The sequence below is a fragment of the Cornus florida genome, unplaced genomic scaffold (genome assembly GCF_030987335.1).
Source record: "Cornus florida cultivar Cherokee Brave unplaced genomic scaffold, ASM3098733v1 CherokeeBrave_3.0.0_Hap2_Chr09, whole genome shotgun sequence".
Lineage (NCBI taxonomy): Eukaryota > Viridiplantae > Streptophyta > Magnoliopsida > Cornales > Cornaceae > Cornus > Cornus florida.
The window spans coordinates 40,150,816-40,222,904 of NW_026775579.1; the positions used below are offsets into that span (position 1 = coordinate 40,150,816).

The following is a 72,089-nucleotide window of genomic DNA, read 5'->3' on the forward strand; positions in this document are numbered from 1 at the left end:
TATTGTGCCTCTGTGGATGCTCTTCCGTTTTCGGGGCAAGTAACAGCCTTCGCACAACTAGAGAATGGGAAAGTAGATCCCCCTCATCTTCTCCGATCACCTCTTCCTCATCGTATAAAGGAAACCCTTCGTCTTCTTCTCTATCTTGATCCTCCTCACCCCCAAGTTTTATTAGGTTGACTAAGCGCCTTTGGGGACATTCATTAGATCGATGTCTTGGTTGCCCACATCGATAACACTTAATAGGGTTTGGCCGACTGTAGGGATTATTTTTGGATGCATTCGGACTTGCTATGGGAGCTGTTCCGATCTTCTTTGGCTAAGTACTAGTGCTAGCCAAATCAGGTACTGCCGGAATGGAAGGTTGAGAATACATGGGTTGTTTTGCTTTGTTCGTCATTGAACGCATCGAATCAAAGTAATTCCTGGAGCCAGTCGGTGTTTTTGATTTCTCCAAAAAGGCCTCTGCCCTGGTTGCTGCATTCGTGGCTTCTGGTAAAGTGTAAATTATCTGTGTTGATACCCTATCATTAATGGCATATCGCAAACCATTTAGATAACAAGCAACTCGCTGCATCTCAGTTTCCCTTAGGTCGTTCCGAGACGTCAACTGATTAAATTCCTCTGTATAGGCCTAAACCGTTCGACTTCCCTGTTTGCAATCCTGATACTTCTGGAATAGAGTCTGCTCATAATCTGGTGGCAGGAATCTTCCCCTTATTAGACGCTGCATCTTCTGCCAGGAGCGTACTGGTGTTTTCCCTTGCCGTGCGTAAGCAACCTGAAGTTGTTCCCACCACGCAAAAGCTCCTCTCTTGAGTCTATATGCCACTAGCTCCACCTTCTTATCTTATTGGATATGCATATAATCAAAGAATCTCTCAACTTCTGCTAACCAATCTAAGATATCTTCAATATTAAGATTATTGTTAAAACTGGGGAGATCCATCTTCATACGAAACTCCCTAGAATCACGATTTCTTTGATCCCGATATCTTCTAGCCCCTCTATTCTCCCCAAGCACCTCTTCAACGTAGTCATCATCACTAAAGTCTTCCTCATAGGCTGGCTGCCTACGCGGTAGGATGGGGTTGCGATTCCAAAAAGGATGAGCGTGATCTTCGTCAACGTTTCACCCCCTGTTGTAATCACGATTTTGATTTGGACCCAACACGAGCCTAGCAAGGGTTGCTTGAATTTCTTGCAATGCCTGTTGGGTTGTCTGTCGACAGTCCTGGAATTCGGCTCTTAAAAGAGCCTCTCTCTGTCGATCTTCGTCGGCAGCGAGGTTGCCATCACCACGTTCATCTGCCATCAGACCGAGAAAAGACAAGTCTCTGATACCAACTGATGTAAGCGGAAGCGATAAATTTGTTTACGAGGAACAGGTTACCTTGAATCCACAAGATGGGTGTTTTGAATCCGCAAAACGAAAAGGAGAATTCAGAGAAAATTTGATATATTATTTAATAATTGAATAAATGATGCAGTATATGTATTTATAACTAAAAACCCTAACAGAATAAAGAAAATCCTAAAACGTAAAGAAACTATCATAAAGGAAATCCTAAAACGTAAGAAAACTAATAGCGCAAGGAAACTGCTCAAAAACAAACTTGCTCTGAAAATTTTTAAAAAATAAGGAAAGAAACCTAATTACTAAAAACTACTAAATACCAAACAAGAAAGCAAATCGAATCCGTTTAGTCTTCTAACGAAAATCCCGAAATATTCAAATATGAGAAAACGCCATTTACGAGCCCTAAACGATTCAATTTGGCCAAAAGACGCCCTACCTCGGCAGCAAAGCTGCCGATATATGCGAGTTGGGTCGTTTCTGATAAATCTGGGCTCTTTTCTGGTTCACTTCGGGGTCAGTCCAGAAAATCCGTTAGTATGCCCGTTTGGCCCCCTGGCGGTCCAAACGGGCCATAAAGGCTTCAGCAATTAGTTCTACATCAGTAGACAACTTATACTCACCACGTATGTGGGGCAATGTTAAACTGACAAGTGTTTTTATAGTTAAAATAATTAAAAATAAATAATTTGATAGCTATTGGGTTAAACCGAAATGGATCCGAATCAAATTTTAATTCTCTCTCCTCTCCCTCTTTCTCACGCTTCTATCATGTGGAAGCCCAAATCTCATCCGTTCTATTCCTCTCCCCTTCTATCTCGCTCATATTTTTACAGAGTTGGAGGATATGCAAAATCTGCAAATTGAAGTCCGGTAAACAACAGTGGAATAACAAGAGATTGAATGATACCATCATCAAAAAATCGAATACGATACGCAATCAAGAGAAGATTATATTTATTTACAGAATTGTATACCCAACCATTAACATATTCAGCCTTTCCATCCAAGTGGTAATATACATCATCCTCGTTGTCCTTTTTGACGAGCTGCCACTTCTCAATTGAATTCGTACTCCCAACTCTATAACAATATAATTGAGTTTTATGATCAGGTGGACTTTGTTTTGTATCTTCTACTGAAATGAGAATACAGTCCTTAATGACCGTGTAACCGAGGACAGTCATGGGTAATTCTTACTCCCAACCCTGAAACTGATAAGGTATTAAAGAAGAATCCTACTCTTGATCATCATCATGATTAATAGTAGTATGAGCGCGAGAGAGAGAAGGGGAGAGGAACATAACGGATGAGATTAGGACTTCCATGTAATAAAAGCGTGAGAAAGAGGGAGAGGACAGAAAATTAGAAATTGATTCGGATCTATTTGGGTTTAACCTAATAACTATCAAATTATTATTTTTTTAATTATTTTAAATAAAAGAAGACATGTCAGTTTAGTATTGCGTCACATACGGAATGAGAATAAGTTTTTTATTCACCGATGGATAGGTAGGCAAGTATTGTCCGTGTAATAATCTCATATATATGGATGTCGAGTGTGAGTAAGCAAGTATTCTCCGTGTAATAATCTCTCTCTCTCTCTCACACACACACACACAAATATATATATTGGTGCCATGTGTTTAGTATATATTCAAATATTGTTACTATTATTAGTATTTAGTAAAGGTTTGGTCGGCCCAATGGATGCCAAGTGTGTTTTGCCTAGAATCTGTACGCAACAACATACATAGAGAGCACTTAACAATATCTTCTAAGGCACCAAAGTACAGCAAAGACGTGTTCACTCTATTTGCCCATCACCATTCTCACATCCTATCCACATCTCATAATAAGACTCTCTCAGACACACACACACCTCACACACTCTCTGATCTCTCTCACTCCCCTCTTAGCAAACAAGAAGATAAATTCTAGAAAAATTCTAGCTTTTTCTTCTTCTTGTCAACAAAATCAATAACCACAGGCCATGGCTCAAACCATGTTGCTCGCATCTACTCCCTCTGGTCACGCCGTTGTTGACTTGAAGAGACAACCATTGCTCCAAAGACTAAGGCCCAGGCCATTCTCTCATTTCTTACTACCCAATCTTCCAACTGCAACAACTACTAGTACTTCATTTCATGCAGCGAAAACTGTTGCTCTCTTCAAATCAAAGGCCAAAGCTCCTCTCAAGAAGGTCTAAATTTCTCTTTTTTCTATTCTTCAAATTCAATATATATATATATATATATATATATATATATTTAGTTCTCTGTATTTGTATTGATTGTTTACACACTGCTTCTTCTTATGTTTTTGCTTTGAATTTGATTTTGGGTACATACTAGGCACCAGTACCGCCTCCTAAGCGGAAGGTTGAAGATGGTATATTTGGGACCTCTGGAGGGATTGGTTTCACCAAGGCAAATGAGCTCTTTGTTGGTCGTGTAGCCATGATTGGCTTTGCTGTGAGTTACTAATTTGTTTCTATCCCTTCCAGATTTAGTACAATTTTCTCTATCTCAATACATGCTTTCAATTTTTATTTCTCAAACTTTACTGAACTAAAAAATGTAGTGGCATAGTGGTACATATATGCTTGCTTGAAATTTAATCGAAGTAGTTTTACCTAAAAATAATAATAATATTAATACTAAAAAAAGAAAAAGGAAAAAAAAAAAAAAAAAGAAAAAGAAAAAAAGAAATTAGCGAAAGTGCTAGACCTAAAAGTGGGACCCATGTGGTCCCAACACATTGGCTATTTTGTCGCATTGAGAGTTATGATGTATAAGGAATTAGTGAAGTACCACATAACTGTTCTCTAGCGCCACTTCCACCATTATTTTTAGGGTAAATTATACTCACATAACTCACTTATCTTGAGGTTTGAATGAATTACCTATGGCTGCATCAGTGAGATTTAGCACCGGTGTTCAATGATACTCTTTTAACATTTTCTTTCTGGCAGGCCTGTTGACCGACCAAATTTATTCTTTCTGGTAAACATGTTCACCAAATTTATAAAATGACAATTTTACCATTCCATACAATATAATATATTATTATAATATAAGGGTATTACTGATTTTTCATATTCAATGTCACTTATCGGCCTCCAATGAATGCGTTTATAGGGAACCGTCAAAATAATAAAATGCTCAATAGCCTACCCCGTGTAATTTACTCAAACTTCATGAAAGGTTTATACATATAAGAGAGATGTTTGAGTTTTTTTGTTTTTTGTTTTCTTTGTCATGACAAGTAATACATTTACACTAGCTTTGTTCCTTTTGGACTTGAACCCTAAACTGTCTACTTTGAAATGTGAGAAATTACCATTAGATTTCAAAGGCTTTGATGATGTTTGAGTCATTTAATCATCTTCTGACTTCTGTTTTACTTGAGTCTATCTGAAAAAAAAGAAAAAGAAATCATCTTCTGACTTCTGTTTTACTTGAGACTATTGTTTGTTAGAACCATACTCGCCTCCTTATACGCCACTATGAAGGAACCTCCTCCATACTGCGAACGCGACATAATATGATTATATCACATCGTGCCATTTGGTAGTAGTGTGACCCACTGCAAAGTAGATTTTTTATTTTTTTTAATATTATAAAAAGACGCCTAATCCAATTATATCATAACATATAAGGAGGAGATTCCTCCTCACGAGTGAGTGAGGGGGAAAGTATTGTTGTTTTGGTTATATTCAATATTCATGAGCATTGGATGAAAATGACAGTAATGCAGGTAAAAAATTGGTCATATATTAATGTTAAATTCTCTGTAAAGAAAGTTGATGTATTGAAATATATATTGTTAATTGTAGCTTTGAGTACAAATTTTGCAGGCATCCATATTGGGAGAAGCAATAACAGGAAAGGGAATTCTAGCGCAATTGAATCTAGAAACTGGAATTCCAATTTATGAAGCTGAGCCTCTTCTTCTCTTCTTTATCCTCTTTACACTGCTTGGAGCCATAGGAGCATTGGGCGATCGAGGCAGTTTCGTCGATGAACCTGCTACCGGACTTGAAAAGGCTGTCGTCCCTCCAGGCAGAGGATTCAGATCAGCACTCGGTTTGAGCGAAGAAGGTAAACTACACTTCCATTAATATTTCAATTTTTATTTATTTATTTATTTTCCTTTTAAGCAAAATGAAAATTGTACTGTGAATATGCTCACCTTATTGGAAATTAGGATCCTGTTAAATACCCCATTTTCCTGCTTCATAAGAGGTTGGTCCGTGTTTTTTTTTTTTTTTCTTTTTTTTAAATGTAAACAAGCAACTTGAACAAAATTTCAAAATCTTTAAGTAAATGAGTAAAGCTCGAGCAATACTTAATTAGTTTCGTGCTCGCAACAATGATTGTTTCTTTTCTTATCAAATCTTGATAAACCTTGAGTCTGGAGTCTGGACTTGAGCTTTTGCAAGTAGTGCCCTGTCTAAGGAATGTTTGACAAATGACATATGCGTTCTAAGAAGTCTGTATCTGTGTACGTGTTTAGTTGGATAAGCGCTTATTCTGATTTTCTTTCGATATGGTCTTACATTTTAGGTCCGCTTTTCGGATTCACAAAGGCAAATGAGCTCTTCGTGGGGCGATTGGCTCAGTTGGGTATTGCTTTCTCTTTAATTGGAGAAATTATCACAGGAAAAGGAGCTCTGGCGCAATTGAACATTGAAACTGGACTACCAGTGACCGAAATTGAACCCCTTGTTTTGTTCAATGTCGCCTTTTTCTTCTTCGCGGCATTGAATCCAGGGACCGGTAAGTTTGTGACAGATGAAGATGAAAAATGAATGCTGGTTAGGTTTTGTGCTTGTAAGTCATAATAATCTTAATTTGTAGTTTTATTTATGCAAGAATTGGTAATTATGTCCAAAATACTCACTTGTGTATAAGTGTTTTTTTGGTTCCATAAACACCTCCCTTTCTCTATCTCAATATATATTGTTGTTGCATTTTATTCATTAGCTCAAGTTTTTGAGGTTTGATTGTCGACATGGTTTCGTAGAACAGGAAGTTCAAGTATTCGAACTCTGTTATCTCCCTTAAAATATATAATTTGCAGTTTGTGATCCGTTAATATCAAATTTGAGAGCCATATTTTGGAGACATTTTCGAGATGTTGCTAATAACTAACCAAGGCAAAGAAAAAACAGTATATAATACTAGGGGGTTACAAAAAGGTAAATTGAGACTATTTACCCAAACACTCGCGGGTAGGCGTTTATTCAATTACTAAAAAATTTGAGTTATTGAGTAGTTCTGCATACCCACCTATTTAATACACAGTTCAACTCCTATGTAAATCAGATGTGGAACAAATATTCCTTTGTTACGTCAAGGTACCACTCGTAAATACCATGTGGTATTGTATACTTTATCCATAAGTTTTTCACATTTAACAAATGGATTGAGACAATTTTTTTGTGTGTGAAAAATCAAATGAATCATTCGGTACAATTTTCAATCAATTGATTAAATATAGAGAGCTCACGTCATGGTATAACTATCTTAAAAACATTATTGGAATACAATTAGCATTGAGGCAAACAATACAAAAGTTCTGGTTAGAACAAAGCCTGAAATGATGATAGAAAATTAGAGTTTATGCATGTGATGTGAAAAAGAAAAAAAATGCTACCTTCGGGTAGAAATTTTCTTGAACAATAATAAGTTAAAATTTTTGAACCCAAATAAAAAATAATAAATTAAAATATTGATTTATAATATTTTTATTCAATATATTTATAGTTGTCCTCCATAAGTTTTCATCTCTTGAAAGCATTGCAATGATATTAATGCTTATAAATGTTTTTTTTCCAAACAATCTATTATTAATGTTAACAAATCCTACTATTTTTTTTGTTTCTTTTTTCCAAAAATAAAAATCTTATTTAGCATATGAGTTTCAGAGCTTAGGGCCGAGAAATCAAATGATTTATATACATAATTCTTCCACTTCTTGATTTTGTTGGGGAGAGATTGAGAATGTCAAATAGAGAAATTGATGGCCAAAAGTTCACACAATTGTAAAATAATATATATATATATATATATAAATAACCAAAAGTAAAATAATATATATAAAAATTAAAAGAACCAAAAGTTCAGAGGCAATTGATCCTACTCACTCGATGTGCCTACACGCCACTGGCTTTTGGCAATTATTCGCATATTTTGGGTGGAATTTTTATTTTTATTTTTATTGATTTATTTATTTATTTTGCCAGTGTGCCGAGAGTTCAACATGGCATGTCAATCATAACCGTTAAAATAAATTAACATTATATATACTTGAATTCTTAACGGTTATGATTGATTTGCTACATAGATTTTTTGATTTTGTGGACTTCAATTGCTTCTCTACTTTTGGGTTGGGCCAATGAGTTTCTTTGTAAATGCATCAATGGGTTAAGATTTCCCTTAAAATTGTTTCCTTTTGGTCTGTACAAATTTATTTCACATGTGCTGCGATCATCACATTTACCCTTCTTCTTTTTCTTTTTTTTTTCTTTTTTTTCTTTTTTTGAAAAAAAAAAACACAAGTCTATCAATGAAAAAGTTACTAACATATAGTATTTTATCATGTATAGTTTTCAGATTTGACAAGTATCCAACTCTTCCCACTAAACCTACCTCTACCCCTCAAAATATATCCAAACACATTTTATAGGAGTTGGATGCAACGACTAAAATTGTCGTCTCCGCGTTGGTTTGATGTTTTCTATCCTGAGTTATGTAGCAGATGTCTTGATAGTCTAGTGGTTAGTGTTTTCGGTAAATTTTAGAAGTGACAGAAAAATAAATCCTGAGTTATGTATATTTATTTATGCATTATAAATATATAAAAATAATAAAGTTTTAATTTCCTAGAATTATGTTTTGTGTTTAATGTTTAGAACAAATATTGTAGTACATTTTATTTGTGATTAATGTTTTATACGAATAAATTATTGTTTACATGTGGTATCAAAACATGTTTTAGGAATTTATTATATTTTAGTACCGCTGCATAAATAATATATATAGATGTAGAGTAAAATTAAAATAATTGTACAAATTTTTTCTTGGAATCGACGTATTTATAGACACACACGGTATGTGTTTTGGATCAATCCCATGGGATTGTTCGGGAAGTATTGTAAATATGGGTATAACTGTCGATTTCATGCTTTGGGTAAGTGTGTGTGATACTTCATGAACAAATATAGACAAATAAGATGCATGCATGGATTACGATATCGGTTGCGGTCGCGGTATAACAGATTTGGATAAAGTCAGAATAAATTGACTGGTACGAATCGCGTATCGAACGATACTGCGAACCATGCATGTGTTTCTTGAACCTTGTGCATGATTTGAATAACATATGGAATTGAAAAGCTTTCAATAGCCTTTTGTTCGTTATTGTTTGAAGAAACCCATTGTTATATCGGTTATTGTCTAATTTCAAGATTCTACTTTTAATCCTCTAGAAATCAATAAATTATTAAATGTATTTATTTATTTTATTAGAAAGCTGAATTTCTAAAATGATATATGAGTTTTGAAATTTAATTTTAATGGACATGCAAATAGAGTATTGTATTTTTACACCCGTACATACATACATGATAGAGAATCAATTTTAGATTGATTCGATTATGAATTCTCAAATAAAAATATATTTTTTCATTGAATTTTTGGGTTGTTAAGTTTCCGGGATCGAAGTCATTGTTATTTCGATTGATCAACCTAGAGGTTATCTTCGATCGGGCTTTTCAGACTCTCTTTGATCAATCGGACTCACTTAAACTTCAATCGATTATTATAAATATGTATGTATAATACTGAATTGTGTTATTTAATGATAAATTAGTCACTAGTTAATTTCACCACCACAACCATACCCAAACCATACCACAACAACCACCACTAGAGTAGAAAAAAAAATTAAAAACAGCCACGGCCAACCCAGACCCACCACAATAGCAAAAAAAAAAAAAAAAAAAAAAAAGAAAGAAAAAGAAGCCATGTCCCAAAAAAAGACGAAGAAGGGAATTAAAAATTAGGGTCAAGAGACAAAGGCTTCATGATAATGATAGTTTTGTCAATTAACATGACTGATAATTTATAAAATTTTAAAATTAAATAATTAAGGATAAATATGACATTTAAAATTAGAGGGATGTAATTGTTAAAAAAATTGATAACCCTCGTCCGAGTGACATTGACCAACTCCTTTTTTATTTTTTATTTATTTATTTTTAAGGTGATCCATGCTATGAAAGCCTGGCCTACAGCATGAAAGCCTCGCCCATATGCAGCTCAAGGGTTTGTGTCCATGAGACTCTATGTATGTTTGTATATGGTGTTAATATATCTGTGTGTATGACAAGAGAATGGGAACACCTAAAAGTTGATCAGAAAAGTCAGAAAATGAGTACCCAGGACAAGATCAGAGATTCCACATCCTCTGCACCTGATTGGTCCGTTTGAAAGCACACAGATTCCCTATGTATTCACCCACCACTGTTGATTAAATCTCAATCCAACCACTGCAAAATATCACACCCCCATCAAAAACCAAATGCAAAGTACCACCATCAAAACCACCGTATATAATTGACGCACCAAGCACCTGATCCCCTGACTCTTCTCAAGGTTTCCTGTATTTCTTTCTGCTGATTGTTTCTCGAGAAAGTGTTTTCTTTTCCATTTTCCTCTCTTTTCGTTTTGAATTTCATAAAATGAAGAACGGTAAAAAGGCCAAGAAAGGTATTGGAGGGAGGAAAGGAGGTGGTCCGAAGAAGAAGCTGGTGTCACTCTCCGTTAAATCCGGTGGTCTGCCGTTTCCGGTCGGAAGGATCGGCCGCTATTCTCAGCTTGTCGGAACCGGCGGTACAGTATATCTCGCCGCTGAGGAACGAGGTAACATTTGCTTTCCACTTCTCTCTTTCTATATATACCCACGTGTTTGCACCTGACTCAGCCAGACTCGGACGACTCACCAAAAGACTCAGCCATATTTTTATTAGGGTTAATTACACTCACACCCCATGAGGTTTATTTTATTGACACTCAGATGAAAGTTGATTCCTTTTTAAACAATAATCACCCCTCAGGTTTGATATATTTATGTCTAATTCTCTCTGAATATGGGATATATATATATATATATATATATATATATATATTGTCTATGGAATTTATTTTTGTATATTGTATGTGGATTTGGACTTGATTAAGTTGGGATTTCGTGATGGATGTATATGGGTGGCGGCGACAACTGTGGAGTGGTGGCGGCGGCGTCTGTGATACGAAGGTAAGGGTCAGGGTGGTTTGGTCCAATAAAATGAGTAGTAAAGGTTAAAAATGTAATTCCAATATCAAAATAAGTTAATTATCAAGTCAAGGGGCAATAATGTTAATTCACTATGTATTAGATGTGGGAAGGGGCAATAATGTTAATTCACTATGTATTAGATGTGGGAGGGATGTCTTTGTCAACTTTATCAAACCTGAGGGGTGTATATATAAACAACAAATTATACCAAGTTAGAGGTCTCTGAAATTTTGGTGGAATTGGATGCGTGTGTTTTTTTGTATATGTAGATTAGCAATTGGTGATGGTGGTGGCAGTGTGTTGTGGGAGTTTGTTTGGGTTTGACGGCATGGTTGAGTATAAATTATTTGAGTTTTTGTGTGGTGGTGGAAATGGAGAAGGGTGGTGGCGATTGACTATGCCCGGGAATAACGTCGACTGCGAATCACACTGCTTACGCTGCAACAATATTGTGACGACGCCCGTAAAGAAGATGACGATGTGGGCTGGTGGTTGCGTTCTGGGTTTGTTGGACAGAAGATGAAGGTACATACGTGGTGCAACCCCACACGCATTAACGGTGAGTGGGGGTGCGTGATGCCCCTTCCGACAAAGGTTGGGGCCAGAAAAAGGGTGATCCAACCCAACAGTTCCATCCCCTTCCCTTAGATGACAACGACGTTCTGAAACCTCTGGCGCCGAAATTCAACTCAATCTGAATTGAGTGATCTGGCTCACATCATACACGTTTGTTGCTCGTCTTCAACACAGACAAGAACGACGATTTGTTACGATTAAGGCGGCGGTTTCACAAGGTGGCCATGGCGGGAGGAAGTGGCAGTGGCCATTGTGGTGAAGGCGTATAGGAGTTTTAAGAAGTGGCTTTAGTAGTGGTGGCCGAGTTTTGGGAGGCGGTAGTGGTAGGTGAGGGTGAGGACTTGTTAGGCTGCAATTTAATACCGCTGAGGGGTATTTTGGTCATTTAAATACCCTGATATTTTAGATTAAGAATTATTATTTTATTGAAGGGCAATAGTGTCATTTTACATCCTTTTAAGGGTTGTTTGGCTGCAATTTCTGATAGGGGATGTTAGTGTTCAAAAAGAGGCTAACTTTCATCTGACTGTCAATAGTGTAAACCTCAGGGAGTGTGAGTGTAATTAACCCTTTTTATTATTGGTAGTATTTTACTTTTTTATATTTTTTTTCAATTTTTTTCCCTGACCCATTAGTATATAAATTGCATGACTTTTGTTTTCTTCTAAATATATAAAGTAGCTCATTAATACACTATATTATTTCTTGCAAAATAATGGTTTGTTGAAAACATAAATTTGATTGAGTCTCTTACCAAACAGTCCTATTGAGTACATAGACTCATAGATAAAAAAATAATAATAAAAAAACCTAATAAAATACTGATATGGAGTTCTTTGCCCATTTATGTGGAAGATCTTGAGACCCAAAAACAATGTGCAGAAAATTATGATTGAATAATTGTTTTAATTTGATAAACAAATAGTTGAAGAGGTCAACCGAAGTGTGTGAGCATCTTTTGAATTTTTGGTTTTGAAGATTGTTTCATGTTATTTATGATTATTTATTTGTGAATTTTAAAATAAAATTGATCTGAGAATTGCTTTCATGCAGGTTGTGGGAGAAAACTAAATGGTATGAGTAGTTCCGGAAGATGCAAGTATATAATTTATTTGTTTAATTTTTAATTAGATTAATTAAATTTAGTTTTTAATTAGAATTGATTGTGCAGATTTTTATTTGGAACATCATCACAAAACACATACTCCGTATTAAATTTATGGGAACTTGCATTTCGTTTGAAGAGCGAATACATCTATTGGTCATACTAGCTAAGAATTGAGTTGTTGTGCCATCTCGAGTCCGTCCATCTCCATTATATTTCTTTAAAAAAAAAAAAAAAAAAAAAAAAAAAAAAAAAAAAAAACAAACAAACAGCACATATATGTGTATATATATATATATCCCTCATTTCTACTTAGTCGAGTCCGATCAAATTGTTATTATGAATTGTTTCCTGACCTATTTGACCATTTTACCTGTCCTTTCTATTGAAATTATAAAGTAGCTAGTCCAATCAAATTGCTACATTGTAAAAATACTCATTAATTAATTTAATTAATTTTTTTTTTTGGCAAAACAACCCAAAGGAGGAGGAAATACAAACAACACAAACACACCCGCCCCAAACACAACAAAACAGAACTAAGAAACACAACTGATGGTATCCACTCGAGCACCCAAAGCATCTAGCCGAGCAAGATCAACGCGAGGCGGAATATGATCCAACACCCGATCAATATCCAAAACAGCTCCAGATAATACAGCAAGTTCATGAGTTACCCAATTTCCGGAATAAACCGCGAAGAGGTCACAGAGAAGGTCTGAAGCTCCATCTGAATATCAAAACAAAGTGATGCAATCACCGTGGGACAACCTGAAGCATCTGCCATTGCATCAACAACCTTAGCATCCCATTCGAAACTTAAACACCGAAAGCCCAAAGAAGAGGCCCAAAATAAAGCACGTTGGCAAGCGATCGCTTCAGCCACCATCGCTGATGAAGCATAGAAGGGTCGAAACACAGCAGCATGAAGAGATCATAGTGTTTAACAAAGAGTGTGTGGGTTTGAAACTAACAACAACTACAATTATTTTTTCAAAAAAAAAAAAAAAAGTATAATAACATTATTATATATATATATATATATATATATATATATATTGTTTGTGTGGTTGCATAATTGGAAACTTAGTCGAATTCCCTGTGGCATGCCATTTTTAAGGGAATGGGTGGATCTGAAAATGCCCCAGTGGAGAGTTGATCAATGAAAAACTTGTTAGCTGCATCAGTAAAATGAAATCCATCCCAGTATACTCTAACTGAGGGGTCTTTGCATGAGCCCCCAAATATTTGGCTTCCATTAACAGTTGCAGTACGTCCACACCCCACAACCCCAAAGTTATACTTTCCGCCATACCCACAGCAAGATACAAGAGGAAGTTCAAATCCTGCAATATACCACAAAGAAATTAATGTACGTGCCCATACATATAATTACTCTATGTCCATTTTGAAAAGTACTTCTTTCGTTCCAAAATACGTGTTTACGTTGGTTTCTGTGACTCACGTTGGTATATGTGAGTTATAGATGCTAATGTAGATACTTATTTTGGAATGAAGGGAGTATAAGTTATTAAGGAGACAGACAATTAATGCATTATCCCATTTAAAATTATTAAGTTAGAATATATATAATCAAATTTAAATTTTTTAAAACTTTAAGGATATTAAGAAAAGATGTGAAATATTGCGGGACTAGTATTTTGGCACAGTCCAAAATAAAAAGATGACACATATTTTGAGTGGGAAAGGGAGAGTAATGCAAAGAGCCCCATAGAGTGTCCTATATTTGACGCATCTGACTAATAGAAATGATACGATCATGAGAGCTAACATCAAAACCTTACTCAAGTAAAACAATGAAATAAGTTCGATTTTCCTACACTATATCATTTTCTTAATGCAAATTTATGACCGACATATATATATATATATATATATGTACAAACATGTTTGCAATTCTAGCATTGATGTATTACAGAATAATGTAATGTAATATCATACTGGCTATTTTGACATACCATATTTTTGTGCTTCAGAGATTAGACGGTACTTGAGACTGTACGCATCTACGAATGTGAATGCAGCTGAAGGAAGTTCCTTCCTGAGTTGAACAATGGCCTCCTTCAACTTGTAATTGTAATGCTGAAGTACCTCATTGAAAGGCTTTGAACAACCGGCGCTGTCGGTTTCGTCCGCGGTGGGCGGGAAAGTTGTCAAGAAAAAGGGAGAGCAGCCGATGGGGTTGGTGTTTTGGACCCAAAATGATCTACCTCCCAACTGGTATATATTCTGAAACATCACAACCTCATCATACAGCAATTCTAATACAACCTCAATTGTGTGTGCGCCTTTTTTTTTTTTTTTGTTGGAATAATAATCTTCCCTCTTAATGTGTGTTTTGAGGAATTATGTTGAAAGTTGGATCAAATAATTAATTTGTTGGCAGAACAGTAACTTTGCTCTATTGTGATGCAACATGTTGTGCAATTGATGCAATGTGTTCATATTACATAATGTTTCATGAGAAAGTATATAATATTTTAGATATATTTTAATAGATATTTTACACGTGGTATCTGAAAAATATCCCCATTTCTTGAATATCGAGACAAATTGTTTCATAATGATGCATTGTACAAAGTATTACGTGTAAGTATCCAAAAGCATTGTATACTTTCTTGTCCTGATTCATCTTTGCATAAAGTAGAATGAATAATCGGATAATATAATACTTTGGACCAATAGGTATTAGACCTTCTAAAAGAGAGTTTATGGTTCAAACCTTTATGAAAGCATGTGCGTGTGAATACCAACTATGAAAAAAAAAAATTCTACGTACTTTAATATTGGTGGACACCCCATTGATTATATATGGAATAGATGCATTCACTTCCTCTATGGTCATGTTAGCAATAAGTCGCTCAGTCAGATCATTATGACCGATACCAATTACATACAAAGCTTTCCCAAAGTACTCCTCCTTGGGCATTAGATCCTTGTATATACCTCCTATAGAACATTCAAAGTTCATATCAATAACATGTATAATAGTACTAAAACAAAAAATGAATTCATCGATCAACTATCAATTAAATTGAAATTAATAGTGGTAATTAATGCAATAATGCAAAATTAATTTACCAGTTTTCCTAATAATTTGTGATCTGTATTTGAACTGCTCGAACTGTCCAACCTGTACATTTAAGTAAAAGGGGCTGTATCCTCCAGCCGGAATAACGAAATCATTAGACAATGGAATTGTGGCTGTGGCAGCTGCAGAGGCAAAATTTGCTCCATGTGTGAAGTTGGATCCCAAAGAATTGAGGTAGGCATTCAGAAAAGGAAGACCTAAATGTGAAGCTGCAATTGAACAATTTTAGGATCAGCAAATGGCGGAATAAAAGACGAGGGAATCAGGATTCTAGCATTTAACTCAATGACGGGAGTTTCATGCACTAAATTTGTTTGGGTTTAAAAATAAAATAAAATAATACTAATAGTAAAATATAGGAATATAGACCTAAGCTAGGCTAAAAGTGAAGGTCCTGATGCATACCAACGAAATCGATCAAAAGCCGTCCGTCACAGTACCTTCCTGTTGGCCTGTGAAAGAAGGTTTCTCCATAAGGTGGAGGGGTCCAATTAAAGACTGCTGCCAGTGCACCGGTGTCGGAATTCGACTCGCCAAAGTTGAAAATGGCCGGAAAATCACAACTTTCCTTAGCAGAAACAGGGTTGAGGACAGTGGCATAACAAAGAAGCATGCAAAAACAAGAGAGAGTAAAGGCAGGTTTGATCATCTTTAGACACTCCATGGTCTGGAAGAGAACAGAAAATACAAGAATGATGTACAATGAAGCCAGAGAGGGTTTGTTCTGTTTATATAGTGTGACAAAGGTAAGTCTTTTAAGTTACGTCTTTAAGAAATTTTATGTTTATCCAAAATATTCTAATATTTCAAAAACATAATAATCATATGAATATGTAACAAAATTCTTGACCAGAAAAACAAGACAAAACAACAGCAGAGACTGCAAAAATACAAAATGTGTTTGTGTTTTTCCACACGTGCTTGTAGAAATACGTAGGCAAAAGATTCAAGAGATTTCCAGTGGTTCTATTGTCATGATCTACCGTACAATGAATGGGGGTGGGTTGCGTGTATAAGGTTCTAAGGGCAATCAGAGTCAACAACAGTCGTATGAATGCTTGCATGACACAAATACTTTTCAAATCATCATGGTTGATTCTTTTACGTAAATAAAATGGGGTTATTGGATGATTAAAAAGGATTGTTTTGATTTGATAATTTATAATAGGGCAAATTACAACAACCTCTCCCGAGGTTTGATCTAATTGCAACTAAATATGAAGTTTGTTATTTTTTTTGCACTGTGTTTCCTGAGATTTGTCCAATTTTGCAAAGACCTCCCCTCTGTAAAAAAAAAAATGGTACTTTTTGTCAAAAAATTTGGTTAAAGTGACTAAAATGCCCACTAACTAAGTGTAAAAGGCCTCATTACCCTTATAGTGTCATGAAATAACAAAAAAAAATCATGCATTAGTGGACCAAATTACCCTTATATATATGACATTATGACCCATTATAGTAAGCTTTAGTGCATATATATATATATACACACACACACACACACCTATACACATACACGCACAAAGAGCTCCATCTCTTTATTAACTAGAATAGCTTCGAAAAAGCTTAAGTGAAAATAAAATATTGCATAGATACAGATTGGGTAAGAAATATATATATGTTTATTTATATACACAACCATATGTCAAAACCAACAATCAAATATATATATATATATAAAAACACAAAACCCGGCATGTAACCCAACTATCAAGTATCAACCAATTTACCATTCAAAAAAAAAAAAAAAGTATCAACCAATTTAATATAAATATGTAGATTGTACATTGAAGATGCAGGAAAAATACTCTCTCAATTTGGAAAGGATAATTCTAGACTTCAAATATTTTTCAACTCGTTTTTCCTCTCTCTTCAGTCTATTTATAGACTGTTACAAATATTCTAGAAGCTTCTTAACTAACTTCTTACGTCGGGCTGACCTTCTGGGCTGATCTTGGTTATGGGCCCACTTTCTTTTATCCTAAATTGGGCTCCCAAAGTGATTTTCCAGTCCCAGGCCTGATTAATGAAGACTCGGCTCAGATTGGTTGTTCTTACCCGACCCATTCCTAGCAATCTGGGTAGCGCCTGACCCATGCCATTTTTGTTATCCTCAGCTGCCCCCATAATCTCTCCCTAATTAATTAGGGTGAGATTATCGAAAGGACACAATCATGACATGACGGCTTGAGGCGGTGACGTGGGGAAGTGAACGGTTGGCTCAGAGACCCACGTGTTGAGATCCGCTGCGCCATTATTGCCGTAGTCCCTTGGGCGTTGAATCACCTCCGCTATAAAAACCCAAGCTTCTCACCTTTTACATTTCTTCTATCTTTCTCCCCTCCGTCTTCAAGCATTATCTCCTTCAATTATCTCTGTCAACTACCTGTATTCTCCGACGAGCTTTCCCTGCTTTCTCCGGCGATTTTTCCCTTTGCGATTCTTCGACTTTCGCTTTGTCTCGAGGTACTTTACAAACCCCCCTTTCTAAGGTTAGTTCCCACTCCTTGCTATTTTTTCAAGAACTTTGTTCTTATCTGTTTTTCTATACAAAAAGAAAGTTTAAAATCGAAAATCTTTTCCACCATTGTTATGGCTCCTAACTTAGAGAACCTTCGTTCGAGGAACAACATTCCTAACGACGTCTTCCTTAGGATTTATCCCACAAATCTGGATGAGAGCTTTGGTGAGGGTCTCCTTCCTGGAAGGTTCTCTTCTCTGCTATTCACTTGAATATAGTTAGATTTCCTTTACACTTGTTCTTTTGTTATGTCTTTAACAAATTAGGACTTTCCCCTCTTCAGGTTAACCCTAACTTCCTTAGGGTTATATCGGTCCTCTTGATTTTAAATCGTGATAAGGATCTTGACTTAGATATCATAGATTTTCTCCTTTGCTACCGAATTACAAAAATCAGAACCAACGAAATGTATTGTCACTTTTTTCCCATCAAGAAATGATCTATCTGTACGGACAAGCTCTCCTCTAAAAAGGGTTGGAGAAAAAATCTAATTGGGGTTAGTGAAAATTGGCGAACTCCATTCGCTCGGACTTTCCCTATTCCAACCATTTTTGGAGAGTGCTCTGTCCCCCAATACAAGAAATTTAGGAAACACCCGATCGACTGCCACTATGAAACTTACCTTCCTCATTTCTACACTTTTCTTTGTAACTGCTTTCGTATTCATCATGACGAATTGGTTTACAGCGTTTGCAGGCCAAGCTTGACATTCTGAAGGAGAGAGTTCTGAACAACATCCCCTCTGCCACTGACTTGCTCACCCCTGACAATCTTTCTGACATTTCAACCCTCGGTGTTACCATGAATGCTATTCAGATTCCTTCATTCAGTAGAAGAAGGAGAGCTTCCTCTACAGCTGCCCCTGTGGCTTCCTCATCCACAGCTGTGGCCACCCCGACCGTCCCGGTTACAACTTAGGACGTTGGGAAACCAACCACTGCACCCTGTGCACCTACTTCAGTTAGTTCGGCACACCTCGCCGAGCAACGAACCCTCTGATGTTTCAAATGAAATTTCTCCACCTACCACCCAGAACGCCAATGGAACCTCTCAGAACGTCGAGGGATCCTCTCAAGACCCTGAGGAATCCTCCCCTATCCGAACTTATGTTAAGCTTGGGCAAGAGGCCTCAACCTGATGACAGTTATGATTAGAGCGCTCTCCCTTTGGCCCAAAGGGCTAGGTCTTTCAGGGTAACCATGACTTTTCTTTCCCCTCAAGCAATCATTCCAGAGGGTGAAGCTGCCAAAACCTCTTCCTCTTCTCCAGCAGTAGCTCAATGGCGTCCCTTGCTCAGACATAAGGACGGGTCAGTCGTTGCCTCAACTGACTCTTTGTTCAAAGACCCAGTCACCTCATTTGCTTTTTACAAGGGCATTTGGTCCCCTAAGGACTTATAGGTTCAAAACAAAATGACCTTTAATAAGATGTACCAACGTTTCTCAGCAGCTGCTATTGAGGTAATTCTTCCTCCCTTTCTTTTACATTCTGTTCTAACCTTCCTTTATTTTTCCTATTCTGACTATCTGACACTTGTACTTTCTGAAACACTTGTGTCTTTGTGCAGACTCTATTTGGGATGTTCACATTCCAGAAGAGCATTGAGCATGCCAACAAGAGAATCAAATATCTCTTTGCCGGTCTCAAAAGATCTGTTGACTCAGAAAGGATAACCGAAGCCAAGAACACAGAGCTATTGGTTAAGTTGAATGAGTCAGAGAAGGAGATTGATGCTCTGAGAGCTGAAAGGGACACTCTAAAGGCCGAGTGGGACTCTCTCTATGATGAGGTTGACGTTTTTAAGATAGAGAAGAATGTTGCACAGACAGAAAGGGATGTTCTGAAGGCTGAGTATCTCATCCTTGGTTCCATATTCCCCAGTTACCTGCTGAATGATCAGCTATGAATCGCTGAAAGCAACTAAACTTTTGACCTTCAGTTTTTTAGCTAGCTTTAGTCCAGCCAGCAATGCTTCGTATTCTGCCTCATTGTTGGTTGCTTTGAACTCAAGTCTGATCGCTTGGCTCAGTGTGGTACCTTCTTATGTCTACAGTTTGATCCTAATTCCTGCCCCCATTTGATTGGAAGAGCCATCAACGAAAAGCTTCCATTAAGAATCTCCCAGATCGTCCTCTACGTCCCCTCCTATGTCACATTCTAGCAGAAAATCAGCCACCGTTTATCCTTTGATGGCCGTTCTGGGTTCATACTCTATGTCAAATGAGCTCAACTCTATGGCCCACTTCGTCATTCTTCCCGACAGATCTGGCTTATGCAGGATCATTCTTAAAGGAAAAGTGATCAGAACGACTATAGGATGTGATTCAAAATAGTGCCTGAGTTTCCTCTTTGCATTCACCAATGATACTTCGAATACCTTCTTTCTGGCTTGGTCATTGTCTTGCTAACATAGAACATCGAGAACTGTTTACCCTCTTCACACCGTACTAGAACGGCACTTATTGTAATGCTGGACACCCCAAGGTACATGAAAAGCTTTTCACCTGGTTTTGGGGCAGCCAAGACTGGAGGGTTCCGCATATACTTCTTCAATCTGGTCAGCGCCTGCCTTTGCTCATCCCCCTAAGACTGCCTTCCATGTCTTCTTATTGTATCGAAGAATGGTTTACAACGGTCTGACAACCTAGAAATGAATCGACTCAGTGCCGCTATTCGTCCGATGAGAGCTTACACTTCTTTGACTGTACTTGGCTCTGCATTTTTGAGCAGAGGTTTCGGTTGGGCTGGGCTGACTTCAATCCCTCTGTGGTTGACCACGTGCCTAGGAACTGCCTAGAGCCTACATCGAATGAACACTTGGTCGAGTTCAGCTTCATACCGTACCTCCTCAACACTCTGAACATATCTTGCAAGCGTTGCAAATGATGGTCCTTCTTTCTACTTTTTACCATTATGTCATCAATATAAGCCTCCACAGTCTTACCCATCTGACTTTTGAAAATCTTGCTGAACAGCCTTTGGTAAGTGGCTCCGGCATTCTTCAAATCGAACGACAAGACCTCATAGCAGTAGATCCCTCATTCAGTAACAAAAAAAGTCTTTTCCTCATCATTCGGATCCATAGGGATTTGATTGTAGCCTAAGTAAGTATCCAGAAAGGTTAGCCGTTCATACCCAGTTGTGGCATCCACCATTTGATCAATCTTTGGCAATGGAAAGCTATCTTTCGCACAGGCTTTGTTCAGGTTGGTAAAGTCAATGCAAATTCTCCATTTCTCATTCTTCTTTTGCATTACAACCATATTCGAGAGCCATGACGGATATTGAACTTCTCTAATGAACCTTGTTTCCAATAACCTGTTAATTTTATCAGCTATGATCTGGTTACGCTTCAGGGCAAATCTCCTTTGCTTCTGTCTTACAAGCTAGACGTTCGGGTCTACGTTGAGAGAATGACAAGGGATAAAAGGATCGATCCCTAGCATGTCTGAATGGCTTCAAGCAAACACATCTGCGTTCTGAGACAGGAAATCAACTAACTGGCACTTTTCTTCCTTTGCAAGCCTTGATCCTACTCTTGTGGTTCGGTCTAGCCTCAAATGATTGATTTGCACATTAACGAGAGGTTCTTCGGTCAGGACCAAAGGCTCCTCCTCCCCATTCTTGTTGGGAAGAGGCTTCTGTAATTGCTATTTTGGGCTAGCAGAACAGATGGGAGCTTTTTCCTTCCTAGCAGCTTTCAAAGTTACAGAATAGCATTCCTTGGCCGCGACATGGTCTCTATGAATATCAATCACCTTGTTCCTATCTCGGCCCAAGCATCTCATCACTTGGTGCAAAATCAACGGAACACCCTAGACCCTGTGAATCCACCCTCTTCCCATCAAAAGATTGTAAGACGGATAGATCTCGACTACCACAAAGCTTTCAATTAACTCTCTCTCAGTAGCTCGAACTGATAATTCTACCATACCGATTGGTTCAACTTGCTTCCCATCGAACCCCAACAAGGGATTTCCAGTTGGTTTGAACTTTTCTGGCTTAATCTCGAGCTGGTCGAACGTTATTCTTGGTATAACGTTTGTACTACTCCCTGGATCAATTTGAACTCTTCTTACTAAGTACTCTGCCACCGTCAAGCTAACGACCAGTGGATCTTCATGAGGAATCTAAACTCGTAACAGGCCTGTTTTGTCAAACTTTATCTGTGATGATGAATTATGTTGGTGCAGAGTGTTTACACTGCCCAATCTCCTCATTTGTGTTTGACGGAGACGCGTTCGGAGTAACTCTTCTGACTCTTCTGTCTATTCGGGGGGCCATGACTTGCATTTATAATTTGAACGGGTTAGGCGTTATGGTAATTTTGCTTCTGACTTCTTTTCACTTGCTCAGCCGGTCGGTTATGCTCTACTACCGGCCCTTGGACATATCCTGCGAATTCTCCCCTTGCTATCAGCATCTCCACTTGCTTCCTTAAGTTCCTGCATTCATTAGTCTGATGACCAAAATCACTATAGAAAACACAATGTTTGGATTGATCTCTCTGTTCGAGAGGTTGTCTAATTGGTAGGGGAAAGTGAAACTTATCTTTGTTCTCCTGATACAACCTTGCCAGAGTGACTTTAAGTGGAGTAACCGACTCTTCTTCTCTACCTCTTTTTTGCTTTCCAGGAGGTCTGATGCTGTGGTGGAGCTTATTTTTATCGGATTTTTATTTTGGACTTCTCTTCTGTCGAGATAATGGACGTCTTCCTAGCATTCGTAGCTTCTTCTTCTTCTAAGCGCACAAAACCATTAGCTCTCTCGTTCAGCTTATCCATAGTTCTTGGAGTATTCATCACTAGGCTTGTGTGGAATGGTGTCCCTCGGTTCATTACTAGTTTGAACGTTTGAACTGCTGTGGATGGATGTCATTCTATTACCATGCTCTTGACGAGGTTGAATCTGGTGAGGAAAGCTTGGAGACGTTCATCTTCATGTTGCTTCATCATAAACAAGCTTGAAATGTCTTTGGCCGGATGCTTGTTCCCTTAATATTGGCTTGTGAATCGATCACACAAATTTTGGAAGCTATCCATTGAGCCTCTCGCCAGGTTTTTGAACCAATTAAGCGCTGGTCTGGTCAGGCTTATAGGAGAGCACTTGCACATTAAAGGATCATTCTCCGTGTTCAGAACCATTTTCAATTGGATATAGTGAACATGATCAATTGGATCTGTCGTTCTATCGAATAGAATGAAAACTGGCATGGAAAACTTCCTCGAATTCAGAGTATTCAGGATCTCGTCTGTAAACGGTGAATCAACTGTTCGTGCTGTCGAGCGGAGGGCCTCGTTCTCCCTCAGAAACTTTGGGAGAATCCTTTGATCTACAGATCTCCTCTCCAAACTTCTGTAGTCATACGTAGCCATTGAAGGCCAGTATGACAGATCGAATGATCTGTCCTCTGAGAACTTTCTCTGCCATGGGGACATATCCTTCTGGTGACCAAACTCCATGGCCCCCTCTCGTCTCAGCCCTTCTTGATATGGATCAAACGCCATGGCTTCTTCTCACCTGATCCGCTCCTGATGCGGATCTAGATGAATAGATCATTCCCGATTTTCCACGTGATAAACATTTTTCGGTAAACAGCTTGGCCTGATCTATTCGCAATGAAGATTTGTATGATTGTTGCTTTCCTGCTCACCTTGTAAACAACATCGGGTTGCATAACTCTCTCTCTTACTAGAGGTGGTCGTGGAATTGCCGGAGCTTCTCGACACTCCATTCCAGCTTACAATTATGTATTCTCTTTTCTTAGAGCTTTTATTATACTCGTCAATTCATCGAGCTTCGTTTGTTGGTCATTCTCCTATGGATTAGAAGTCTCACCTCCTATCATCGTTCCTGATCGAAGCAGAGTCATTAACTGTGGATTCCTGATCAGATCTGAACTCTGCTAATGCGAACGCACTAGATCTGGCTTCGAGCTAGCTGAATTTTGATCTTTTTCGGCTGGAACTGAATCTTTCATACCGTGAACTTGTCAAATCTAGCTTCGCTAAACAGATCTAGATTGCGCAGATCTAACTCTTATCCCCAAAGATCAACTGGAACCAAGACTCTGCAAGGCAGACCATAATCTCACCGATCTGAATCCAACTCCTAGAGATTAAGCTTCTTCTTCACGAATCAGTGTTGATCAAATCAATCTTGATCGAATGCAAATCAATATTCATCGATTCCCATGGACGGCGCCATTGAAGATGCAGGAAAAATACTTTCTCAATTTGGAAAGGATAATTCTACACTTCAAACATTTTTCAACCCCTTTTCCCTCTCCTTTCAGTCTATTTATAGACTGTTACAAATATTCTAGAAGCTTTCTAACTAACTCCTTACGTCGGGCTGACCTTCTGGGCTTATCTTGGTTTTGTGCCCACTTCCTTTTATCCTAAATTGGGCTCCCATAGTGATCTTCCGATCCCGGGCCTGATTAATGAAGACTCGCCTCAGATTGGTTGTTCTTACCCGACCCATTCTTAGCAATTTGGGTAGCGCCCGGCCCAGGCCATTTTTGGTATTCTCATACATATATAAACCTATTTAGAGAGATAAAGTGGCTTTATTTTATTTTATTTTATTTTTTTATGTTAAACCCGCTACCAAATCCGAATCACCATCTCCATCATCAATGTCTGCACCTTTGAAGCACAAACCTTACAAGAAATGGATCAAATTCGGAATAAATGTTCGCGGTATCGATGAATCCTTTCAGCTATGGCTTCAATTGTGGCAACTTGGTATTCAATTTCTGCACTAATTATACAACTTATTTAAGCAATTGTTTGAATTTTAACATTCTTTTCAAATCTTTTCCATTATCCATGTTGGAAGAACCATCATCGCCACCGCTTCTTCTGCCATTACCTTCCACTTCCAGTAGCTTAAGCACTGTGCATAGCTTGAAAGACCCAAAATGAAAACACTGTGCATCAGCTCTAAAGAGGCGATGACATACCCAATCGAAAAAGCTCCATCAACGTAATTGGTCGTTGTAGTCGCATCACTATCAACGTCGATTATTGGAAAGTTTCAGACGGTGGCTTGCCGAAGTGACATAGTTCTTCACCGGACTAAATCACATGGGACTGAAGCATACCGAATTAAAGGTCACCGGACTAAAACACAACTGACTGAATCTCGCCAGAACTGAAGCATGCTGAAACTTGGTGGCGATGGTGGAAATGAGAGAAAAATAACAGAGAAAAGAAAATGGTCCTAAGGTATGGGGTTTACTTGGACTGGATCAGATGGGTCTGTGTCGGAAGAACGATTTGAGCTATAGTTCTATGCTGATCTGAGATAGCCGATTGTGGATCTTCCTCCACCAACGCCGTCCTCGTCTCCGCCACCTATTACCATCGACACCAAGATGCTCAAGTCTCAACATGAACCCATTTTGAGATATAAATTTCCATATATATATATATATATATATATCTTGTGTCGTAGTTGGGATTGAAACGTGAAAATAGGTTTGGTGGAGAGAGATAGTGGTGGTAGGAGGTTGAGTGGTGGTGGCGATTGGGGTTGGTGTAGCGGTTGAAGAGAGAAAAGAGAGGAAAGAAAAGAATGGGAGGACGAAAAAGAAAAAAAAAATCATGGTTGTAAGTATTAGGGTAAAATAGTCATTTAATATTTTTAGATATTTTGAATATTTTGAATAATATAATAGTGAGGGTAAATAAATAAATTCACAACAAATTCTGACATAGGGGGCTCTTTACAAAAAAAGGGCAAATCTCAGGTTTAGTTGCAATTAGGCCAAACCTCAAGGGAGGTCATTGTAGTTTTCCCTTTATAATACTGGATACCGAATGTCTTTAATTTTAAGTTCAAGATTCTCAAGCATAACAAAATTTTATTTGGTGTAATTTTTTAAGGCGAGTTTGTTTGGTCCTTTTGGCATGCCGTAGGGCGACATGGCAATGTGGAGGTGATTTGGGCGTGCCAGGACAGCTGTTCTTGGGGGCGGTCTACTTCAGGTACACCTGTTAACCTCATCCTCGCTTTGGTCTGGAAGGTAATTGTTAGGGCCCAAGCAAATATTTTTGTGGCGTCGCCCTTGGCATCCTCTGGGCGATCGAAGTTGATTGATTGGTCGCAGTATTGCTGCGAGAGTGAGTGTGTGGTGCATTTCGTGATCTGATCTCAAGGCAACTGCGAAAAGTAGGAAATACGTCTCTTAAAGGTTCTTTATAGCCATAAGTGACCTGGGTCGGTGGTCTAGTTGAAACCTATTACTTTCTTTTTGGTATTTTTGGTTTTATTTAGGGGTTAGAGAACAAATGAGCGAGAGTTAAAGTGATGAGTCAGAGAAAGTAGTTAGTATGTCACCATCTTAGCAAAACAAACTAAGGGTTAATACTGGTTTGGGAGCAGCGAGTCTGGGCATGGCTCCACATTTTGGATGCAGCGTGAAGCCTGATCTTACTACTCGAAACGAGGTTCAAAGGTGACTTAGTAGGGAATGGTACTTCCTGGACGCAAGCTGAACTTGGGTCTTACTTTCAGAACAATGGCCAATGTGTGATTTAGCAGGGAAAATGTGGCACTCCACAGCACTCACGACCTAAGCAGAAGAATCGAGGCTAATCCGGAATTTTAAAATTCTTTAGATACATGGTAAGCAGAAAAGGAATCGAGGCTAAGATCCACCAAGGACCTCTAAAGACTCACTGGAAAGATTGTTACCCTAAGTCGGTTGATTTCCTGAGCAACAGAGATGTGGTGCTGACTAATGGAGCACTTAGAAGTGTAAAAGAAAGATATCCAAAGATGGAAAAACTGGTATTTGCCATAATCATGTCGACTATAAAACTTAGACTTTATTTCCAGGCTTATACTATAGTGGTGCTGACTGATCAACCCCTTAAGAAGGTTCTCCACAAGCAAGAAACTTCAGGTTGACTTATGAAGTGATCATAAACTTAGAGAGTTTGATATTTAATACAGGCCAAGTAGTGCAATAAAAGCCCAAGTGGTAGTAGGTTTTGTTGCTCAGTTCACACCTTCCCAAGGAGAGGAACCAACACATCTGTAGAGATAAATTTGGATGAGCAATAAACTCTTTAAATTCCCTGTGCTAGAGCCTTCTTTTCTTTTGGACCCTACTTTGGGCCAAGGATTTGTTTTCAATACTGTTAGGCCATCTGAGGTGGATTCAACACAACAAGGCATTGACCAGGGGCTTGTTATTTCTCCAGATCAGCAATGAGGTATTCATGATACTGCTCTTATACATCCACATCTTCCTTCTTGCCTTCCGTCTCGTGCAGGGTGTTCTCAACTAAATTTGCCGCCTCCAACTGTAAGTGCTTTTCCTATGGTAGATAGTTTAAATGTACCTCGAAAAATGCTGATGTGGAATTGCCAAAGATTGGGCTCCTCTCTGACCGTACAGTAACTTAAACACCTTAAAAAACTGCATAGTCCTAATATTATTGTGCTCGTTGAAACTAAAAACGGCTGGCATCGACTTGCGTCTATACAAAATGCTCTTAGCTTTGTGGTGGATGGAGGATGTTAGCATCCAATTTGTCGAGAAAACCCATTTTTATATTACTACTTTTGTATTTCAAAAAAATTCCTCTCCATGGACTTTGTCCATTATTTATGCTAGTACGGTTGATAGTGTCCGGGCAATGCAATGGTAAGATTTAGAGCATTGGTCTCACGCTTGGCTGGATAATTGGTTACTCATTGGTGACTTTAATGATATTCTCCATGCATCTGAAAAGAGTGGAGGAATGATTAAGAGTGGTTAGAGACTTCGTAATTTTCATTCTTTGGTGGAAAGATGTGAGCTGCGGGATATAGGATATGCTGGCTATCCGTATACCTGAAACAATCACAAAAATAGTTTGGCTAATATTCAAGAACGATTGGATTTGCAACAAAGAAGTGGTGCTCTCTTTTTCCTAAAGGTAGATTAACTCGCCTTATAGTGGCGAGGTTTGATCATAATGCTCTGCTTTTTGAGTTTTAACATGTGGTTCAACCTACCAAGCGTCAGTTCCACTTTAATGCGAGGTGGACGTTGGATGAAAAATGTGTGTTAATTATTGCTGATGCCTGGCGTACTTCAGTGCGAGGATCTCGACAATTTGGTTGTGCCTCCAAAATTAAAAATTGCAAAGCAGCTTTGTTACAGTGGGCGAAACAGCGTCCTTATAATTCACGCTCTAAGATTAAGTTTGTTGAAAAACGTCTCAAGGAATTAAAGGAGAACATTTCTGATTATAATCATGAGGAAGTTCAGCAAATTGAACAAAATCTCAGGGATTGTTGGTTGGAAGAAGAGTTCTTCTGGAAACAAAAATCTAGGACACAATGGTTGCAAGCAGGGGATAAAAATACTAAATTTTTCTATGCAACTACCAGAAGAAGACATGCTCGAAATTTTATCTTTGGTGTTCAGAATGGAAAGGGTGATTGGTGTGCTGAGGAGGCCACAATTCATTCTTTTTTTTTCTTTTTTTTTCTTTCTTTTTTTTAACAATATTTTTAAGACTTGTTCAACTCTCAGTCTCCCACCAACATTAACCAATTTTTGCGCTATGTTCCTTGTCAAATTTATGATGAAATGAATCAAATGCTTCTAGAGCTCCCCTCTGAGTTGGAAATTAAACAAGCAGTTTTTGCCACGGCTCTTTTTAAAGCTCCCGGTCCAGATGGCATGACTCCACTCTTCTATCAGAAGTATTAGTCGATAATCAAGCAAGATGTTGTCGCTGCCATTTCCAACTTTTTAAAGTCAGGTCACATGCTTTCTTGTTTTAATCATACGAATATTGTTTTAATTCCTAAAGTCATGTCGCCTACTTTAGTTTTGTAGTATAGGCCAATTTCGTTATGCAATTTTGTTTATCGAATTATTGCCAAGTTTATGACTAACAGGTTGAAAGTTGTTATCGATTATATTATCAGCGCGTCCCAAAGTGCTTTCATTGCAGGTCGTCACATCATAGATAATATTCTCATTACTCATGAGATCTTGCACTATCTGAAGAATAAAAGGAAAGGGAGGAAGCATTTATGGCGCTTAAACTTGACATGAGCAAAGCGTATGATCAGATTGAATGGGGTTTCTTGTTTCAAATGCTCCTACGGTTGGGGTTAAATGCTCACTGGATATAGTTAATTTCTGAGTGTGTATCTACAATTACTTATTCTATCATTATTAATGGGAAATCAGTGGGATTTTTTCATCCTTCACGTGGGTTGCGTTAGGGTGATCCTCTTTCACCATATTTTTTAATTCTTTGTGCTAAAACGCTATCTCTAGCTCTTTATCGCACTTAGCAGGCACAAATTTTGACTGGGATTCAAATTTGCAGGGGTGCTCCTTCCATTTCTCATCTTTGTTTCGCGGATGATTCTATTGTGTTTTGTTCTACTTCGAAAACTGAAATTCAATCTTTGAAGCGATGGTCCCTGCGAAGATTTTTGAGTCGATTGTTGGGTCTTAAGGAGGAAGGGTTCCATGCTCGCTATTTAGGTGTTTCGGCTATCACTGGTATATCTAAAATAGATGTGTTTCAATTTCTATCTCAAAGACTGCAGGAGCGGCTCGCCTCTTGGAAGGCAACTACATTGTCGGTGGGAGGCAAGGAAGTTTTAATCAAAGTAGTTTTAAATGCATTACCCATATATGTTATGTCCTCGTGCAAACTTCCACGTAATTTATGTCCTGATCTGATGAAATATATTCGTGGGTTCTGGTGGTGCAATAAGGAAAAGTCAAGACAAATCCACTGGACTAAATGGGAGACTCTCTGTAAAGGAAAACAACATGGGGGATTAGGATTTTGGGATCTTGAAGCTTTTAATATGGCACTTTTGGCAAAGCATGCTTGGAATTTCCAAGTTCAAAGGACATGATTGGCATATCAGGTTCTTAAGGCTAAATGTTTCCTTTCATGTTCGTTCTTGGAGGCATCCCTTGGCTCAAATCATTCTTGGGGTTGGAATAGTATTTGGTCAACCCAATCTCTTTTGAATCGTGGCTTAAGATGGTCAGTAGGGAATGGTCACTCTATTCACATTTGGCGTGATCGTAAGTTTTTTCTCTTTCTCACAAATTAACAAATACGCAGGGTAACACTTCCTTTTCTCATGTGGCTGAATTAATTGATAATAATCATAGAACTTGGAAGTTGGATGTTTTAATGCAACTTTTTCCACCAAATGAAGTTGAAGCTATTTCCCGTATACCTTTTAGTCACTGGGATAAAGAAGATGTCCAAATTTGGGCACCTGAAGCTCATGACAAATTTTTGGTGTGTTCTGTTTATTATTTGGCTATATCCCTTTCTGATTCGTCTATTGATCCACATGCGATGGATTATTGGTCTGCTCTAAATTCTAATCTTACAGGTTTTCCTTGGAATTCGGTGTAGCGATGCCTGGTTCCTTCTAAAGTGAAACATTTTATATGGCGGTGCTGCCATGAAGCTATTCCTATAGGACAGGCTCTTATGTTTAAACGATGTTTGGAGTAGGATGCTCTTCATTTATTTTTTTGTTATTCTCAATCTCTACAGGTATGGAAATTATCGCTCCTTCTATTCGATTTTTCCTTTGAGCATTTTCAGTCTTTTGTGGATGGATGGTATCGTATTGTCTCTTATGCTGAATCTTCACCGGATAAATTTTTTGTTCTGGGGTTGTCCTCTTTTTGTGTTTGGTTTCTATGGAAGGCTAGAAATAGAAAAGTTTTTGAGGGTGAGGTGTGGAAGCCAGATGCAGTGGTTAGTATGGCTGTGTGTCGCTTTTGGGAATTTAAAGAGGCTCAGTTTAACTGCACGAAGATGGGGCAGGAATTTGTGTGTACCTCCTCACCAACTTGGCTGCCTCATTTGTCTGGGTTTGTGAAGTGTAATATTGATGCTAGCTTTCAATTGCATTCTGCTTTAGGTGGCGGGGTTGTAGTCTTTCGGGATTCTAATGGAACCATACTTCATGCTGTGGTGTTTAAACAATTTCCTTGTTCTTTGGCTTTTGTGGCAGAGGCTATTTCTTTTCGCTGTGCTATCTTTTGGGCTCGTTCTCTTGGTTATCAACATGTGTGTTTTGAATCTAATGAGAAATTGGTTGTGAATGCTTTGGCTGAAGGTAGCTCTTGTCTAACTGAAATTACTTCAGTTGTGTTCGATATCAATCAGGAGTTGAAAGCTTTCTCTAGGACTTTGTTTTCTCATGTCCGGTGATCTGGTAATCGGGTGGCTCATGCCCTTGCTCAGCTTTCGCGTGACCTATTGGAATTTGATTGCGTGTTTGAGACTTTTCCTCTTCTGATTGCCGCTTTGGCCTTGGGTGATGCTGTGGGGTTTCATGCTTGATTCCTTTGTTGGGTTCTGGGTTTGTTGGCTTTTTTGTTTGGCTGTGTTGTTGTTGCCAAGAAAAAAAAAAAAAAAATCAATTCTATCGTCTCTCTTTATTTGTCTTTACTTAAATCACTTTGTTTGGTTGCATTTGAGCTTAGAAACGTTTATTGAAATTTTGTGGACACAACAAAATACAAAGCGCATACACTTTTCAAATATTGTCATTTCTTATTTGTGGCATCCACCCACAAGTTATGAAACAAAGTTATCATCAAATTTGTCGGTGGTGTGTGTGAATTGTGATTTTTTTTTTTTATATTGTCATGTCTAATTTGTATGAGGTGTGACTTCTTCTTCTTTTTTTTTTCTTTTTTTTTTTCTTTTTTTTTTTTTTTTTTGTCCTGACATGAAAAGCCAAAAGGCTATTACATGAACATCCAGGGAAAACAAACATAACATCATTAAAGAACCACAAAAGAAGAACAAACAAACGATTCCAAAGAAACCTAAGCAAAAGCTAAAACATGACCACCATCATGAGAATTGAAGCTTAAGCAGTTTTTGAATTAGAAGACCATCTCGCACCCATTAGCATGGCAATCTTGGTGGCGAATGACTGCGATGAGTCAGAATTGAAGGAGTCTGTCAATTGTAATCCCAAGCCACCCGAGGAAGTGGAATTGACACCAGACGACGCCATCTTACTCAAAGCAGCACCCACCATACTCTTCCGCCTCTTATCCCATTGTAACTGTGCCCCTGTAGATCCCCCAGAAATTGTTTGACGTCGTTTACGACCCCTCTTAGCTGGTGAAAAACCCTGACTATTGGAAGTGGCAGATGAATCAGAGTGTGAACCTTTGCCTACTAAGGACTTCGCCTTTCCTTTCTGCCTCTCCTTGATCAGCCTATCCCAATGCTTTAAAGGTAAGATCCGACCTTTAATAGGAGACGTGACCAAAACAAAGTTAACAGTATCATCCACCTGCATTGAAGCTACATGACTCTGTGATGAGGACTCTATCATTAGCCCCCCTTCAGGACCAGGCAAATGGTCCCCCTCACCGTACCATGGTGATCCATCACTGGCCGATTTGTCAAATCAATAGCCTTAGTAGATCCTTCTCCATGACCCTCCCACCAGACGTCCAGTTTGGATCCCCAACACATGACAAGGTGACCACCGGCGGCTGCAAAAGAGGCTTGGGAACAAATGAATTTGGACCCAAATGACTCCCAAACAGACCAGGAGAGTCACCAGGCCACTCGGGAAAAGGCCGAGCTAGAGAGGAAGAGGGAGACTGACCAACATCATCCGCCCTTTCAGAGTCAGTATCCTCCATATAAAGCCATTTTTTTGTGTGAGTATCGCTTCTATTATCCCCCCCCCCCCCCCCCCTCTTTCTCAGTCTGCCATAAATCCCTTCTAATAATAGATCCGCCTTAACCTCAGAGAGTTGAATCCATAATGGGGCAACTTAGAATGGACCTACCGATGATAAAATACCCTCTTCCCAGACCTTAATGACCATAAAAAGGCCATTAAAAAGCCACGGACAACCGAGAATGACACCCTGACGGACCCCCGGATCTAGAATAATTAATTGGAACAAGTTTTGGGCAACCTTGTACACTTGAAGCTTCTAGTACATGGGTTGCTTATGTTGATCCTTAGGCAACAACTTGGAGAAAAGTTTGCCAAACGTAAATTTCGCACCTGCAAGAGTAATAGATTTAGAAGTCCAGACTTTAGCAAATAGACTCTCATTACAAACCTGAACGCCTTGAGCCATATCCTTAGCTGACAGTTGGATCGATACTTTCTTAGCCGAAGTTAATGTCAAGTTTCCAAGTTAGTCCAGAATGCCCTGCTCCATGAAAACCTCAGAGAATATAGCACCGTTAAGAAGAATAAAAGGACCAAAGAGTGTCCACAGAGGCAACAGAGAAATAAACAAAAAGGAAATAAGCCACACACAATAGATAGAACGACAAAACATCCCATAAATATCTCTGGGATCACCTAAAGGCGAACAACAAAAAAGTTTCACCACAGTACCACCGCCATGGCAGAGCCTCGGAGACTGGGGGAAGTGACCCTCACGCACAGCTCGAGGCAAGAAATTCTCAAAAGTATCAAATGGCAAATCGTATTCCAGATGACAAAGAATTCCAACCATATACCCAAATAGCTCAGCCTTAGGTAGGATAAGAAAAGACATACCGATAAAGATGAAATCCCAAGGGTCACCCGGGTCAAAGACTTGGGCCTAAAAAAAGGGCCCATCGTATATCCCAACTCTAGAACCTTCCCTGACGTCAGCAATGAGTGCACCATTCCTTGGCCCCGACACCCAAACCGACATCAAAAGTTGACACCAAAGGTTTATCCCATTCGCCGTCGGCAGACCACCAGCAAGCCGGATCCACCCTGAATTAGTGGCCCAATAACACCACACCCTCCACCCCGGACCCCAAAAATCCGGCCGTAGCAAACCTCAAAAGAAGTGGAAGCCTAGGGAAAACCCCCCCAACCGTAGCCGTTGCCCTCCAACCAGAGCCCCATTAGTTACCACCGATCCATACTCCTCCCCCTCAATGGACATAGCATCATCAGCAATCAACGTTTTACATAGAGAAGGCAAGGTCCCCTTTCAAGAAGACGGAAACAAAAGCGGATTCGGATTGGTACACCACCAAAACACCCTAAAGATTATTAAACGATGAAGGGTGAAACAAAAATGAGTAAAGTTATGAATCGAAGACGTAACCAATAACCTAATCTCAGCCCTAACATAGATCAAGCCAAAGCTCAAAATGACACATACAAAACCATCACAAATCGAACCCTGAACAAATCAAATCACTCCCCCACAGCACCCCACACTCTCCGAGGCAATGATTTTCCTGAAAACAAAAACTCCTAGCAACGGTAATCGTCGATCCTGGCAAAACGCCGCCGAGCCACAGCGAGCACTCACAACGCCTCTAGGAAGGACCAAAAGATCACCACTGATCAAACTCTCGATGAACGAGAACCTCTGATAAATAGAGAAACCCTTGACGGCGCAAGGCATGAGGTGTGACTTGAACAAGTTGTTTTTGCATGGAAAATAGAAACTGCTTTGAATATCTATAGTTCTCTCACTAAAATTAACAATAATGTCTCTAATTTTTAATTTTTACATCTAATTCATTCGAAACATGCAAGTGTTATAAGTGACAAATGGTTATGATATTGTTTGATTTTTTTTCTCATGGTGAGACATAATTAATGTATTTGATGTAAAATAATTTTATGTCTAGATAATTATACAAATAATAATTTAAGTAAAATTTTATTTTTGATATTGAATGTTTAAGACCAGTTAAAAGTTTTTGTTGTATCAATAGCTCTCAAGGAACTGTAACAATTTGAAGAATTTAGGAATTCCAAAAGGATTAAATGTTAAGAATTTTTTAAAATAAAACACCAAAATAATTAAATGTTAAATTATAGATTTGTTTAGATAATATTAGAATTGGTATAATAATAATTATATTTTTTAATTATTATTATGATAATTTAATAAGATTATATAAATTCTATCTTTAAGATTGGTAATTGCTTAAAAATACAAAAATCATAGATCTTTCTTAAGAATATTATTATTTTTTTTTTGTTTATTAAAATACTCTTACATGTTTATTTATCCTTTCTTCAAGAATGGTACTTGGATTATATAATTTTTAAATTTTATTTTCTCTTCTCACTTGTTATATATGCTATAAATTTTAAATTAGTTAATGATAAAATATTTTATTTTTTATTAACTTAGTAAAACATATTATTACCATTCTTTTTTTATAAGAAAAATGACTTAGAACTTATAAATACGTCACTACTAGTATTAAATAGTCTGAAAAAATTCAATAAGAATTACTAAAAATTTTCTATAATTTTTTTTATTTTTATTAAATTGTGTTGTAAAAACTAATCCATCTGTTATTCTTTTGACTAGTGTAAATTACTTTTTCTTAAAATAAAATTATCACTGTACTAAACGATTTTGTTACGTTACATCAACCATCTCTATTTATTTATTTATTTTTATTTATCATGGCAAACAAATAAACACTGCACATCAAGATTACAAACATCATGTGAAGGATGTGGTCATACAAACAACATGCAACAAAAAGCTCAGACTTAATATCAGGAACAAGAAGGCATTAGGAAAGTTAGCCGTTTGATCAGGATATCAACACCTCTAGTAACCAAACTTACCGGAGCTGTTGATATTATGTACGATTTTAATGGTACACTTGATTGTTGATTGTTGATTGATGATGTAATGGCAGGGGCATTATATCAACAATCAAGTGTACCACTGTCAACTATGATTTAGCTTCATATACACCATGTAATACCGTCCTCTAGCAGATTATGTTATGACTTTGAGTGAAATTCTATGCCCTATTTAGTAAATTTGTAATGATACACTTTATTACGAAGACATATTCAAATTTTAAAGATACGAAAAAATATGCAAATTTTTAATATCAAATCAATTTTTAATATATCTACGTTTAATTGGTATTTTTAATTTTTTGTTTTATATTCCTTGGTATTTAGGAATAACAATTTTCTCTGATCAAGCGACTTTTCGTCCCGGGACAAATATGATAAATCAGCTAAAAACCCAAAACGAAATATACGTAACTCTAAAAATTATATTTATATATGTATCTTTAAAAATTATATTTATATATATATAATATATATTTAATATTTTTACTTTTAGTTAATATATTAATATTCACTATTTAGTAATTTAAAAACTAAATCATCTTATATATCAATTCAATTTGAGCACATTGGACTTATTTATTTATTTTTTTAAACTAAATAATAAAAGTGGCATAACCTCCTCGCAATTAACTAAAATACACTATGTGAAATTAATATTTTATCTACAATAATAAAAACAAAAATTATATACCAATTACAAACTCAATTCGAAATAAAAATGAAGTTTTTGCCCCCGGGGGCTTGGATGAGTTGGTAGGACTTGGAGCTGCCACACCAGAGGCCAGTGTTCGATTCTTGCTGCCTCTTTTATCACCTTCGACTAACCTGGTATTGTAATTGTCGTAAAAAAAAAAAAAACAAAAAAGTTTGTAATTTTTAAAAAATTTAGCTAACTGCGCCCGTTTCCATCTACTCTCGTATTAGAGCCAGCCATGTGCAATTCTAACTATTTATCGAAAGCAGTATCTATTTCCACACCACACAAACAACTTGGGTGGATAACTTTAAAAAAAAAAAAAAAAAACTTGGGTGGATCCCACACAACTAAGGCATGACAATATTTGGAAAGTCATGTTTTCCGTTAAATGACACCACGTCATTTCTTATTTTGTCAAAGTCCTAATGAATCGACTGTCCGCAAAATTTTCAAGAAACGTTTCTAAGTGCAACACGAGAGTGATTTAAGTGAAGAAAAAACAGAAAGAGAAGGACAGGATTGACTATCCAGAAAATTTTCAGAAAGCGTTTATATATATATATCTATATATATAAAAGATAAGAACAATATACAACTGTTAGTCTTAACCAAGGTTTTTAATATCAGTCGTGCTGTATTAGAATCAGTGCATATATTAGTTATCACAGTCATAATTTATTTTTATTTTTATTTTCACTTCCCGCATAAGACCCAAAATGTATAGAATTAATCACATGAGTAATAATTTATTTATTTTTTAGTAAATTTTATTGAATTTTTAAAGACTATTTAACGTGAGTAATAATTTATTTATTACTAAATTAATAATTATATATTTTTACTAAATTAATGAATACTAATAGATTAGAATAAAATAATAAACAGTTATACATATATAACATGGTAAAAGAAAAAAAAATGTAAATTTAAATTTAACATTTTAGAATAGATATAATATTATGTTTTATATTTTAACTTTTTTTTTTTGTTAAAAAAAAGTATTAATGTAGAAGTATTATTAACGGAAAAAAAAAAAAAAAAAACCAAAACCAAAATAGCTTGTAGTGTTATGATAAAGGCTATAATTTTCAAATAATATGTCAATAAACTCAAGAAGTTATTTTTTAATTTTTTTATTCTTGACAAATTTGAAAAGATATTCCGTGACTACAACCATTTAGAAAATTTGAAGTTCTATTAACTTTGGGATAAAAAATAAAAAAAAAAAAAAAAAAAAAATCTATTAACTAGATCATTGAATAATGACCACTCAAAAAGTTAATTAAACTTTTAAGAATACATCAAAAACATATTTAAGTATTATATAAGTTTTCAAATAAAAACATTCCTTTTTAATCATTTTGCTTACGTAAAAGAGTCAATTAAACCATGATGATTTGAAAATTATTTGTGTCACGCAAACAATCACAAGAGTGTTCTTCAATCTGATTGCCCTTGGAACCTTATATACGTAACCCAACACCACCATTAATTGTATGTAGACCATGGCCAAAAACACACAAACACATATTGTATTTTTCTTCTTAATTCCATGGCCAAAATTTTCAATCTCTGCTGTTGTTTTCTCTTGTTTTAATTTCTGGTCAAGATTTTAGTTACATAGTCTTATGATAACTTGTTCAAGATTATCATTTTTTTGAAATGTTAAGACTGTTTTGGATAAGCATACATATACATATATATATATATATTTTGGATAAGCTTGGCATTAGGAAAGGTAGCCGTTTGATCAGGATATCAACACCTGAGGCATGCCAAACCATCCACGCTTGATCAAGTGTACCATTGTCAACTATGATTTAGGCTCGGATACACCGTGAAATATCGTCCTCTAGCATATTATGCTATGACTTATGAGTGAATTTCTATGTCCTATTTAGTAAATTTGTAATGATACACGTTATAACGAAGATATATTTAAGCTTTAAAGAATTTTTAATTTAAAGAATTTTTAATATCAACTCAAATTTTAATATATCTACATTTAATTTGTAGATTCCAGTATATTTAGGAATGACAATTTTCTCTGAACCGGTGAGTTTTTGTCGTGGGACGAATATGGTAAAACAATTAAAAACCCAAAACGAAATATATGTACCTTTAACAATTATATTTATATGTACCTTTAAAAATTATATTTATACATATAAAATATATATTAAATATTTTTACTTTTAATTAATATGTTAATATTCACTATTTAGTAATTTAAAAACTAAACCATCTTATTTATCAATTCAATTTGAGTACGTTGGGTTGTTTTTTTGTTTTTTTTTTTTTTTTCTCTTAAATAATGAAAGTGACATAATCTCCTCGCAATTAGCTAAAATACGCTATTTGAAATTAATATTTTATTTACAATAGTAGGAACAAAAATAATATACCACTTACAAACTCATTTCCAAATAAGAATGAAGTTGGTAATTTTTTTATGAATTTAGCTAACTGCGCCCGTTTCCATCTACTCTCGTATTAGAGCCAGCCATGTGCAATTCTAATTACTCCGTATTTATTGAAAGCAGTATCTATTTTCCACACCACACAAACAACTTGTTCAACACGCCACCGACAAATTTGATGATAACTTTGTTTCACAACTCTTGGGTGGATAACTTTCAAAAACAAAAAAAAATAATAATAATAAACTCTTGGATGGATCCCACACAACTAAGACATGACAATATTTGAAAAGTCCATGTTTTCAAGAAACGTTTCTAAGTGCGCAACACTGCAACCAAATAGAGTGATTTAAGTGAAGAAAAAAGAAAGAGAAGGACAAGATTGACTGTCCAGAAAATTTTCAGAAAGGGTTTATATATATATATATATATATATAAGATAAGAAACAATATACAACTGTTAGCCTTAACCAAAGTTTTTCAATTCGGCGTATATGTTAGTTATCACAATCATAATTTTTTTTCCACGCCCAAAATATATCGATATGTAATTTTTTATAATATAATTTGATAAATAAGAAATTTTAGTGAAACTTATTAAATTTTTAAAGATTAATCACATGAGTAATAATTTATTTATTTTTTAGTAAATTTTATTGAATTTTTAAAGACTATTAAACATGAGTAACAGTTTATTTATAAATTTTAAATCACTGTCTTTATTTTAAAATATTAATAAGTATATATTTTTACTAAATCAATGAATAGTAATAGATTAAAATAAAAGAATAAACATTTATACATATATAACATGGTAAAAGAAAAAAAAAATGTAAATTTAAATTAAACATTTTAGAATAAATATAATATTATGTTTTATATTTTAACAATTTTTTTTAAAAAGGTATTAATATAGAAGTATTATTAACGGAAAAAAAAAAAAAATCAAAACAAAAATAGCTTGTAGTATTATGATAAAGGCTATAATTTTCAAATAATATGTCAATAAACTCAAGAATTTATTTTATTCTTGACAAATTAGGAAAGATACTCCGTGACTGCAACCATTTAGAAAATTTGACGTTCTATTAACTTGATTATTGAAAAATGACCACTCAAAAAGTTAATTAAGCTTTTAAGAATACATCAATAACATATTTAGTATTATACGGATTATAAGTTTTCAAATCAAAACATTCCTCATTAATCATTTTGTTTACGTAAAAGAGTCGATTAAACCATGATGATTTGAAAATTATTTTGTCATGCAAACAATCACAAGAGTGTTCTTGAAACTGACTGCCCTTGGAACCTTATATACGTAACCCACCACCACCATTAATTGTATGTAGACCATAACAATAAAACCAATCCAACATATTTTTAGAAACATGTGTGGAAAAACACACACACACATATTGTATTTTTCTTATAGACGTAATTGAAAAGTCTTACCTTTGTCACACTATATAAACACAATTACTATCTCTGGCTTCATTATACATGTTTCTAATTTTTATGTTCTCTTCCACAACATGGAGTGTCTAAACATGATCAAACCTGTCTTTACTCTCTCTTGTTTTTGCATGCTTCTGTGTTATGCCACTGTCCTCAACCCTGTTTTTGCTGACGATACTTGTGATTTTCCGGCCATTTTCAACTTCGGCGACTCAAATTCGGACACCGGTGGACTGCAGGCAGCCTTTAATTGGACCACTCCACCTTATGGACAAACCTTCTTTCACATGCCAAACGGGAGGTATTCCGATGGAAGGCTCATTATCGATTTCATTGGTATGCATTAGGACCTCACTTTTAGCTTACTGTCACTTAGGTTTGACTCATAATTTATTCTGTAGTCCACCACCATCAAAACTCATGCTCAATAGTTTATTTTGTTATTTTTATTTTTGTGGTAATATTTTATTGAACATAGTAATGATATAAAGTTCGAGAATTAGACAAAGTCGATTAAATTTATTTAAGAGATGACATTATGATTTAATAACGTCAAGATAGTATCACTCTCACTTATTTTGAACGGTAAGATAAATTTGACTTTCAAATTACTTATACATTAGTGAGTCAAATTTTTTTTAGTTTCAAAATTTTTATTAGACATGATCATCTAATGATTTTTCCGACTTAATCCTAATTTTATATTATTAATTATTATGTAATGATGGTTCAGAAGACTTCTAGTCTTGTTAATTTGTGAGAAAATGTTAATTTCATTGGATCTACACTTATCTAATAAAAGTTGAATAGACATGTGTCTTACCTACTGAGAGATAGAGAATGTTGCTATTTTAAAAATTATATATACATATATATATATATATTCTCGAAAATGCACATATACTCACAATACTGCTAACGATTATAGATTTCAATTATTGTACCAATTGGAGAGAGCTAGAATCTGTAGTCTTTTATTTGAATACTATTAGCCTTTTTAGTTGACTCGAAATTAAACAACTCCTCTATTATTACTATAACAAAAATTATGCTTCGTTCATTGATCCAAAAATTGTGCTTTTGCAGCTTCACGTTTAGGTCTTCCTTTTCTGGATGCCTATCTCAATTCTTTGGGAACCAACTACACACATGGAGTGAATTTCGCCACTGCAGCAGCAACGATCACACCCCCGTTATTTATTCTTCCGGTGGGCGGATATAGCCCCATCTACTTAGATGTGCAGGTCGGAGAATTCGAGCAGTTCATAAATAGATCACAATTTATTAAGAAATCGGGTAAGTTATGCATTAAATAACACTCTTAGTTTCAATTTCACAGTTTTAATTATATAAAATTTTTGCTATGTGTGGTTGCCTAAAATTGATACCTTAAAATTAAAAATAGAGAACATTTAATTCAAATCAATTCCATGCAGCCCAACATATATATTATATATATGGCATAAGATACATTGAATTTTGATTGTGTTTATAGGAGGGATATTCAAAGATCTAATGCCTGAAGAGGACTCCTTTGAGGAAGCTTTGTATACATTCGATATTGGTCATAATGATATGGCTATGGAACTTTTTGCTAACTGGACCGTAGAGGAAGTTAATGCATCTATACCAACCCTAATCAATGGGTTATCCAATGCGATCAAGGTAATCTTCAATATAAATGGTATGTGGTAAGAAATTATTACATGGTTCGGCATCCTGTAGTTACGGTCAATTACAAGCTTTTACATAATTAAATATGTCAATTTTATTTAACTTTTTGTTGGGTGATACTGATACCTTGTGATTGAACCATATGATCCCACATCATGTATTTTATATGGCCATGCGTGTAGTCAATGCATCTCTTTCTTATTCGTCTCACTACTTTGCATTAATTATTATCTTTTTACAATTCTATTAATTTATCGAGCGAAACTCAATGGTATCTCTTCTATATTTCAAAGTGAAAAGCGAAGGTTTGAGTCTCCTGGTTAACGTATGGGGGTGTGTAAGTTTCTTGACAAGAATGATAAAATAAAAAATAAAAAAAATCCATTAATGACTTATGAACTTATATGATTTTGTCCTTATGATCTAGATGAAATTTTAGTTCAATTAAACAATTTTACAAGACTTAAACAAAAACAAAATTAGTAGGGAAAAATTGGTATTTTTTAAATGCCAATTTTGAAATTTCAAATTGTTGAATGTTAGTAAAAAATCATTGTTGACTGGTACGATTAACAGATGCGGAACCAGTTACAAACCTATGTATATGGGGGAGTCAAGTAAGCGTAATTTTTCTAAAAAGAGAGGCGAGTGTAATTGTGACAAATCTCACAAGAATTAACATTAATTTACTATTTTTTTTTTGTTGGGCCTGCTTGGTTTGTAACTCTGAAAACAGTTTTCTGTTTTCAGAAAACTGAAAACATAAAACTGTATAAAAAAACTCTGCTTGGTTCAGTTTTTCAAAAACTTTATGAAAACTTAGTTATAAAATTATCTATTTTCAAAAAACTGTCTTTTACAATTCCTTTTGAAAATATTTTAATTTCTATTCTCTGAATTCTTAAGAATTATTTTGAGAGTTACAGGCCAAACAAGTTGAATATTTTTGGAATATCTGGGGCTTTTGCCCTGTCTAATTTTTGAACACCGTGCAAAGCGTCCCTCCCTCATAGGGTAGAGTATTCTAAGAATAATTTTTTTTTTGTTAAATTTGAAATTATATTAGAATTGGTGTAACGGTAAGATTGTGATACTTTAGGATGTATACAAGTTGGGAGGTAGATCATTTTGGGTCCAGAACACTGACCCCATGGGCTGCCTTCCCCTTATGTTGACGAGTTTTCCGGAGGCGGCAGCTCAAAACGACAGCGCAGGCTGTGCAATTCCTTTCAATCAGTTGTCTCAGTATTACAATTACAAATTGAAGGAAGCGGTTGCTCAACTCAGGAAAGATCTTCCTTTAGCTGCAATCACATATGTAGATGTCTACACCATCAAGTACGATATCATTAGTCATCCACAAAAATATGGTACGTTCCGTTTTCATATTTTTCATGTTACATAATTCAATGTTAGGATTGCAAATGAATCAATGTCCTGGAGCACTGCTGTAAGTTGCGACAAGCAATTGTCGATAAATATTATTTTTTCTAGCTGTTTGATAAAATAAAAAAAAAATCAAATATTGAAAGTTTTAAGAGCTGAATTTTAAATGCTCAAGTTTTTAAGTGGAAATTAAAAAAAAAAAAAAAATTTGATATCTTTTTAAATTTTTAGCATTCAGAACTTAGGTGTTGTTTGATAAAACTGAAAATTAAGCATTGAAAATTTCAAATACTGAATTTTAAATTTTAAATTTTAAGTGTTAAGTAAGGTCTGTGTCGCTTAAAATTTTTACCTGTTTTAAGTTGTGTCTAACATTTTAAGTGCTAGACTAAATGATTATTAAACACGTTAATTTTAAAAAATTACCGGTATCAAACATGTAGTAAAAAGTGATGTCACTGTCAAAAAGTAAAAAGTGATAGATTGAATTATCAAATGCCACCCTCCAATTGCAACGAAAAAGCCAAAAAAAAATAATAATTGTGTTGTTAAGTAATGCTACTCCTGGACCTCCCAATATAATACCCAATCCTAGAAACACAAAAGAAAATCATGTATTGATCCAGGTAAATTCTTTCTATGTAAAATAAGAAATAAATAAATCAAAATATTCCATGACTTTATTGGACCAAGAAATATATTTGATTAAGAAAAGTGCTAGCGAACGGTCGCCTTCATAGACCCCTCAACTATTTTTTTCTTTTTTCTTTTTTAATGGTATTTTATACCAATTGTTTCCTTTTTGTATTAAATACCTATTAAATTTTAAAATTACTTCCAGAAATTATAATATAAATTCCATTATTGCCCCTACAACTTAGGCGCCCCTTACATAATTTTCTGAATTCGTCCTGTTTGTAATTGTTTAAAAATCAATTTCAATTTCCTAGCACTTAGGCGATAGATTTTTAATAAATCAAATCAACTATTGTATTTTTTTATTTCACAAAACCAATCACAAGAGTACTAGGAAGTTGTGCACTTCTCTTTGATTAATTGACATGAAATGAGTTTCATTCAACAAGTCGAAGTCTAGCCGTTCAACTCTGTAAGATGACATGAACATTTGTGTGTGTGTAAATATATATATCTATAAAATTTATATTAATTATTTTATTGGTAAACTGCAGGACTTTCGTATCCTACTATTTCTTGTTGTGGCTATGGCGGTAAATATAACTATAGCGCTGCAGTCTGTGGAAGTACTGTGATTGTGAATGGAAGCGAATTTTTTGTGGGATCATGCGAAGACCCCTCAAAGAGAATAAATTGGGATGGAGTTCACTACACTGAGGCAGTTAACAAGATTATTGTTGATCATATCTCCACTGGAAATTATTCAGATCCACCCATTCCCTTGAACATGGTCTGCCACAGGGAATTGGAAGACTGAGATTCTAATTATACAAACAATTATTATATATATATATATACATACATACATACATACCATATTAGCCTCTTTTTATGTAATAAGCAAATACATTCGAGCCCTTGGTTTGGTATTTGTGGGTGAGTATGTATTTTACCAATATAAATAAATAAATTTCAAGTATCACAAATCATAATTCAATAAGTTTAAAAAGGGTAAATTTTACTTACATTTCTTCAAGTTTGTCTGTGTGAGTGGCAACCGTCCAACTTGTTAATTGCAATTTTATCGTTTTGCTCATAAAATGCTTGTCTTCATTCATTTTAGTTATTAGAAGGGCAAAACTGACCTTCTAATAATTTTTTACTGCTAACATTAGCATATTATGTTTGTTTCCCGTCAGGTGTCTCACTTCAGGAAAGGTAAGTGGGATTATAAAACAAAGAAGAATTAATGTGAGATATTGACAAACCGTAGAGGAAGTAAATGAAATTTACCCTATTAAAAAAAAAGTTTAAGGAAACTATTTTTATTAAGGATTCTGGTTGATATCCAATCTAATTGCAATTTTTAATTTTCTATTTAAATCTAAATTCCCTTATTTAAAAATTCATCCATCCATATTTTTAGTTAGTGTAATTTTGATTTTCAATATTTATAGATAATGGACTGGCTTCAGCTAGTGGACTGACAAGTCCATGAAGAATGGGCTGGATTACTGGACTGATGGCCGGAGTCCAAACACAATGTGTCCACGAGGTCATGTTTCTTTAAGGCTTTGTTTGGTACGGTGGGTTTGAAGGGGAAGGATAACATTAGTTATGAGGGAAAGGGAAGGGAAGGAAAAGGAAGGATAATTTTAAACCTCCATTGCGTTTGGTTGATTAATGAAGGAAAAGAAAGGGAAGGACAATAATTATGTTTGGGAAAAGAAAGGAAAAGAAATAGAAGGGAATTATTTTAACATATGGACTATTATACCCCTTTATATTTATATATATTATATATATATATATATATAGTTTCATGTACTTGCCAAAAAATAATAATAATAATAAATAAATAAATAAATAAAAATTAGGGCAAATCATTTCAGCCTCCCTAATCCTCCATCTCTATTATATATATATATATATATATATATATAAAGTCTTTAACTTGAGGCCATAAGAAAAGAAAAATAAAAAAATAGGGCAAAGCCTCCCCAATCTCGCTCCATCTCTGCAACTCCTTCTCAACACTGAACTTGGCCTCTCTCTCTCTCTCTCTCTCTCTCTCTCTCTCTCTCTACAAGAATCAGAAATTCAAAACCCATATATTTCCAGTTTATCTATCTGTTTGGAAGAATCAAAAGTCCCGTATCGATGTATCATTTCAGATTGTTCAGAAAATCCAAAACCCATATCCTTCAGTTTCCATGGCTGCTGTTCCAGTTCGGGTCGCCGTTCCAAGCTTCAATCACCGGCGGTCTCTCTCTCTCTATGCAATCTTGAGGGTAAAATTGGCATCTGAAATCACCCATCAAGCCTCTCCTTCCCTTTCCCTTCATTTCCTCCCATTTTTGGGAGGTTAAGAAATCTACTGTTGAAGGCACAAGCTAACCCTCCAAACCCTTCCCTTCACTTCCCTTTCCTTTCAACAATTTTTGCCAAACACACATTTTTAATCCCCCTTCATCACCTTCCCTTCCCTTTCCTCCCTTTTCTACTCTACCAAACTGACCCTAAGCTTTGAAAATAGTTTGTCAATTCTTAGAAAATGTATGAAATACAATAAGTATGTATATAAAAGAGAACATAAGCATTTTTAAAGAAAAAGAAAAAGAAAAAGAAAAAAAAAAAAAACATAAACATTTAACATGAATATGTATGTAAGTATTTGATGAATAATAATCAAAAAGCAAAATTATTAAGTTAAAATTATGTATTGTATGTATTTGATATATTTTATCATAAAATTAATATTAAAGGATATTATTATATATTTTAATAATAAAGAAAGGGTTCAGCATGGCTTGGGGGCCTCTTCCCAAGCCCCGAATTGAGATTTTGGGTTAGAAAGTTATGTTACTTCGGATTATTCGTATAGTTAATCTCAACGGATAAAAAATAATAAAAGTGATTTTAGTTGATTTCACTCTCACACTTTTTAGGTCTTCAAGAGCTTTAATGGTTTGGATTTAGTAACACTTATTTTTGTTGTTACTTGGATCATGGAGGTTCGAGCGACTGTTGGTGAGAGATAGAGATCATGGGTTCTCTTATGTATTTTTATTTTTATTTATTTATATATATATATATATATATATATATATATATATATTTTGCCTTAAGTTGTCCTATACCTTAAAACAGAAGAATTAGGAAGGATGATGGAGTTAAGAATAGAAGCCCACTTGCGGGGTTAGAGAGCGAACATAGTATGGGCCACACCGAGGGTATGACAAAAATTTTGCTGCATTCACTGATCCAAAAATTGTGCATTTGCAGCTTCACGTTTAGGTCTTCCTTTCTGGATACCTATCTCAATTCTTTGGGAACCAACTACACAGATGGAGAATTCGAGCAGTTCATAAACAAATCACAATTTATCAAGAAATTGGGTAAGTTATGCATTAAATAACACTGTTAATTTCAATTTCATAGTTCTAATTTGATATAGAATATTCGACTAGATAAGAATTTCAACTGACATGAAGACTCAAATGACATAGATAAACTTAAGGAGATAGAAATAACAACTATTACCTTTTCCAATGACTCTTAAATCTGTAATGGACAAGGAAAGTAAATTTATTTCATGATAGAATACTACTACCGTTAATGCTTCTATAAAAGAAGTCATCAATCAACCTAAAAAGTCATCACTTCTCTCTTGTCTTGCAGGAATCGCCACCGGCTCCGGAGTGTGCAGATTTTTGCATCAACAGTTGGCGCCGTCTATGAGAAACGTGTGTTAGTCCCAACAAATTATGACCTAGAAATTATTCATCTATAACGATGTTTGTGTTCTTGGCCTTTGTCGTCGACACTGGCCAACTACGTTTCGTTCATAATCGATCACAAAAAAAAAATAATAATGCCATGAGTTTAGTGACGAATAGGTCTCTGTCTCCATCGATATCTACAACCAAGAAACTAGGTACGTATCTATTACTTTTATCAAATTTGTGGTTGATTCATACTCAATAAATCCAATTCTCTCATATATGCTCTGATACATATCTTGTATAAATATATATCATATATATTTTATACTACATAGATGAGCATATACAGATGATCTTTCTATGAGCATGAGTTAGATTAGATCATACTAAACAATAAGTATCTTAAAAGGCACCCAATGGTATTTGGGTTTAGTGGTTTGGAAGCACCAATTATTATTACATGATCACATTCCCTGTGTTTGGCCTAAAGATAATTTGGGTTTGGTGGTAGACCACATTTTGCATTCACCCACCATTCTATTTGATAATGTACATCTCATTGAAGATCTTTTCAGAGGCCGAAGGGAAAAAATAATAATAATAAATAAATAAATAAATAAATAAAATTGTCCATCAAGTGTGACAGTTATTTATATGACGTATATCTACGTGTATTCTTTTAGCTTCCTTAAACTGTCTCGCCATTGATATATTACTGTTGCATATGTCCATTGATAGGTCATATGCAGCTCTATATATTTTTAGTGTAAGTAATTCTTGCCCTCTTGTAAAATTGTTAAAAAAAAAAAATAAAAAAAAAAAAAAAAGGAATGAATTTTCTTGAAGTTGACTAGCTAATTCAATAAAACTTAAGAACCTTGGAGACATGAGTTGTCCTTCCTGGTTCAATTAGAAAATTACGATGACTATCCATAACTATGAGTAATAATATTAGAAATATGTTTCGGTAACCGTTGTTATCTTGAAGTGGTTTCGATTCATTGTAATTTTAATATGATCACAAAGTCCAAGACCTTGGGGTTTTGGGATTATTATATATAAAATAAATTTTCAAGAATATATGTCCAATAGCTTGTTGCATGCTTTGAGCGACATATGTATTGTATATAACAGTGACATCACTCAGCTCCATAGTATGGCATGTAAAGTAAACATGTTTATATTTATAAATTTAAATCTACTCATTAATAGACATGAGTTATGGTACATATATACATATTGGTACATATATAGAATTGATCATATCACTACTTTTTATGATTTAACTAATTAGAGTGTGAGTATTGTTCCTATATGCACTTGATAATCCTTTTTAGCATTTAAAGGTGCTTTCTGACTGGAGCATATATAGTTTAATGAGAGTGAGCATTTGAATATTCTTGAGTAAAAGTAATATGGTTTGAGATTCTCACATTCAACACAACACACAAGACTTTATGGCTATGTTGTATCCCTGCTTAGTTTCTTAAAGCAGTAAGATTTTGAAAAATAAAAATAAAAAATTATTTATTGCACATTATTTTCAACACATATAAACATTAGTATAAGGTTGGTCCATCTTTGCTCACTTCTTGAGCATGACTGACGAGCACACTTTTGAAGCATAAAGTCATCCAAGAATTAGTACCTAGCGTACAATGCCATTAGACGAGGATATTATTGGCTAATCACGTTGAGACTCGATCAAAAGGGCGAGCTCAGAATTACTACGAACCTTCTTATTAAAGGGGCGAGCTAAATGAAACTCATAATCGCCGTTCCCCGTATTAAAAGGGGTTGAAATAAAAGTGCCCCGTACTATACGGGCCGAACTGAATGAAACTCGTAATTGTCGTCCTCCGCATTAAAAGGGGTTGAAATCAAATTACCCTATACTATAAGGATCCAAGCTGAATGAAGTTCGCAATTGTCCTTCCCCGTACTAAAAGGGATCAAGTCAATGCGTTCTGTATTAAAAGGCCCCCTTATTAAAAGGATGAAAGACCGACTATACCTCATTTCTTCATTAAAAGGCGAGAGGCCGACTACACCTCATTTCTTCATTAAAAAGACAAGAGTCCGACTACACTTTCTTCCCTTATTAAAGGGACGAGAGGTTGACAATGCCTTCTTCTATCATTAAAAGAACGAAAAAATGACTACTCCTTCTACACAGAAGGGTGAGATAATTAAAGTTTCCTTCATTTACTAGAGAGACGAGACGACTACCTCTCGTATTAAAAGGGTCACCTTTATTAAGACTACACCTCTTTCCCCCGTAAAGGAACGAAGGGTCAACTTCATCTTCTTCCCTCGGTAAAGAGACGATGGGTTAACTACTCCCTTATTAAAGGGTGAGCTCACAAAGCTCGAGCAAATCCACTCCCTTATTAAAAGGGGCAAGAAAGTAGCCATCAAGTATGCTTAGCTTGGAAGAACTTGGCATTCCCGACACTTGACAAGCCAGATTTCGGGAATGAGGGACTACTGATACGGAATATTCGACTAGATAAGAATTCCAAGTGACACAGAAACTCAAAGGGCTTGGATAAACTTAAGGAGATAGAAATAATAACTATTACCCTCTCCAATGACTATTAAATACGTAATGGATAAGAAAAGTAAATTTGTTTCATGATAGAAAACTACTACCGTTAATGCTTCTATAAAAGAAGTCATCAGTCAACCTAAAAAGTCATTAGTTCTCTCTTGTCTTGTAAGAATCACCACCGGCTCCGGAGTGTACAAATTTTTGCATCAACATAATTATATAAAGTTTTTGTTATGTGTGGTTGCATATATATATATATGGCATAAGATACATTGATATGAATTTTGATTGTGTTTATAGGAGGGATATTCAAGGATCTAATGCCTGAAGAGGACTCCTTTGAGGAAGCTTTGTATATATTTGATATTGGTCATAATGATATGGCTATGGAACTTTTTGCTAACTGGACCGTAGAGGAAGTCAATGCATTTATACCAACCCTAATCAATAGGTTATCCAATGCTATCAAGGTAATCTTCATTATAAAAGGAGGATGGTATGTGCCAAGAAATTATTATATGGTTCGGGATAATGTGGTTACGGTCAATCACGAGTTTTCATGCTATTAAATATATCAATTTTATTTAACTTTATGTTGCGTGATACTAATACCGTGTGATTGAACCATATGATCCCAGATCATGTATTTTCTATGGACATGTGTGTAGTTAATGCATCTCTTTCTTGTTCGTCCCACTATTCTGCATTAATTATTATCTTTTCACAATTCCATTAATTTATCGAGCGAAACTCAATGATATCTTTTCTATTTTTCAAAGTGGAAGGCGAAGGTTTGAGCCCCCTTGTTAACATAAAAGGGTGTGCAAGTGTCTTGACAAAAATGATAAAACAAAAAAAGATCCATTAATGAGTTATAAACTTATATGATTTTGCACTTATGATCTAGATGAAATGTTAATTCAATTAAACAAGTTTACAAGACTTGAACAAAACCAAAATTACTAGGGAAAAATTTGGTATTTTTTAAATGCCAATTTTGAAATTTCAAATTGTTGAATGTTAGAAAAAATCATTGTTGACTAGTGTTGACCATTAACAGAAGCAGAACCTATTATAAACCCATGTATATTGGGGAGTCCAGTCAATGTAATTTTTCAAGTAAGAAGAGAGGCATGTGTAAATTATGATGAATCTCATGAGAGTTAACATTAATTTACTATTTTCTTTGTTGGGCCTGTTTGGTTTGTAAATCTGAGAACAGTTTTCTGTTTTCTAGAAAACTGAAACATAAAATTGTATAAAAAGCTCTATTTCGTTCAATTTTTTGAATTTTTTTATTGTGAATACTCAGTTATGTTAGTTTTCAGAAACTCAGAAAACGCAAAACAGTTTTCAAAGAACAATAAAATACTGTTCTTGCCTTTTTAGAACCGAGTTTTCAGAAAACTGCATCGAGCAGATTTTTTTGTCTTGTTTTCTAATAATAGAAAACTGTTTCCATAATTACAAACCAAACATGCCCAACAAAGAAAATGGTAAATTAATGTTAATTCTTGTTCTCTTATAGTTTTCTTAAACCAGTTTTTTATTATCTAAATTCTTAAGAATTGTTTTGAGAGTTACAACCAAGCAAGTCGAATTTTTTTGGAATATCCGGGCCTTTTGCCCTATCTAATTTCTGAATACCATGCAAAGCGTCCCTCTGCATGGGGTAGATTATTATAAGAATAATTTTTTTTGTTTTCAATGAAAATTAGAAATTTGAGATTATATTAGAATTGGTATAATGGTGAGATTATGATACTTCAAGATGTATACAAGTTGGGAGGTAGATCATTTTGGGTCCAGAACACCGACCCCTTTGGCTGCCTTCCCCTTCTGTTGACGAGTTTTCCGGAGGCAGCGGCTCAAAACGACAATGTAGGGTGTGAAATTCCTTTCAATCAGTTATCTCAGTATTACAATTACATATTGAAGGAGGCGGTTGCTCAACTCGGGAAGGATCTTCCTTTAGGTGCAATCACATATGTAGAACAGTAGATGTCTACACCATCAAGTACGATCATCAGTCATCCACAAAAATGTGGTACGTTATGTTTCATGTTACATAATTCAATGTTACAATTACAAATGAATCAAGTTGTGACAAAATTTGGGGTGAAATTTGGGCGGGCTAACCTAATCCAACCCGAACTTAGCTCGAAAATTTTTAAAATTGGGCTTTTAAATTTCCAATCGGGTTCAAATTGGGTTGGGTTTTCTCAAAACCCAGGCGTATTCGGGTTGGGCTCGGGCTCGACCCGAACCCAACCCAAAATTAAAAGTTTTTTATTTTTATATTTAAAATAAAATAAGGAAAGTTTTATTTTTTTGTCTTAATAAAAATAAAATTAGAGTTGGAAGTACAAAAAAAATTAATAATTGAATACTTCAGTCTCAAGACTAACCGTTTGATTAGATTGAAAAAAAAAAAAAAAAAAAAAAAAAAACAAAAGAATATTAATGAATTAAAAAATTCTCAAAAAATTTGATGTTTCAAACCGAGAAAAGAAACAAATGTAATTTGCATATTAAAAAAAACAAAAGAAAAGGGTTGAACGGGCCAGCCCGCCTGACTCGAAAATATTCAAGTTCGGGTTACTGACATAGCCCAATTTTGTCAGCCCGGCCCAACCCAACCCCCTACAAGCAACAGTGTTTTGACGGTCACTTCTAACAACAAATATAATTTTTCTCAAGTCTTGTCAAACCAATTATATGTTTGATTAAGAGAAGTGTTAGTCATAGCCACTCCCGTTACAATTGCCTAACACTAGTGTAATTGGTTTTTAACAAATCAAAACAAATGTTGCAATTTTTTTTTTTTTTTTTTTTTTTCCTCATTAAAAACCAATCACAAGAGCACTAGAAATTTGTGATTGGCGATTGTTGTTGGACCGTCGGCAAGATTATCTTAAGCACTCGGGGACTGTCTAGCACTTCTTTTTGATTAATTAACATGAAATGAATTTCATTCAACAAATCGAATTTGAGCAGTTCAACTCTCTAATGCATGACATGAACATTTGTCTGTATCAGTGTATGTGTAAATATATATATGTGTGTGTGTGTATATATATATATATGGGCGTGTATTAATTAATTTACATTAATTATTTTGTTGGTAAACTGTAGGACTTTCGTATCCAACTATTTCTTGTTGTGGCTATGGCGGGAAATACAACTATAGCGCTGCAGGCTGTGGAAGTACTGTGACTGAATGGAAGCAAATTTTTTGTGGGATCATGCGAAGACCCCTCAAAGAGAATAAATTGGGATGGAGTTCACTACACTGAGGCAGTTAACAAGATTATTGTTGATCATATCTCCATTGGAAATTATTCAGATCCACCCATTTCCTTGAACATGGTCTGCCACAGGGAATTGGAAGACTGAGATTCTAATTATACAACCACACAAACAATTATTGCGCGCGCGCGCGCACACACACACACACATATATATATACACACACACATGCTCCAATGAATTTGCTTATTACATAAAAGAGATCTAACTAGTATAACAATAATATGGTTAATATGGTATGCATGTGTGTGTATATATAATATGGTTAATATGGTATGCATGTGTGTGTATATATATATATACACACACATGCATACCATATTAACCATATTATTGTTATACTAGTTAGATCTCTTTTATGTAATAAGCAAATTCATTGGAGCCCTTGGTTGGGTATTTGAGGGTGTGTATGTGTTTAACCAATATAAATAAATAAATTTCAATTATCACAAATCATAATTCAATAATTTTAAAAAGGGTAAATTTCACTTACATTCCATCAAAGTTTATCTGTGTGAGTGGCGATCATTCAACTTATTAACAGTAATGTGTGCAATTTTATGGTTTTGCCTATGAAATATTTGTCTTCGATCATTTTAGGTATTAGAAGGGTAAAACTGACCTTTTATCAATTTTCTACTGCTAACATTGGCATTATTATGTTTGTAATTTCAATATATAATTTTCTATTTAAATCTAAATTCCCTTATTTAAAAATTTATGCATCCATATATAGAATGAGATTTTTAGTGTAATTTTGATTTTTAATATTTATAGACAATGGACTGGCTTCAGCTAGTGACTGACAAGTCCATGAAGAATGGGCTGGATTACTGGATTGATGGCCTGAGTCCAAACACAATATGTCTACAAGGTCACGTTTGTTTAAGCTTTGAAAATAGTTTGTCAATTCTTAGAAAATGTATGAAATACAACAAGTATATATAAAGGAGAACATAAGCATTTAAAAAAAAAAAAAAAAAAAAAAAAAAAAAAAAAAAAAAAAAACAAAGCATTTAACATTAATATGTGTGTAAAGTATTTGATGAATAATAATCAAAAAGAAAAATTATGAAGTTAAAATTTTCTGTATGTATTTGATATATTTTATCATAAAATTAATATTAAATGATATTATTATATATTTTAATAATAAAGAAAGGGGTCAGCATGGCTTGGGGGCCTCTTCCCAAGCCCCGTCTATTTCTTATGCAGTATGTAAGGCTGCAAGTTGGGCAGATTGGATGTGCAATTCAGATCCGGCCCCGTAAATGAAATATTAAACTTTAATTTAATCCTAATTCGATCCCTAATTTTAATTACCATAACGGAGTTTAACTCATTCTTAAATTTTTAAATTCAAATTTACAATTCGAATTGAGATTTTGAGTTAAAAAGTTGTGCTACTTCGGATTATTCGTATAGTTGGGGAAAATTAAAGTGATTTTAGTTTATTTCGCATTCATTAGAAAGATTATTGCCCTGAGTCGATTGATTTCCCGGGCAACAGACATGTGGTGCTGACTAATCTAGCACTGAGAAGTGTAAAAGAAAGATATCCAACGATGGAGAAACTGGCATTTACTATAATTATGTCAACTATAAAACTTAGACCTTATTTCCAGGCCTATACTATAGTGGTGCTGACTGATAAACCCCTTAGGAAGATTCTCCACAAGTAAGAAACTGTCGACTTATGTGATCAGTAAAATCTGGAGAGTTTGATATATATATATATATATATATATATATATATATATATTAACAAGAAAAGGAAAAAATTGAATCAACTGGCAATGCTTATGGGCAAGCCACAAAGAGGGTCTTAAAACACCACCAAACTGGACATTGGGTCCATTGAATATACCCACCAATGATTGGGCTAAGCCACCTCCAAATAGGTCCATTGGGTTTTGCACACTCCAACAGGACGTCAGATGACAAGACTAATGGGCTGCCCACAATAGTGACATCAAAGTGGGTCTGAGGACAAACAAAGCCCATAGCCACAAATTCCGTAGGCATCAGGAAAACTACCATCTCTGCATTTCCTACGTGGTGTAATGGATACAATATAAACCACCCCAAAGGTGAAGCCACAAATTTAACGTGCACACCACGCTGAAGCCACAAAATCATCATTACGTTTGACTTTTGATGCTCATTTTGACAGTCAACTATAGGACGGAGGATTCGAGGAAAATCCAAATCAGCCGACCACCGAGAATTAGGAAGAAGTGAGTGTGCCGACCAAGCCCGGAACGATGAAGCCTTCACAATAGAGCAACCATGGCGACCCGGGCTAGCAACCAAAACGCTGCTGATAGTCCGAAGCTTCGCCAAACCATGATTTTCTAAGGGACACATCCGCATACCAAAAAAGATACCTGCAAACACCACCATAGATTCAAGTGTTGAACCGGTGCAGTGATACAAACCATGTACCGACCAAAAGGCGGCACTTAGCCAATACAGCAGAGGATCAGTGATGGATGTTGACTAAAAAGAGAGCGTCGACTGGAGGGAAACCTCCACTTCCTCGCCGTCAACAGACACTGACCCATGAACCAGAAGATCACCGATATTTGTGATACACCGTATCTCAGCACCCATCCCCAGACCAGAGGTATTGGCAACTAGAATAGGCGTGTCGCTCATAGCCAATTTACTCGTTAAGGGAAGCCAAACCCGGAAAGAAGGGGGAGGCAAACCAAAAAAGCCGAAAAGCAAAACACACAGAGATAAAATTAATATGAACATAAAAACACAAGAACTTATAGCAATACCCGGATCGAACGGAAAATTTTGCACAGATTGGGCATCAAATTTTCCAAAACTAAAAACCATCAGCGTTGCATCTCACTGTGCATGGTTACCGGTTCGGCAAGTAGAGAAAGGAGTACCCAAGATCACCAGAGAGGAAACCATCAGGAGAAAAAACCAAGAGGAGATCCAAATAAACCACTCCGACAAGCAGAAAAACCCTGAAGAAAAGAGGAACCCCTGATGAAAAGAGGAACGTCCAAGACCCAGTTTCTTAAGGGCACAGTTCTGTGGGGGTTCTTTTTCATAACACAATAAAATACATATAAATGGTGATATCATACACAAATCTGAGTGATCCAAATAACATATAGAATCCGAGGTGGACTGAGAGAGGTGGAAGCACAAGCAAACTCGAGAGAAAGGGTGAAGATGGCAGTGTAGTAGTACACCATTGACTCCCTTGGTGAAGATGTATAGAGAAAAACCATGAGAAGTTATTTCCTCCTCCTTTTTTTTTTTTTTTGCTCTCTCTTCACTTGGTCTTGGAGCACATCCTTATATAGGCCAAGTAAGAGGGGGTGATGTCATATGACATCATATGTGGGGCCCATTAACATTATTATAATGTTAATTAAGATGGGTCTAAAATATATGGGAGTCAAAATGGTATCTCTTTCTACGAGTTGGGTCAAGTGTTAACTTGACGAGCCCTGAACTTCATCCACCAAACCAAGAACCTCCTCGGATCCCAAATAATTCTGAGTCCTGCTCCCAACTCAGGTCTTCAAGTCTTTGATCTTCTGTTCAAAGTATACTGACGTGGTAAGTGTCACGTAACTTAGACCGTTTGACTTGTGGGCCATCATTTCTGATGTGGCGTCGTTTGTTGACTATTTGACAGAGCTTTGTGGGCCATTGTTGATGATGTGGCATAGTCCGTTGACTGTTTGACCAAGAAATATGGGCCATTTAAAGTGAGATGTATTTAACACCTACATTTAGTCCCCCTGCGTGGGTGAGCTTTGAAGAATTCGTAGAAGGTTAACCGTGCATAAATGACCGAAAATGGTGCTTACGTAAGGTTTTGCTTGACTTGGTACGATACCGGGGTTTGGTAACCTGGTGCGATACTAGGGCTTGATGACCCGGAGTGATACCAAGGTGTAGTAACCTGGATAGGATGCGCAATGCAAGGTTGGATGACCTGGGCATGATTCCAGGGTTTGGTAACCTGGGCGCGATGCCAAAGTTTAAGTACCTAAGCGCGATGCGAGGGTTTGGGTACCTAGGCGCGATGCCAGGGTTTTGGGTGGTATGCCTGTTTGGGTACCTAGGCGTGATGCCAGGGTTTGTGTACCTGGGCACGATGCCAGGGTTTAAGTACTTGGACGCGATGCCGACCAGGATTTGGGTACCTGGGCGCGATACCAAGGCTTGGGTACCTGGGCGCGATGTCAGGGTTTTAGGTACCTAGACGAGATGCCAGAGTTTGATGACCTAGGCGGGATGCCAAGGTTTGGGTACCTGGGTGCGATGTCAGGGCTTTCTGTACCTAGGCGCGATGCCAGGGTTTATGTACTTGGGCGCGATGCCAGGGTTTAAGTACTTGGACACGATACTAGGGTTTGGATACCTGGGAGCACTATCAGGGTTTGGGTACTTGGGCGCCATGCTAAGGTTTTGGGTCCCTGGGCGCGATGCTAGGGTTTGTGTACCTGGACGCGACGCCAGGGTTTGGGTACCTGGGCGCGGTACCAGGGTTTGGGTACCTGGGTGCAGTGCCAGGGTTTTGGGTACCTGGGCGCGATGCCAAGGTTTATGTACCTGGGCGCGATACTAGGGTTTGGGTACCTGGGAGTACTGCTAGGGTTTGGGTACCTGGGAGTACTACTAGGGTTTGGGTACCTGGGCGTGATGCCAGGGTTTGGGACCTTGATGCGATGCCAGGGTTTGTGTACCTGGGTGCGGTGCCAGGGTTTTGGCTACCTAGGCGCGATGCCAGGGTTTGATGACCTGGGTCGAGAAAGTGTACGAGTCAAGTATTGGCGAGAGCGAGTGAGAGAGTTTAAGTGTCAAAGAATGTGCAAGCTAAGTAGATGGCAAGAGACATTACAACGCAAAATGATATACACGGGTAGAAATGTGTGGGCATGATAGAAGGCGGGTGAGTGTTTGCAAGAGCAAGTTGTGATCCCCCAGATTTCTGGATGCGGGTTGGCCAGGCCCACGCCCGATTACCCGAGGATATCAAACCAATTAGCAATAAACGAACACAGAATACAATTAAAAAAACAGGAATAAATAAATTGCTGAAAAGAAACTAGAACAATAATCCAAACGTTAAAACCCCAGAATAAAATTTTTTAAATAAAGAATTAATCTGATACATCCAACTTCTCCAATTCTAATACATCTCGGGAATCCATCTCTAATAGACCCCTAATAATAATCCAAACTGAAATGAAAGCTACTTAAAGAACATCCAGAGTAAACCATGGAGAAAAGTCCTACGTCGTCGGAAGAGTGAGTAGTAGTCTCTGCTCAGCACGATCAAGTCTAAGTCTGGAACTGATGAGTACCTGAAAAATAGAGGTGGGTCAGGCCCACGAATAAGTTCTAACCTACTACAATCCAAGTAGAGACTCGATACGCATATACATTCTAACCAACTCAACAATAGCTAATAGTCCGTACATATGTATATTCACACTACAGGACTCTCACTGGACTATGGAGAGGGTCACAACCTGAATAGAAGGCAACATGCGAAAACGCACCCATAGGTGGGCATGAGTACCTAGACCTAACAGGGTACACCTCAACCTCTCGTATCCAGCTACGCATCCTACTGCATATACGCACCCTAACCAACGAGTCTGAGACTCAAGCTCATCTCGTGGTACCATAAAAATAGATTTAAAAGGTAACATGCGAAAACGCACCCATTGGTAGACATGAGTACCTAGACCTAATAGGGTACACCTCAACTTCTCGTATCCAGCTACGCATCCTACTGCATATACGCACCCTAACCAACGAGTCTGAGACTCAAGCTTATCTCGTGGTACCATAAAAATATATTTAAAAACCATTCATATCCATCCATAGGAAATCTAATAAGTCGTTTAGCTTATTCAACCGCACAGACTTATATAAGAGATCCAATAAGTCGTTCAGCTTATTTAATCGCACAGACTTAAATATAAGGAGAATTATATTTTTATAATTCGTACCCTTATTCCAAAATAAGTAAGACTGAGTATTTTGAATCAGTCTGTCCCTAGTATGCCACCGTCCCATAACGGTGCATACAATCCACAAAATCCATATAATTGATAGAACAGGTAAAGCTGTTCACCAATTAAAATCCATAAGGTAGGAATTAGCATTTTGAGTTAAACCATACCTAGTATGTCACCGTCCCATACCGGTGCATACAATCCTCCATATCCATGTAAATTACAACATATAAATAATAAGCAAGTAATTTACAGTCCAAAACCAAATATTCATATCATTGCAGAAAAGTGATTAAAGTTCAGCAATTTAAATCCAAGATCTAAACCATGTAATTGCAAGAAATGGTTTACTAGTTCAACAACCAGCATCCAGAGCATGCATAGATCAGTTTTAATAAATCAACAACTCTATCATGCATAAAAATAAGTTTTATAATCATGATATAGTCCAAAACAATTGCTAACTTAATTTAAGCAATTTAGTTCTTTCCATCCGGTAACATGATTCTCCAATAAGATTAAAATATGGAGAATAGGTATAATCCATTCTGTAATCCACTATGAGCATAATAATAACATTATCAGAATTAACATGCTCACTTTAAACTATTCCAAGATATTCAGTAAGTTTATAAGACACAATACTATATATTTAGCAACTAGGTTCCCATTAAGCATAACTCAGCAACTAAGTTCCAGTAATTGATCATTCATGTCATACATATATATATATATCAATTTAACTCTAAAATAACACAATATAATATACCAATTCACATGCTTACTTTTATACCAAACCAACACTAACTGAAACAAGTTAAATTCTATCCGTCAATTAATCCGCAGCTTGCAGTAGTTAAAGTTTAAGCATACTTGTTCCTACCACTATTCCATGATTAACATGGTGTAACCATCCATAGTAATTTGCTAAATTAGTTTTTAAGCAATTAAACTCTCTATCTCCAATGACAGTATCCGGATTTTCGTATACTGACTTATGTTCTGTATCACCCTAAACAATGGTGTTTTAATATACAGTAATCAACTCTTAGAATTTATAATATGGAGTTAGATCATCTCAAAACACCTCAATACAGCTCCTACCAGAACTTAAAAATCCCAAAATTCGAGCACCACAGCCCAAACAGTTGCCCAAAAACCCAAAAAACTGTAGAATTGAAGAGAGACTGCTCTAAACAAGTTGGAGCTGCCTCCAACCAAGATGGAGCCGGCTCCAAAACATTTTGGAGCCGCCTCCTTCTTCCTCTCCCCCTATCTGCTTCTTCTCTTCAACTATGTCTTCTCCGGTGACGTCTAGTTTGATCAGTCCTCAACTTTAATGATTTTACTGAATAAAACTAAGTTCCAATGTCCCAGATATTGTAAAGACCATAAATCCTAGATCCACTCTAATTAGAACAGAGTTCTACAGGAAAGAATTTAAAATAAACAAAAACGAAACATATAAACATATACTGTTACAAACGAACCTAAACATGCAAAGCAGATTAATATATTCCAGTATTACAAGCTAATATAACTCTGTTTATATCAATTCACATGCATTATACATCCAGTTCTGTGAATTAGTTTATGAGTTAAACACGAAAGATCATAAAGCAAGCAGTATAACTCATAGTTACGTTCAGTTTTAAAACAACAGAGACATGCAAACCAGTTTACTTTTAATCCTTATACGTTCCTGGAGTTTGCGTTAGAATGCAAAGAACACAAGCCTAAGGAATAGAGTTAGGATTAGAACTTGCCTTTGAGATTTCGGTTCAAAAATCCCAACGTCGTCTTCTAAGTTTCTCCGACGAACTAAGAAATCCTCCTCTGTTACTTCCCTGCCTCCACTGTCTTGAATAGGGTTCTAAAACCCTAGGCAGAACTTAATACCTATATTTATAGGTTTAGACAAGACCTAGGTTCAATTCAAACCATACACTAAATCCTAGTCGGCCCATAGAAAACCCTATTTAAAATCTACGTCGGCCAACATACGTGACTTCTCAAAGAACCCTAAGTACTGAACGTATTTTAAAAACTCATTTAACTTAATTACCTAATTAAACCATTCCTCACAACAGTGAGATCGAAATAAAATAAATAAACAAGTAAGCCAATTAACTACAAATTAAACATATAATTAAATTAAACCAACCAGTCAATTCACACATCACGTAATTCAAATTTCACACATAGCCACATAAGCACCTAAAAATAAAATAAAATAAATACTGAAAATAATAAAATAATTAATAAAATTCCGATTATATCCCTTTCAAAACTAGGGTTATTACACAAGTGCGATAATTAAAGTGCGTAAAAGTGTACAAGCCAAGTAGATGGCAAAAGACACTACGAAACAAATGAGAAGCACGAGTTAGGTTAAGTTAGCACGATTGAGTGTGAATGAGTACTTGCACAATTAAGTGTGATACAGTAATGGCACAAGCGAGTGCAAGTGAGTACTGGCAAGAACGAGTGCAAATGAGTACTGGCATGAACAAACTACAAGTAGGTGTGGGAGCGAAGTGGCCAATTTGAAATATGACAACACAAGTGTGGTATGTGTAGTGTCATTGGTTTATATAGTCCCCCTATACAGGTAGACTTTGTAGAAGATAGCAAGATAGTTGTGTATAAAGGATGTGTCGGGCCGGTAGCCTAGGTTAGAATGTTTTATTTTGCAAAGTTTCTAAGTGATGTAACTCGAGAAACATTTGAAATCCAATCTTTCTAAGTGTGAGAACTCGAGAAAGGTTTAAAGGGTCGGCCTTGTAGCCTTAGTTTTAGTACTTGAGGACCGATTGTTCAAGGTTTCGATACTAAAGGGTGGATTGCATCGCTTGAGGTTTTTGTACTCGAGGATGGATCACATCGGTCGAGGTTTTAGTACTTGAGGATTGCTCAAGATTTTGGTACTCGAGGACAGATTGCTCAAGGTTTTCATATAAGCGTAACATACTGATGAAATTTAATGACCATGTGAGGTGCCAACGTTTTGTGATTTAAGTAAAGTGGGAAAGCTTAAAGATGAGTAAGTGTGTAAGCCAAATGACTAGCATGAGACACTGCTGCGTAAGTGAGTATTTCTTGTGTCGAGGAGATATGATGTTATTCTTGACATTGAGTGCGTCCACGTGATAAGTAGATTTATTTTTATTTTTATTTTTATTTCGTGTATAAAGTTTCGGACCTCGCAGGTGAGATGTCTCGAGAGTAAGGTGATATATCTCGAGAGTAATCTTTCTTTTGCTTATAGAGTATGACAAGACACGTGTGTTTAGTCATACTTAATATTTAGATATATTGAAAGTTACAAAGTAAACAAGCATGCATGTTATTGTGGATAATAGCATTAAATAATAAAATGGCCTGATGGAACGCGTGCCATGTGACAGTGTGGTGCTTAGAATATGCAGTTATAAAGACTGAGTGTGTATGCAACAGACACCACATGAAGGCCAAAAATAATTAAAATAAATAGAGTTGATAGTAGAAAGCGAACCTCTGAGATGTGTCAACCGAGTGAAGGAATGTATATATATATACATATATATATATATAGCTAGTCCCCCCTTGTACGGATGCCCTTTGTAGAAATTATAAAAGGGTATGTGTGTGTGTATGTATATATATATATATATATATATATATATATTTGGGGATGCGAGCCGAGTGAAAGGCATGCAACACTGTAACCACCGTGGGTAGAGTTACATCGAAAAAATATTTATATTGTGATTTCGATGGTTTGTGCAAGTCAAGTGGAAGACATAATGACATTCAGTACTGCAACGTGAAGCAATTTGAGGTGGAGGTGCATTCAGAATTTTTTGTGATATATATCTCATGCTGGTAGAGATGGTGCTGGGTTTGAGGACTTACGGGGCAAGGCTTGCATTGATATATAAAGGCTCAAAGCTCAAGGGACAAAGGTCCTTTATCATGTGATGTGGTAATGGGTCAAGGGTCCTGAGTTTAGCGAGATATGAATAGATATGTTACGAAATATTGCATTGTTAAGGCAGGCGCAAGTGGCAAATGACCTCGTTGTTGTTGTTTGTGTCTTCTTAGATATGTTACGAAATATTGCATTGTTAAGTCAGGCGCAAGTGGCAAATGACCTCGTTGTTGTTGTTTGTGTCTTTTTTTTTTTTTTTTTTTTTTTTTTTTTTTTAACCTTATAGGCGAGATGTCTCGAGAAGTACTCATTGGCTAAGGAACTTTTGCGAAGTATTTTGTAGTCGAAGTTGCTAGGAGAGAGAGAGAGAGAGAGAGAGCGAGCGAGTTAGCCAATATGAGACTGATTTTTAGGGGCCTCAGGTGCAGTATGAGGTGTACGTCTAAGTTTGATGTTGAGGAGGCAAAAGAAAATCTGCCCACACATCTTGAGCCACCTCATCTATTTTGTGAGATCCAATACCCATGTAATAAGGCGGGCTCGGACAGTAGGAGCGAGCACTATTTCTTGTAATAGCGAACATTTGTTAGTCCTCAAGCAGAGGTTGTGCTACCAAGTTAAATGTATGGATGTCTTGATGTGTCAAGGTGTATGACTGCGTGTGGGTTTGGGTGGAACACATGGGTTCCATGTTGTTTACTAGAAGCACTATAAGTGAGCCTTCTCGAAGCCATGAATGAGCTTGGCAACAAATTTACTTGCAAGGCTTCACTTTGAGAAAGGTGTTGATGTATTGGTTCGAGACACTGAGTAGCTAAAAGATAGCTAATGTGTCAGGTGTTAAGTACATATGTATTGAACATATGTTTTTCACATCAGAAATGTATGGAAAGGGAAGTCTTTACAACTGAGATGTTTTGAGAGGTGTGAGAGCATCCACGTGTACTTGTATATTCATGTATCATGACATAAAATGTAAGCACCAAAATGACAGTCGCAAGTTAGCTAGCAAGTGGATTATTATTATTATTTTTTTTAATAAAATACCCTGAAAAGTGGTGCTGCTTGTTAGTAGGATAGCAGATAGGCGCACCTTTATATGCATATATATGAGAATCTATGTATGTATATATCCACCAATGTTTGTAAGTAAAAGTATAGTAGCATCAACTGGTCACGTCCAATCACTGAAGTGGACTTAGACCTATGGTCACGTGTTAGTGTAACCTTTTGTATTGATTTTTATTTTTAATATTAAATAGTACTGCCTCACTGGCTGCATGCGTAAATGAAGTTATGTGTTGGTTAATGTGCAGCCATTAGAAGACATCTGACTCTGCAGAGGTGAGACAAATTTACATTGATAAAATTTTATAATGTATCGCGATGGTTTGTGCGAGACAAGCGAAAGGCATGAGATATGCTAATGGAAATGATAGGCACGAGTATGTGCCTGTTGGATTGTGTATTTGCGCATCGAGTAGTAAGCATGAGAATGCCGACTTACAGTAATGCATATGTTAAATTTGTGATGACCAGCACTAGGCATTCAAGTCTTGAATATTTAATTCGTGTACCCGTGGTCATGTATGGGTCATCAATACACATGTGCAAGTGTATTGTTAATGATATGGGTGTATACACAGGAGCATTAGGAAAAAAATAAAAAAATTGTTTAGTGGATGGGTCCCACTTCTGGCGGGCATCAATCCTTTATTGCTTGCCCTAATCTGTTATGATTTGCACTTGCTTTAGCTGCATGGATATATAGTTGTAGGTAGGAATTTGATTGATTTATTAAACTCCAAAGTAATGACCCAAGAGGCTCAAGATTTTGAGCAACAGATGGTCGAGATTTAGGTGCTGGAGAGTTGTCGGCTCAGGCTTCCGTACCTCGAAGGGTGCAAGACCGTGGTTTTATTGAGGGCGCAATGACTCGAGTGTGGAACAGATGGGCATAGCCTAGTTATTAGTGTTTCAAGAGACAGAAAAATCACTAGTCCATGTAATAAGGCGCGCTTGGTCATTTGATAGTAACGACTATTTGTTGTAATAGCAAGAATTTAGGTGTGTATGACACATGGAAGTGTGTTGGCAATGGCCTGTAATATTGCAAAGGTGGGGAAGAGCTGCATCATTCATGATATCTCCCACGACATGAATTGGGGTGCTCAAGATGAACCTGGTAACATGTAGTGAGACGCGAGCTCGCTTCGAGAGTTCTTGCGGTCAAAGAAAGACTTGTGAGTTGGTCGTGAGACGGAAGGCTTCGAGAGGTGTACTCGAGCTTACAGTGGTCGGGCTTAATGATCTAGACAAGGCAGGCTTAATGAGCTAGGTCGCCTTACTACTAGAGTACAACTGGCAAGGAAATCAAATATTCCCTCCCACTCGCAGGTAAGAGGCAGCAGAGCAAGAAAGAACTGGGACTGCATCTCACCAAATTGCAAATCGTAGAGGTTGAATGAAATCGACAGGTTTTGTCGACAAGAAAGGTGCAACGAAACCGACCTGCCTCGTGGGACAAACTGGCTGTACCAAATCGACGCGCGACATTGTGAATCCAGTTTGCACGATGTAGCCCAAAATCAGTGGGTCATCGTGGGATCGACGGGGGCTTAGTGAGTCCGAACAAGTTCCGCGATGGCTCTTCGACAAGAATGGTTGAATGCAATCGACGGGCCTTATCGTGGCGGCGTTGTTGACAATGAAGTGGTCAACAAATTGGCACAAAATCGACAGGCTCAACTACGGCCACCCGAGAGTGCGGATGGACAACCGGCGAACGAGTGGCAGCGAACAATGATGAACAGAACGAGGCGGTAGTCTGACTGCGATCGGCGAGCCCATCGACGACAGGCTAACAGAGACGGCTCTCAGAGAACCTGTATCTATCCGGACCCGTCCTTGTGTTCAGTTATCCAACCGGTGCGGGCGAAATCGACGAGCACGGTCGTCAATCCAAACCAGTCGTTCCATGAAATCAATTGCATGAAATCGATAGTGGATGTCATTGACAGTCGTTATGAAAATCTACGAGACTTTGTCGCTTAAGACTGGTTGCTTGACATAGATAGGCATCGGTGTTTGGCAAAACGGTATCTTGAAATTGAGGGGTTATGTTGATAAAAATGGGAGCGTGAAATTTGATGGCCGCCGCCGGAGATCGACAGGATCGTCGAGGGAGGTTTGAAATTACCGGTCCATCTGTCTCGCTTTTCCAGAGAGAGGTTTGATTGCCTTTATGTGCAGACTATGTGATGAAAGAAAGGCGAGCCAACCAAAGCATATAGCTCATTTGATGAGTTTCTGGGATGACAGTGTTGTCTCTGAACTTGGTTTCTATTAGCAGACATGTACCCAAGCATGGAAGGAAGACAGTACATTGACAACAACACAAGAATGAGCTTGGGTTGTGGGTATCGACGGGTTTCGTCATCAACGGCTAGGTAGCCTAAAATCAAGGGTCTCGCTGCTTTTGTGGAAAAAAAAAATATATATATATATATATATATATATATATATATTTAAAATAAGTGTATACACTTTAGTTATCTCAAAGCATGGGGATGGTCGATCAAATACCCAATGTGTCGCTAGACAAGTAGATGGTGTTTAGATTGGTGTTGGAATATGAGAGATGACCATCTTATGTGTTTTGACAGTTCGAAAATTATGTATGGATGAACTCTCCTGTCATATTTGTGACTGGTAAATTATATGAATCTATGTTTACTAATTCTGTTGATGCGTGCTAAATTGTGATGGTTTTATATGTTCACTCTTGGGAAGTATATGCCTCTATATGACGCATCAACTGATGCAGAGCTACCCAGCACTGACCGGTTGCATAACCGGGACTTACAATTTTAAGCAACATTGAGGGAAGTTATTGAAGTAGAATGTTTCGGGGGCAGTTTCAACCTCGAACAAGCTGTTTTTGAACTGTTTTGAGTTGCTCCATAGTGGCACCGTGGCAGAAGTTCAACTGGATATATAGGTTGGTTTGAATAAATAAATAAATAAAAAAAGCAAAGTATTATATACTGATATCGATAGAGCTTAAGTTGGTGAGACTGTTAAAGATCTGTTATTTGATCGATGCTCTAAACCACGAGCTTCATAAAGCTCAATTCAAGCCACGAAGTACATGTGATGACAAGTCAAGTCAGGTGCTGAGTTTGTGTAACAGGTGAAAAATAAGTTTGTGGGCTAAGTAAATTTTGAAGATTGTATAGTCAAATCATGACAGTGTTTAGAGTTGAATTAATTGTCTACATGAATGTAGGCTAAAATACATAGCTAAACGAATGCATCTGACTATGGTTGGAAAAGGCTAATAGACCCCTACTTTTGTGAACTGTTGCATCACATATCTTTTGGAGATAAATTCAGAGTATTTTGAAAAAGTTCAGTAAATAGTCGTAATAAATGAATAGAGAAAGTAACTAAACAAGAAAGAGATAATGCCTACTTGATTGGACCACTAGTAAAATAAACAATCTTAGGCATAAAGCAACAGCTCCTTTCCAAGATTGTATACTAAAGCGACCTTTATTATCATTACCACAATGTTTCATTGGTGGGAATAAAAGGATCAGATGAGGTAAATACAAATATCATGTATATATATAACTATATATGTATAATATCGTATAATCTTGTAATAAGGTGTAGGTAGTCCTTATTACAATGGGTATTAAAGCAATAGTTTATAAACAAATGTAAGAGTAGGACTGATTAATAGCAAAAATATATGTATTGCTTGTAGTTGTATGATGAATAATATAGAGACGCCATTAAACATGGGTTCTCTTAAATTTTCAGGCTCTACTAGTCAAAATAATCTAAAATACTTGAACCAGTCTTGGAATTAACCCGATTGTAGGTCACGAAAATGGTATATATATATATATATATATATATATATAGGGAAAATTACATATAAATGGAGTCAAAGTTTCATATTTACTTAGAGGCTGAGTCAAAGTTCCATATTTCTCTAAAATGGATTGCTGAGGTGGCACATGGTTTTTTACTGTTTAGAAATTGTGGTGCCTAAAATACCCTTCCGCGAAGGTACTACTTTTTCTTCGAAGGTGCTACTTTTTTGAACTGAAGGTACTACTTTTTGGCTTCCAGGTACCATGTTTTTTAAACACCTGCGAAGATACTACTTTTTCTCCAAAGGTACTACTTTTTTGAACTGAAGGTACTACTTTTTTGCACTGAAGGTACTACTTTTTTGTTAGGGAAGGGCATTTTAGGCACCACAATTTTCTAAACAGTAAAAAACCATGTGCCACCTCAGCAATCCATTTTAGAGAAATATGGAACTTTGACTCAGCCTCTAAGTAAATATGAAACTTTGACTCCATTTATATGTAATTTTTCTATATATATATATATATATATATATATATATATATATTTGTGTGTGTGAAGAACAGAAAGTCATGGCAAATGATTAACAAGTGGATGTAATAATCAAAGTGACCGACAGTACGAACATGCAAAGAATTGAAGAAGCTTAAAGTATAGAACGAGCTCACCAGAAATGGGGTAGTAAACCTTAAGCTTTAGAGGTATATTGTAGAAGGACGGTCGCCTTAGTCCATCGACTTTGTGCTGATATCCCCAGCGAAGTCGCCAAATTGTGAGGGTTCATTTTCGTAACACAATAAAATATATATAAATGGTGATATCATACACAAATCTGAGTGATCCATACAACATAATAGAATTCGAGGTGGACTGAGAGAGGTGGAAGCACAGGAAAACTCGAGAGAGAGGGTGAAGATGGCAGTGTATTAGTACACCATTGACTCCCTTGGTGAAGATGTATGGAGAAAAACTGTGATGTTTCCAATTTTCAGTATTTTTCATTTTTCTGGAATTTTGTTATTGCAAGGGCATTTTTGTCTTTTCACATTTTGTGTACTGGACTTTAGTTGGGTCCATTTGTATTTCATACATTTTGAATTATGTTAGCTATGCAGTATTTGTGTGATGGTGTATTATATGTTCACATGTGGTGTAAAATAAATATAAAAATAAAAAAAGGGAAAAGAAATGTTGATGGTGGGACCCACCACTACCTCATAAGTGGTCTAGAGACCACATTTTCATTCCCACTCTCTCTCTCCCCATAAGATTCTCCCTCTCCTTCATTTCTTCTTCATTTTTCTTTTCTTTTGGTTTCAAGACTTCAAATCTTGATTCCAACTTCACTTTTTGGAATTTTAGAGTGACGTTTGAGGCAAAACGGAGAACACGACGAGCTCTGCGCGTGTGTACAACAATTTCAGCTTTGGGCCTTTCTTTGGATTTCAAAATTCTTGACCCATTTCAAGGGTTTTGCTCATTTTAGAGGTAGGGGTCTTTAATTCATGAGATCTTGTACCTTAGTAAGTTAATTACTTTAATTATTGTTTAACATGATTAGATTATGTAGACTCTAACAAATCGTTGGTTATGTTTATATGTTAATTGTGATCATGTGTGTTAAATGACTATGTGAAGAACATGCTTAATTATTGAGTTTTAAATGTTTATCATGCTAGATCTTTGTTGTATAAAAGCATGTTATGACCTTCATGATGATCCTTGCGAATTATGCCTTGTTAATCAAAATTTGTACTAGTTGTGGAATGATAATTAAATACATGGCATTGACGCATCTATGCATTGACATTGGGTAAGAAATGGGAAGTATTGTTTTGAAATGAAAATGGGGAATTTTGGGAAAGTGTTTTGATGAATTGGTTTTATGAAAATCCAATCGCTGCGGGGATACCAAAGGGCCGGAGTGTTAATATAGCCTAGAGGGAACTAGGGAGATTTCCCTAGCGTGATTGAGCTAGTTGGGCCCAAAATGACGCTGTGGGGGTACCAAGGGTCAGTGACACTAGCCAATCCTTCTCTCGCATCGCTGCGGGGTCACCAAAGGGCGGGTTATATTAACAGTTTGAATGTGATGGTTTTGAATGTTGAAAAATGGGGAGCGACATTGGCATGTATTGCATTCCATAGCATCATCCTGCTTATACTTGAGAATGGTTAGTATGCTATATTATCCCGACATAGTAAGATCCCCACTCCCATTGATCTATTCTTTGGTTGGATTCATGGGGACACAAGAGGCGTGTCTTAAGTGTCACCTACTGAGCAATTCGTTCGCCCCATTATACTTATCATTTTTCAGGTCATGAAAAAGAATTGGCGAATGATAATCCACCACAAGCTTGAAAGTTGTTAGAAGATCATTTTGTTGTTTTGTATTTTGGCTATTCAGTATATAACCATAGTTTTGAGAATGTAACAAATGTTAATATTCAGGGCTTTGTAACTTAAGAATGAAACTTAGTTTTCATTGAATATAAATGGGATTAATGTAATATTGTGTATAACTTCATGTAATGACTTAAAAAGATGTTGTAAGTTGATTATGCGATAGTACTCATGTTCATGATCGTGGAATGTCTCATTTTTTATGATTTAGCCCACGTTTGAATCATTCTAAAGTCCCCATCTTAGTTTTCCTTTCATTTCCAAAGTGTATCATGTCAGTTCTAGCTTCAGGGCTCGAAGAAGCCACTTCGGTCAACCGAAATGGTGCATTGGTCGACCGAAATGGGGTTCGGTCGACCGAACCATCTTCACACTTTCAGGATCTTTTGTATCGATCAACCGTTTCTTGAAGGTCTACTTCGGCCGACCGAAGCTCTACTTCGGTCAACCGAAGTGCACCTATTTGGGTTGCTTTGCTCTTCCTCACTTGTTTCTCCACTCTCGACCATTGGAGAATTGTTTTGAGCCAATGTGAAAGCCTAGTTATGATCCTAAAAGTGTCGTCACACCTCTAGAAATGATGGGTTTGATATAGATGACCTCGGGTTCGAGTAAGGACCCAGCTAACGGTTCGCACCTCCGGGTTCGGGTCGTTACAAAAACCATGTAATACCCCTAATTTTCAAAAGGATAGTCTCGGTATTTTGTTTAATTGTTTTCTGTTCATTAATTGTTTTTGGTTCATTAATTAATTTGAATTATGTTTTAATTGGTTTTTTTTATTTATTTGGTTTCCTTGCCTTATTTGTGTTCTTTGAATTAATTAGTTGGTTTATTTGTTTTCTTTGGGTTTAATTAATTTATTTGATTTATTTACATTAATTATGTGTTTAATTGTAATGGTGTTATATTTAATTCTTTATTGGAAATTTAAATTGGTAAGTGTCTTGATTTAATAAGTAGGGTTTTACTGTTAATCAGTTTGTAAGCCGTCGTAGGTTTCTCAGTATGTTGGATGGGCCGGTTAGGATTTCAGTTGGGGCTTGAATTAATTTAGGGTTTAGTAAAATCCTATAAATATATTTTAGATGTAATTGGACTTAGGGTTTTGGTTGCCTATAAATATATAAGAGAAGTCTGCTTAGGGAAAAAAATAATAAAACCAAAACACGGCTGTGGAATTAGAAACGAGGAACAGAGGAAGTTGTAGGAGGAATCGCCGGAGATCGTAGAAGACAACGTAGAGATTTTTAACAAAAATCTCAAAAGGCAAGTTCTAACCTTACTCTCTCCCTTATACTCGTGTTCTTTGCATACTCAATAGTTCCAGGATGAATTACATGTTTAAAAAAAAAATAAAAACGTTAGCTGTTTCATGTTTAGG

The 72,089-nt window shown here is 36.3% G+C and overlaps 5 protein-coding genes across 5 annotated transcripts; 4 read left to right on the plus strand and 1 right to left on the minus strand.

The window, feature by feature from the left end:
• The first annotated feature begins 3,187 nt into the window (after positions 1-3,187).
• On the plus strand, positions 3,188-6,337 carry LOC132273718 (photosystem II 22 kDa protein, chloroplastic). Its single transcript, XM_059774764.1, has 4 exons — positions 3,188-3,560; positions 3,712-3,831; positions 5,217-5,460; positions 5,926-6,337. Exons 1-4 carry the CDS (start codon positions 3,351-3,353, stop codon positions 6,168-6,170), a joined length of 819 nt encoding a protein of 272 aa, XP_059630747.1. The 5' UTR covers positions 3,188-3,350; the 3' UTR covers positions 6,171-6,337.
• A 3,075-nt stretch (positions 6,338-9,412) lies between these two features.
• LOC132273720 (histone H2A-like) lies at positions 9,413-12,652 on the plus strand. The gene is made up of 3 exons (XM_059774766.1): positions 9,413-10,287; positions 12,332-12,352; positions 12,450-12,652. The coding sequence occupies exons 1-3, from the start codon at positions 10,107-10,109 to the stop codon at positions 12,491-12,493; spliced, it is 246 nt and encodes an 81-aa protein (XP_059630749.1). The 5' UTR covers positions 9,413-10,106; the 3' UTR covers positions 12,494-12,652.
• Positions 12,653-12,799: 147 nt separating this feature from the next.
• Positions 12,800-16,199, minus strand: LOC132273719 (esterase-like). The gene is made up of 5 exons (XM_059774765.1): positions 15,901-16,199; positions 15,486-15,704; positions 15,184-15,353; positions 14,363-14,633; positions 12,800-13,729 (listed from the first exon to the last, which is right to left on the minus strand). The coding sequence occupies exons 1-5, from the start codon at positions 16,157-16,159 to the stop codon at positions 13,470-13,472; spliced, it is 1,179 nt and encodes a 392-aa protein (XP_059630748.1). The 5' UTR covers positions 16,160-16,199; the 3' UTR covers positions 12,800-13,469.
• A 24,052-nt stretch (positions 16,200-40,251) lies between these two features.
• LOC132273721 (esterase-like) lies at positions 40,252-44,901 on the plus strand. The gene is made up of 5 exons (XM_059774767.1): positions 40,252-40,555; positions 41,306-41,515; positions 41,715-41,884; positions 42,993-43,263; positions 44,470-44,901. Exons 1-5 carry the CDS (start codon positions 40,297-40,299, stop codon positions 44,730-44,732), a joined length of 1,173 nt encoding a protein of 390 aa, XP_059630750.1. The 5' UTR covers positions 40,252-40,296; the 3' UTR covers positions 44,733-44,901.
• A 1,227-nt stretch (positions 44,902-46,128) lies between these two features.
• On the plus strand, positions 46,129-52,192 carry LOC132272522 (GDSL esterase/lipase ENOD8-like). The gene is made up of 4 exons (XM_059773654.1): positions 46,129-46,178; positions 47,201-47,313; positions 50,492-50,661; positions 51,929-52,192. The coding sequence occupies exons 1-4, from the start codon at positions 46,129-46,131 to the stop codon at positions 52,190-52,192; spliced, it is 597 nt and encodes a 198-aa protein (XP_059629637.1).
• The last annotated feature ends 19,897 nt before the right edge of the window (positions 52,193-72,089 follow it).

Coding starts and splice junctions, on each gene's coding strand:
- LOC132273718 (XM_059774764.1), top strand. CDS start 3,351: ATGGCTCAAACCATGTTGCTCGCATCTACTCCCTCTGGTCACGCCGTT. Junction 3,561..3,711: donor CCAAAGCTCCTCTCAAGAAG/GTCTAAATTTCT, acceptor GGTACATACTAG/GCACCAGTACCGCCTCCTAA. Junction 5,461..5,925: donor ACTCGGTTTGAGCGAAGAAG/GTAAACTACACT, acceptor CTTACATTTTAG/GTCCGCTTTTCGGATTCACA.
- LOC132273720 (XM_059774766.1), top strand. CDS start 10,107: ATGAAGAACGGTAAAAAGGCCAAGAAAGGTATTGGAGGGAGGAAAGGA. Junction 10,288..12,331: donor TCTCGCCGCTGAGGAACGAG/GTAACATTTGCT, acceptor GCTTTCATGCAG/GTTGTGGGAGAAAACTAAAT. Junction 12,353..12,449: donor TTGTGGGAGAAAACTAAATG/GTATGAGTAGTT, acceptor TTGATTGTGCAG/ATTTTTATTTGGAACATCAT.
- LOC132273719 (XM_059774765.1), bottom strand. CDS start 16,159: ATGGAGTGTCTAAAGATGATCAAACCTGCCTTTACTCTCTCTTGTTTT. Junction 15,705..15,900: donor GCTTTTGATCGATTTCGTTG/GTATGCATCAGG, acceptor GTTCAATTGCAG/CTTCACATTTAGGTCTTCCT. Junction 13,730..14,362: donor CTCTGAAGCACAAAAATATG/GTATGTCAAAAT, acceptor GGTATATTGCAG/GATTTGAACTTCCTCTTGTA.
- LOC132273721 (XM_059774767.1), top strand. CDS start 40,297: ATGGAGTGTCTAAACATGATCAAACCTGTCTTTACTCTCTCTTGTTTT. Junction 40,556..41,305: donor GCTCATTATCGATTTCATTG/GTATGCATTAGG, acceptor GTGCTTTTGCAG/CTTCACGTTTAGGTCTTCCT. Junction 41,516..41,714: donor ACAATTTATTAAGAAATCGG/GTAAGTTATGCA, acceptor TTGTGTTTATAG/GAGGGATATTCAAAGATCTA.
- LOC132272522 (XM_059773654.1), top strand. CDS start 46,129: ATGGCTGCTGTTCCAGTTCGGGTCGCCGTTCCAAGCTTCAATCACCGG. Junction 47,314..50,491: donor ACAATTTATCAAGAAATTGG/GTAAGTTATGCA, acceptor TTGTGTTTATAG/GAGGGATATTCAAGGATCTA. Junction 50,662..51,928: donor GGTTATCCAATGCTATCAAG/GTAATCTTCATT, acceptor AGATTATATTAG/AATTGGTATAATGGTGAGAT.